This window comes from Myxine glutinosa, chromosome 12 (assembly GCF_964187855.1).
Source record: "Myxine glutinosa chromosome 12, kmMyxGlut1.1, whole genome shotgun sequence".
Classification (NCBI taxonomy): domain Eukaryota; kingdom Metazoa; phylum Chordata; class Myxini; order Myxiniformes; family Myxinidae; genus Myxine; species Myxine glutinosa.
Genome location: NC_136272.1, coordinates 71,483,157 through 71,555,245, shown reverse-complemented (window position 1 = coordinate 71,555,245; position 72,089 = coordinate 71,483,157). Strand labels below are relative to the sequence as shown.

Sequence of the window (72,089 nt, the reverse complement as noted above, 5' to 3'; positions counted from 1 at the left end):
AAGGAAGTAGAGGACGGGGAAGACCGAGAAAGACTTGGCTAAAGATGGTGGAAGAAGAAATGTGGGCAAGGGGGTTAACAAGGAGAGATGCAGAAAATAGGGCAAAATGGAGAAGATTGTCATGGGGACCGCAAGGCTAACCCCCGCTCTAGCAGGGAAAATGGCCTTAAAATGCATGTTGTTGTTGTTGTTGTTGTATAGGCATATGTTTAGACTTTAAGACTTTTATGTAGGCCTATGTTTAGACTTTTATATCGGCATATGTTTAGACTTTTATATCGGCCCATGTTTATACTTTTAGACTTTTATATAGGCCTATGTTTAGACTTTTATATAGGCCTCTGTTTAGACTTTTATATAGGCATATGTTTAGACTTTTATATAGGCCTATGTTTAGACTTTTATATAGGCCTATGTTTAGACTTTTATATAGGCATATGTTTAGACTTTTATATAGGCCTATGTTTAGACTTTTATATAGGCTTATGTTTAGACTTTTATATAGGCCTATGTTTAGACTTTTATATAGGCATATGTTTAGACTTTAAGACTTTTATGTAGGCCTATGTTTAGACTTTTATATCGGCATATGTTTAGACTTTTATATCGGCCCATGTTTATACTTTTAGACTTTTATATAGGCATATGTTTAGACTTTTATATAGGCCTATGTTTAGACTTTTATATAAGCCTATGTTTAGACTTTTATATCGGCCTATGTTTAGACTTTTATATAGGCATATGTTTCGACTTTTATATCGGCCTATGTTTAAACTTTTAGACTTTTACATAGGCCTATGTTTAGACTTTTATATCGGCATATGTTTCGACTTTTATATAGGCCTATGTTTAGACTTTTATATAGGCCTATGTTTAGACTTTTAGATAGGCATATGTTTAGACTTTTATATAAGCAGATGTTTAGACTTTTATACCTTTATATAGGCCTATGTTTAGACTTTTAGTCTTTTATATTGGCCTATGTTTAGACTTTTATATCAGCCTATGTTTAGACTTTTATACCTTTATATAGGCATATGTTTAGACTTTTAGTCTTTTATATTGGCCTATGTTTAGACTTTTATATCAGCCTATGTTTAGACTTTTATACCTTTATATAAGCAGATGTTTAGACTTTTAGTCTTTTATATTGGCCTATGTTTAGACTTTTAGACTTTTGTATCAGCCTATGTTTAGACTTTTATACCTTTATATAGGCCTATGTTTAGACTTTTAGACTTTTGTATCAGCCTATGTTTAGACTTTTATATCGGCATATGTTTAGACTTTTATATAGGCCTATGTTTAGACTTTTATATAGGCCTATGTTTAGATTTTTTTATCGGCCTATATTTAGACTTTTATATAGGTCTATGTTTAGGCTTTTATATAGGCCTATGTTTAGACTTTTAGACTTTTATATCGGCATATGTTTAGACTTTTATATAGGCCTATGTTTATACTTTTAGAATTTTATATAGGCCTATGGTTAGACTTTTTGACGTTTTATAATTTTATTGTCTCAATAGTCAAAACATAAATTAGGTATTTGTTTTATATGAACATGAATCTTGTCCCCCATAATTCCCCCCTCAAGTTCATGCACCAATTGGGGTCAATTTCATCCTGGTTGCACGTTTCTTATTCATAGTAAACCTGCTAGGCTGAAGCATACACTTTTTTTGAAGAACTATTCTCTTTATAAAAGGCAGTAACCTCATGTTACTCTTTTTGTACTGATTCTAAGCACCGTTCCTCAATGAGATGCCTTCTTTGCAATTACAAAGGAAACCGAGTAAGATATTGCTATTGGAGTTACAAAATTATGCTGAATGCACTCGTCATTCATTCAAACCACTTGCTAATTTAAAAAACCCCGATAACTTACAAGTTAAAAAATATCAAACTTCTTCATACAATTCAAAGCGACGTTGTTTTTTTTTCATCCAGGAGTTTCTTTGAAACCATTATTGCTGGGAAAGCCGATACTGTCCTTGGTCTTTCAATGTGCCCTTTAACCAATTGCTCAAAAACTGGATTTAAGACCACTGTAAAGTCAGCCAAAGCACTTCCATCAATTTCCCAATTGAATAGTGCCTTTTTGAAGGCCTTCCAGTTCTGCACTCTCAAGGCTGCCAAAAGCATACCAAATTAGCTACACCAACCCATTTTTATGGTCACATTCACCCTGTCGAAAAGTCTTTGCTGCAAAACGCCGCATTTACTTCGGATGTTGGATATTTCATTGCAGATAATAAAGTCATTTCATAGCCACAATCGCTACGCTGCTTATCATGACAGAAGAAATCCCATTTCCATTCGTTTAGTCCACGCTGAGTGATGCAGGAAAGCGTCCTCTACAAGCCAAAGGCACTGTGTTGTGAAGGACTTATCACGAAGATGTGGTTCGCATATTCATCTGCCATTCCTATTCTATACTGAGGTCGAACTGCTTTCCCTTCTCTTGTCTCATCAAGAATCGCCATCATCCTGGTTGAAAGAATGAATCGCCATCATGCTCGTTCGACGACCAACTCACTATTTATTTTCTGTTTTAGAAGCTCAATTCCAAGACATTTATTATTTTCTCTCTTTGTGCCATTATTTCTTCACTTGTCGATTATTATCTCCAACCAAAATTTAGGGCAGGTAGGATAGCCCAGAGGTATGCTTTTTTAACGTATAAGCACCGACAACAAATATCATTGCCCATGTATACCAAGAAAATGGTACAAAAATGGTTGGGGAAGAATGGCACTACAGTGTCATCCGCCAGACGTGGACCACACCTTCCACGGCAATGACACTGTGTGATCACCCTCTTGGCAACAGGTGTTGTTTTGTTGCTAAATACTAGCTAATCCACCCTTTGATGGTTGTCGTTGGCTAATACTAGCTCATCCACCTCAGATCAAGGGTTCCACTACCTATCCCGGCAACATGGTCAGTTGCCACAAACCGGTGCAATCCGGATGGGTGTTTTTCAGGAAACACCATCCCTTACTGGATGGCCGTTAGCTCCTGAAGGGAGCTCATCCGCCCTTTGTCAGGTGTTGTTTTTTAAGTCCTGGCATGGTATCACAGTCACCATCCCCACGGGCAAAGCCAGCGAGGAGTGTCTGTTTCGTCTATGCGGCAGGTAGCACTGGGTTACATGTTACCAGTGGCAGTCCCAAAATACAAAAGACTGATATGTACAACACCTCTTAGCTGTCTAGCCAGGGCTCCAATCATCCTGGAGTTTCGCAAACAGGAAGACTCATCAATGTGTGTGCCGTCCCTCGGACGGATGTTAAACTGGGCGTCCCACCTGTTGGCATTAGTTGGTGAACATTCAGGATCTCATGGTTTCCGCAAGGAAGAATAGGCAAGCTATTGCCAACACCCTGAACAAATTACAAATTCCTGTTCTAAACTACAAGGGAAACTGCATCAGCACCACATGTTACCCACAGGCATGTGCTGCAAACGAAAGAACAAGACTATTGATGTATTTTTATGACGTGAGTGCTTCGATTAATATTGCCATTCCATTCAATATCTGCCAATGATTAGTTGTTGCTGAAGTTGAGAGGATATTGAGGAAAGGTGCTGCCAAAGGTGTGTGAGTGCACTTGTGAATCTAATGGAGTTTTCAAATAAACAACAGAGCCAATTCAAGTTATCATGTTAAGTTGGCACCTTTCCTTCTTGATATGTGGAATGAATTTAGATTAGTAATGATTAACGCAAAAGACTACAAGAGATAACGATTCCAGGTCTGCTCTGTGTTCAACACAGTATCTTCGAAATGACTCCAACACCCACCGATGTCTTTGACTTCTGCTGATCAGGGCACCTTGAACCTGCCATTGCTCGAGTTAAAATCAAATCGTCTTTTTAACACAATTTGTAGCTTTAAAACGAAAGAGTCAAACTGAGCGGAATTCCAAAATGGTTAACCATAATTTTTGTGTTCCGAGATGTAAATCAGATCTATGCAAATATGAAAGATATCCCAGTGTGAGAGGTGTCTCGTTCCTACCATTTACTGTTGATGCCAATGAAAAGCTGCAGTGGGTAAGGAGAGTGCGATGGGCAAATGACTGGCAGCCTATGCATAACTCGAGGGTGAGCACCCATCACTTTATTGCGCAAGACACAGATGGAAGTGGGAAGAAAACTCCATCTTGGAAGCACTAAAATCCTTAGGTATTCCGGTGAAATGATTCGAGTCTTGTAGATATAAAACCAAAGCAAGTTACTGCTAATAAATTTCAAGCCAGTAAGGAAATAGTGAAAATATCTGGTCAACTTGCTGAAGAACTAGTGAACTTTCTTAATGCTTCACTGCCGGCTCCGTCAATCAACCCTAATGGCAGATCTCTCTCAGGCTACGCCGACACCCGACAGTGCTGGGGAGGGATCGTTGTATTTCCATGACTTTCCAGGGGCTGAAGAAGAGCAGCCCCAAATCCTCAGAAAGTTAGAGGTTAGAAAAATTACCCATATTCCTTTTATTATTGTATGTGGTAATTTTCCATTGTATAATTAATATAGGCCTATTATGGGGAAACCATCCAGTGTAGCCATTGCCAAGAAACTGCTTTGGCAGCACTAATGCTCTGTAAAGATCACTGTCATCTCTGGCACCTCTGAGGCAGATGTCTAAGACCTCTGCGAATGACCAAACAGTATTATAATTCGCTACACTGCGTTCAGACTTGCTATTACCATTTACGTTACCCCAAGAATCACCCAACTGCAAGCTGAAACTGGCGGTGGTTTCCGTCATGAAGGCAAAAGGCGGGAGGATGTTGAGCACATCACTTCCGGATGTCAGCACTGCGCGTCATTGAAAAGGTCTCCTTCGGTGTTATTGCCCAATTAACTGCAGACCCACCAGAGACAATAGGCTTGTCATTTGTGACCGATGTGTTGAAGCATGAATGGCAACTCATCCTTATCCTTAGGGAATGCATTACATCTTACACCTGTGCCTGCTTGCTGGAATATTAACGTCGCGAAAGCCAACAACGTGCTTCGCTTAGCTTATTTATTGAGCTTTGAACTCTGCTCCAGAATTCCAGTCTCTAATAGACACAGAGCTCCTTCAGAATCATCAACTTCATATAGAAGTTGGAAAAGCCAAGAACCACAACAATAACCCTGTAGCTGAGTGGGCTGTTCAGGAGCTGGAAGGCAAACTCTTACATCAGGATCAGGACCCCTTAGGAAGCTTAGTTTCACCCCTCACATTCTCCATTGCGTTTGTCCACTTGAGAGATGTGGACCCAATATGACCAGTTTACCAATAAGCAAATACCCATAAGTGACTACAATTTGATTATGGACCAGCACACCCAGTATAGCCACACTCACACCGAGAGATCTAACACCTCATTGTGCACTTGCCTACAGTTGCTTCAATTGATGTTGGAGACTCAATATATTGTTGCGGATATGGGATTTGGCCTCCATATCCGCTTGTAAATATTCCCCTATTTCCCCAATACTCCCCAACCCCCCATTCCCTAGTCCCATTGTCTGTAAACAACACTCTGTAGAACCGACCTTCCCCTTCTTCCCCCATTAAATGTCGTGCCCAGGTCCACCGCATCTCACGTAGACAACTTTCGGACATCTTGCTAGTTATTCTTAGTCTATGTCAGTTAAGGACTCGTTTCCATTAATTCTGACTCTTCGTTGCACCAGAATGTGATTGTATGGCACCAGTAGTGAGTTTAGGACCTCCCCATACCTCCTCCCATCTTCCCCATGAAACAATAACAACAACAACAACTACAACCACAGCGGGGGCGGCGCGGCCGCGGTGCGGGGAGTGTGCGTCCTCACACCGGCTTGGTTAGCCGCCATTGCCATGTGCGCCCACGGGGTTACCACGAAGGGGCTGGCTGTCAGCTCCTCGTCAAGGGCGGAGCCTGGTAACCCCCGCACCCAATAAGAAGCAACGGGCCGATTCCATCTGGGGCGGAGCTAACGAGCCGAGGGCGTGTCACTCCCCGCCGGATATATGCAGCCACTTACCGGACGTGACGTGAGATGCGCCCCCAGCTTGGAGAAAAGAACGTCACCTTCTAACGCTGACGCTGAGAGAGACCTCCCGCATCTCTGGACCGGACCGTGTGGATCCTGCCCCTGAGCCAAGGTGCACCTTGAGCTATCAACTACCTGCCCCTCCTTGCCATCAATCCCTGTGTGAGTCAGTTTTGTCCTGTTTATCTGTGGTCTGTCGGGGCTAATATAAGACCGTGTTTAAGTGCCCACCTTACTGTGCTGTACCTCTGGTCGGTGTAATCTAAACATATCCCATATTATATCCTCCTCCGGAGGTCTTGAGAACTGTACCCCTGGTGTCGTGTCATTTAATCCCAGCCGTTGTGTCCTTTTCCTCAATTGATTTAGCGTAGCGCGACTCGGCCAACGTTCGAGTATAATCGGGTAAACTGTGCAGACGCGGTCATACCAAACCGCTCGGTAAACTAACATCCACAACCGCGTCTGTAACATTTGGTGTCGGGAAGTGGGATTCGATCCGGAGCGCGTTTCACGCGCTCGAAATTATAACAGCGAAATTTGATTTTGTTTTACGAAAATAAAAACCCGAATTTTGAAAGTCGCGCTATGGCAGACCAAGACGGTTGGGTTCCGGTAGAAGAGAGTGAGGCAGGGTCGATCCAGGACCAAATTGAGGGACATGAGGAGAGCGAAGCAGCGAGGGTAGCAGACGCACAAAATGGCGCCTCGCACATGGCCACGGCGACCGCGCCCGCGACCGTGGCAGCGCCCCTGGTGGATTCGAACCTTTTTATGTTGCAAATGAGGGCCCTTATGGAACGAATGGGAGACCAAATTGTGGGAATGAGGGCTGATAGTGAGCGGTTGGGAAACCAAATGGGGGTAATGGGGAACCGGATGGATGCTCAGAGTGAGCAATTGGGAGTAATGAGGGACGAAGCGAGGGGTACCGGTGAGGGGTTAGACAACGGGATAAAAGAGGTGAGAAATGGGTTAATGGGGGTAGAAAACAGAATGGCCGCTCAAGAGAATCAAATGGAAGGGATGCAAAAGGGGTTAGAGGGGATAGAAAACAGGATGGAAGGCAAATTGAGGGACATGAGGGACCAAGCGGAAAGGGAAGTTAAACAAATGGGGCAGCAGATAGAGGGGGTCAGAATGGGGGTAGAAACCAAACTGGATGCTCACAGGGAGGAAATGGAGCAGATGAGGGTGGCATCTGGGCAGGAGATGCAAGTGATGGGAGAGGAGATCAGAAGAGGGGTGAGTGAGGAGGTCGGAGGAGTGCGCGAGGAGGTGAGGCACTGTAAGGAGCGCATGGAGAAGGAGGTGAGAAAGGGGACTGTAAAGTTACAAGGGGGCATAGAGGACCTGACGCAGGAGGTGGAACAGCTGACGGAGGGACAAAAAGAACTAACGGACCAGGTAAAGAAGAACACAGCGGCAATAGGAGGGTTAAAAGCGACACAAAATGACCTAAAAAACGACTTGGTAGCGACGAAGAGGGAATGTCAGATGGTACGTGAGGGACTGACAACGAGGTTGGACGAGGTGATAGAGGTAATGGAGACGAAGGACCGGCAGGTGAGGACGCACATGGAAACGGTCAAGGTAGCCTTGGAGGACGAGCTTGAGGAGACGTACCGGGGAATAAAAGAGGTGAAGCAGAAATTAGAAGAAGTGGAAGAAGGGGTGAGCGAAATTAAGAAGCGACGGAGAGAGGATAAGAAAGAGATAAAAGAGGAGGTAAAAGAATTGGTCCAAAGTCTGTGTTCGGATCGTGATGATGTGCTCATTAACCGGATGAGGGATTCGCAGGTGATGGAGGAGAAGCGAAGAGGAAGAGGACCCGGTGTAAGTGGTGACCAATATGGTCGTGCGTATGATGCGCCAGGTGATTTAAGAAGCTTGGGGGTCGAGATGGACCCGGGTGTTCGTGAGAGGCCGTTGGTGAAGTGTGCGACAGGTCTGGTGTGCGAAAAAGGAGGTGTGCGAGAAAGTCCGACTCTGGGGTGTGTGAGGAAAAAGTGCGTGCCAAGGAGTGAGGGTGCTGGCGAGAGTGAGTCGGTCGTAGCGCGTGTGCGAGGGAGCACATGGAAGCGCGGTGTGGTAAGTGTTACAGAGGGTGTGACGGGAGAGTGGGCGCAAGAGTGTGCGCGAGAAAGGTGTGTGACGGACAGGTGCATGGGGAAAGAGTGCGCTGTCAAAGGCAAGGAAGAATGCACGCCTGTGGTGAGTGTTACAGAGGGTGTGACGGGAGAGTGTGCGCAAGAAAGGTGTGTAACGGACAGGTGCATGAGGAAAGAGTGCGCTGTCGGGAGTAGGGGTGAGTGCGTTGTCAAGAGTGGAGGTGAGAGTAGTAAGAGTGACACGGAGCGGGAGTTGGTTGTGACAGGTGAGAAAGGAAGCACACCTGGAATGGTAGAGCGTGAGTGGGAATGCACGCTGGAATTGGTAGTGAGGCACGTGGTTGGGTGTGCGAGTGAGGGCACACCTGTGATTGTCACAGAGGAGGTGACTGAGGAGGGGGCGCGAAGAGGTGTGTTGGTGAGGTGTGCGAGCGGCGAATGTGTGCCAAGGTGTTCGGTGGTCAGGTGTGTGACCAAGGCTGTGAGTGGAATGAGGGTACCTGGGTGTGTAAGGAAAGGTACGAGGAGCATGGGAACGGCTGGATGTGTGAGCAAGGAACGGGCTGCGGGGTGTAAGCATGCAGGTGAAGCATCGACGTTAAACGGACCAGCGGTTAGGTCGACTTTTAGCCGAATCGGGCCCTCGGTGCGTGCCGGGCCTCGCTTTGAACGGCCGCGTCCGTGCTCCACTAGGCGGAGCTGGCAGCCCGATAGAAAGGGTCGTCATGGCGACCACTTTTTGTTGAGGCATTCCGGCAGGTCGAGATCGAGCCATGGGATGGCTCCGTGCCGAGGTGGTGCGTGGGATCTCGGCCCGGGTAAGCCCCCGTCCCTGTACCGAATGCCGGACGCATCCAGCCGCTGGCCCAGAACAACCCGCATTCATGGCTTGGCTGTACGAAGCCGGGCTTTGGACAGGAATTGGCGCACCGAGAGGCATTAGTGAGTAGATGGGTGATGAGGTTAGTGTTTTGGACCCAAAATTAGAGAAAAACAAAATTTGATGATTGGCAAAGGATTGGCAGTAGTGATTGGCAGATGATGGGTAGTGATTGGCAAATTTTTGATTTGTTGAAATTTGATGTGCAAAATTGGTAGTGAGCGATGGGCCCAGTGGGTAAGGGGGGCATCCCTGCCACCCTTCCCATGTGGGGGCAAAGGAGCAATAGCTTATGGGGTGTATGGCAGTGAAAACTAGCCCGGGTGGGTTAGGATAATTGTAGGGATCTAGCGAAGATGACGTTAGGTGACGTTAAGGTTAGTTAGTGACTGATACCTGTAGTGGGGACGCAGGTAGATTAGTGTGGATGATAATGACGTGGGAGCGCAATAGTTTAAAGGGACGACTGGGAAGCGCAAGTTTCAGAGGGGAGTAGTTAGATGAGATGATGCTGTGTGAGAACTGGACAGGTGTGTGGAGCAGTGTGGAGCAGTGTATGAGTAGTGAGTGTTGTGGATCAGCGTGAATGCGCTTGGGGAGAGAAGGGTGCAGGTGGCACCAGGTGTGAGAGCACAGGTGTGCAAGTGCAGGTGTGTGGAATACATGGAGTATTGGAATGAGTGGTGTGGAGAGAGTTGGAGTAAGTGGTACGGAGTGGTGTGCATGGTGCGAAGGTGTGAATGGGGGAAGAGTGGACCCCCATCACGGATACCCGGGGCGGGTAGTGTAAGTGTTAGGTAGAGGGTATAGGTAAATTGTGGTTGGATATTGGCATTTGTGGTGCGGTTGCAGAATGGTATTGTGGATGGGTGCATTAGTGTTGTGGAAATGGCTGGGCGTGTAGCCTGTTAGTGTGTGTAGTTGGTTGGGCACTCCACCACTGTGAGGATGTCGGCCAGGTGAGGCCGCAGGTGGGCTCTGGGAGCCGTTAGTGTCAGTGGGGCCCGAGGATCCAGAGGACGGACCCGGGTAGCCCAGTGCCAGAGAGGGCACCGAGTGGGGAGAGCGCCAGAGGGCCTTCCCCAGGTAGTTAGGTTAGGGTAAGGAGCAGGTAAGCTCGGAGGCAACTGCAGTGGTGGAGGTGTGCAGGTGGGTAGACCTGCTGGGAGAGTTACACGCCACAGCCCAGAAATTGTGCGAGGGCACCGGGAGATGAATCGGGGGAGTGAGACCCCAAATTGAAAAGCACCACAGTTTGGCCAATGGGAATTGGTTTTTAGAACCCATAGTGTAAGAGGGCCAATGGTTTGGCAGGAGAAAAACCCCGGGTAATGTAAAGTTGTTAAAGTCATTTCGGAAATAGTTAGGATTGATGAACCTGTCGCACCATACGCAGCCACTTACCTGAGGTGATGATGATGACTCCACACCTGTGTTTTCTTTGTTCTGTTGCAGGAAGTAAGGATTGCTGTTTGGATTTGTGAGACGCATCACGACGTGGATGAGACATTGGGGTGATTCCATCTCTCCCTCCCTAGGAGGGACTGATGATGAATTGGTGATGGCAAATTATGATGTTGAGTTGGAGATGGCAAATTGTGATGAGAGTTGGAAATGGCAAATTTGATTGGTTAGGAGGGAGAGAAGACGAATTTGGTTTATGGGAGGAACGGGGAAGACAGTAGGGACGTTTGTTGATTGGTAAAGTAGATGTTTATGGGTAGTGTTGTGTTTTGTGGATGCAGTAAGGGGTAAGGGAGGGGCCATGTAGGTTACCTGGTGGGGGGGGGGGGGGCGTACGGTAGGAACGTACCTGTCTCACCTGGTTCCCATGTGCCCCCAGTGTGCATCATCTTGTATTGCGTGCACTTTTGCGCCCTTACCACCTTACTCACTTGTCTTCTTCTTTTGTCTCCCACCTCCGAGGATCTGGCTTTGGGGCAGAGAGAGAGGAGAGAGAGGTGCTGGCTCCGCAGTTGTGGGCCTGCACTTTCGCTGCTTGCTGCCTGGATCGATACACCATATGGACCGCAATGTTTGTGGCCGCCCACCATGGACCGCAGTTCTTTTGCGGCCAAGCACCACCCATTGATGGACCTCTGGGTCAACGTGGCACCTATGCCAAACAGGTGAACCACTAATAGTTGGCCCCCTGACGGCCACAATATAGAAATGGACGCGGTTGGCGCCTTTCTTTATTTTTGAAAGAAGCAAGAAGGCCAAGTGCACCACACGAAGAGCAAGAGACACCTGCAGGGTTAGGGGTTGTTGTTTTTATTTTAATGAACAATGGTGACTGCACCGATTGGTGCTTGGGGTGGTGCTTTTGGTGCTTGGAAGGGGTGCTCTGCACATTATTAAAGGCCGTAAGGCCACAGAGCACTCGTGGGTTGGTGTATCGATGCTGGCATGCGTGCTCTCTCTATGCATAACATCTGCATGTGTTCCTCCAAAAACAGGTCCTGGATCGTAGTGTAAATATCAGCGTAGTCTTGTGTAAATAATGCTCCCTACCGGCTGTATGTTTAGTTTGCGAATTCTTTCCGCGATTCGGTTATCCTGTGGGTGTGTTTCTGCGAGGAGAAGGGTGCAACGTCGCAGGGGGACATATTTACTCATTTGTGAATATCTGTAAAACTGTCGCACTCAGGGTAGAGTTAATAGTAGAGGGAACTACATCTGAGTGCCACACTAAAATAGGTAAAAATTTATCGGGTCGGGACGCCCCGAGGGTAGAGAAGGGTGCAATGTCAGAGCTGTCTCACTTGACATATCACGTGCCTTCGATACAGTCTGGCACCCAGCTCTGCTCACCAAACTCACCTCCTATGGTATTCAGGGAAATCTCCACTCATGGCTTGCGGATTTCCTCTCTGGTCGTAGGCAACGTGTGGCCCTGAATGGATTTCTCTCATCTTCCCTTCCTGTTCTGGCTGGAGTTCCCCAAGGCAGTGTTCTGGGCCCTGTGCTATTTCTGGTCTTCATCAATGACCTCTCCGACTCTCTGGAAAATCCTCTCTATCTCTTTGCTGATGACTCCACTATCTGCCGCTCCATTCCTCATCCCTCAGATCGGCAGTCTGCAGCCTCCTCACTCTCTGCAGACCTGGACAAAATCACAGACTGGTCAAACAAGTGGAACATGTCTTTCAATCCTGACAAATCTCACACTCTTACAATGTCTCTCCGAAAGGACCGACTGGACAACCCTCCCATCTACTTTCTCAACAATCCTCTCCAAGAAGTTCTGTCGCTCAAGCTTTTGGGTCTCACTATCTGCCATGATCTTTCCTGGGAAAACCACATTTCCAAGCTGGCCCCCAAAGCCAGTCGCCGACTGGGCATCCTCCGTCGTGCGAAGTCCTTCCTTGGCACACCTGAGCTCCTCACCACATACAAGGCTTTCATCCGCAGCTCAATGGAATACTGTTCCCCCCTCTGGGCTGGTGCTCCTGCCTCACACCTTGCTCGGCTTCACGCTGTTGAGGCCAAAGCTTTCAGAATCATTGGAATCTCCTGCGATGTAGTCAACTCCGAGGGCCTTTCACTCACTCACCGCAGGCAGGTTGGTGGTCTTTCTGTCTTCTACCGACTCCTCTCTGGCCTTGCTCCCCCAGCTCTCTCTGTGCTCTGTCCCCCAAATATTCCTTCAGGTCGCACAAGATCTGCCTGCAACCCTCTTATGGTTAAACTGCCAAAGTCTAGGCTCTCTGCTCACCTTCACTCTTTCATTCCCCTTTTCTCCCGCCTCTGGAACAAACTCCCCCACTCCATTCAATCCCACTCCTCCCTCCAGGTCTTTAAAACAGCTGTTCACCACCATCTCTTATCTTCCCCCATCGAAAACCTTGATCTTTTCTACCCCCGGTAATTCACCCCAGAGTCCTTGCAGCGTTCATATGTTTTATTCCTCTCCCACTTCCCCCCAAGTCCTCCCGATGTCCCTGCTCTCAAATGTTGTGTTTGTGTCCTTCCCCCTCTCTCCCCATCTTGTCTGCCGCTCCCCTTGTTTTTTTGTGTTTTGTGTGTCGGTTTGTCTTTTTTGTGATTATTGTTAGCTCTTTCACGAGCCTCGATCTTGTATACAAAAAAAAAAAAAAAAAAAAAAAAAAAAAAAAATGTTGCGGATATGGGATTTGGCCTCCATATCCGCTTGTAAATATTCCCCTATTTCCCCAATACTCCCCAACTATCCCCAATCCCCCATTCCCTAGTCCCATTGTCTGTAAACAACACTCTGTAGAACCGACCTTCCCCTTCTTCCCCCATTAAATGTCGTGCCCAGGTCCACCGCATCTCACGTAGACAACTTTCGGACATCTTGCTAGTTATTCTTAGTCTATGTCAGTTAAGGACTCGTTTCCATTAATTCTGACTCTTCGTTGCACCAGAATGTGATTGTATGGCACCAGTAGTGAGTTTAGGACCTCCCCATACCTCCTCCCATCTTCCCCATGAAACAATAACAACAACAACAACTACAACCACAGCGGGGGCGGCGCGGCCGCGGTGCGGGGAGTGTGCGTCCTCACACCGGCTTGGTTAGCCGCCATTGCCATGTGCGCCCACGGGGTTACCACGAAGGGGCTGGCTGTCAGCTCCTCGTCAAGGGCGGAGCCTGGTAACCCCCGCACCCAATAAGAAGCAACGGGCCGATTCCATCTGGGGCGGAGCTAACGAGCCGAGGGCGTGTCACTCCCCGCCGGATATACGCAGCCACTTACCGGACGTGACGTGAGATGCGCCCCCAGCTTGGAGAAAAGAACGTCACCTTCTAACGCTGACGCTGAGAGAGACCTCCCGCATCTCTGGACCGGACCGTGTGGATCCTGCCCCTGAGCCAAGGTGCACCTTGAGCTATCAACTACCTGCCCCTCCTTGCCATCAATCCCTGTGTGAGTCAGTTTTGTCCTGTTTATCTGTGGTCTGTCGGGGCTAATATAAGACCGTGTTTAAGTGCCCACCTTACTGTGCTGTACCTCTGGTCGGTGTAATCTAAACATATCCCATATTATATCCTCCTCCGGAGGTCTTGAGAACTGTACCCCTGGTGTCGTGTCATTTAATCCCAGCCGTTGTGTCCTTTTCCTCAATTGATTTAGCGTAGCGCGACTCGGCCAACGTTCGAGTATAATCGGGTAAACTGTGCAGACGCGGTCATACCAAACCGCTCGGTAAACTAACATCCACAACCGCGTCTGTAACAATATCTACACTCAGATGGTAATACGTCTCATGCTTGAGAGGGATAGCTTGGCACATTTGACGACCTTTGGTGCCAAATGAGAAAGTTAAGCTGAGGAGAACGTCATATTTTCGTTGAGCACGCCATATCAAAGGAACTGAGTGTTACAAGGAACCTCCTTACAATGGATCCATGACCCCATATCCACTCAAATATTCACACAATGATTCCTTAGGTGATGACGATGACCACACTACACTGTCAAGCTGTCCTCCTGAACTTCCTCACATGTCTCTCACTTTTGTCTCTCACTCTTGTACTTGTGGAGACCCATTTGTCTTCTACTTCATCAGCCTTCTTGTTCTGTTGACACTTAGTTGGTCTGCCATACCTTTCAGTGATTAATGATTGCTCTTTACCTACCTCACCGACATACCATGGTTTGATTTTCTGCAGTATTCGTGAGGGATTGTCCACCCAAACATGCGCTCTAGCACCTACTACTGTACACCGTCTGTAAATGATAAATGCTTCGAACTTCCTACCACTCATTGTACATCATCCGTAGACGACAAAAACCCACAGACACTTCTCTAATCATATCTCGATAAAACTGACAAATTACCAGCTCCCTTGAGGAGTGGTCATACCCATGCAAGATCACGTGACATGCCATTATTTTCGGTCACATGGCCCTCTGTGAGCAGGAGTGAATCTCTATGTGCTGACTTTTGTTTACAGATATTTTGTACAGACATTTGTGAACAGTTTTGGACTTTTCTGGAATATTGACTTTGAGTTACATCAATATGAAAATTTCAGCTTTCTAGCCCACCGATAAAGTACTGAACATTTATGAGTCAATGAGTCAGTGAATATAAAGTATTTTATACACCAGATGACTGGAGTTATATTCAAGAGTTATATTCAAGAATACTTTGACTTCTCTTTCCAGGTCTGAGTGTGTTTGGCATTGGGTCATGTAGTTCCTCCTTTCAATTCATCAAAGGTAAGTTTTACAGACTAGATCCATCGTTTCTCTGTTATGTTTTTCTTCTCGTGTTGCTGGTTGTATTTCCTGAAATTTTTTCATGTTTAACCGTACCTCGTTGTGGTGTATTGTCCCATTTGTGACCCTGTGTATGTCTGGCCTACTAGCAAAGGCCTCAGATAGTGGGCGTGCAAATTGTCTCTGCTCCGATGTCACGTACCTTGTTCCGCTTCCTTTATTCGAAGTATGGTCCTTTGATGCTCAACATTACCAAATAACTGACCAAATATCTTATTCCCCCTACTTGCAAAAAATATTTGAAAATCACAAACCTATTACCTCCACCAATAAATGTGGACCAAGGATATTCTGCATGTATTTCCTTCCTTCTAGGGCAAAGCCGTCTCGAACAGTGTTTGTCGGTCTGTATGTATGTATGTCCCCTCAAACGTATACCAATCAGAGCTGAGGATCTGGTCACATGACAGGGTGATGTGATTACGTCTGATATCATGACGGCAGCACGACGGCTGACTATCCACACTCCGCCATTTTGATTTATATGCCATTCATGCCAAACATATCGTCGAACCTTTCATATATCACAATCACCATGCTCTACCTTTACGTATTTCATTCTGCATGAAACGCAAACAAACCGATTGTTAAAATGACCATCAAATATCAAAAGCATCGGTGTTAGGTTTCTATTGCAACAAAACGGTACGTATAGGCCTTAGGCTTTACGCCTACTCTTCGGACCGCTTCGGACAAATTAAGCCCAGGTTTGTTAATACAGTAGTGTATCGTTTCAGTAGTATTGTTTTCGTAATAGTAATAATAATAATAATATAGTAAAAATAACCAAAACACTTTAATCCTAATGTCGTGAAAACAAATTTGATGGATTGAAGCGGTGTATGGTTCATTAATCAATGATGAGTGGTGTACGGACTAACAAGCGTGGAATTAAGGAATTCGCCTCCGTTTTTTGATAGCATGTTATTAACCCAATCCTTGTGGGGAATATAGATTACAGTAGATCTTCCCTCAATTCTGTAAGTAAAACTTACCTCACGGATGTCGGGATTCCTCCAAATTTCTTTGTTTAATGTTATAAACAGCATTAGCGACTGTTTGAAAAGCTAATCATATGTGTTTGTGGTTTATAATATTTTACAAGCCCGGCTACGCCGCTGTTAGATTTCTGTTCTTGTTTCTTTATCTCTTACTCTATAAATACCACCAAATTGAATATTAAATGAACTGATTTCCTTCTTCTTTAAAAACGTTCAATAACATTGAAAAATGCTTCACTATACTTATTACTTCATCATGAAACCCGAATGTGTTCCTTTTCTTCATCACAATATACAAAGTGCCCTCCATAAATATTGTAACAGTGAAGTCAAATTTGTTATTGCTACAGTGCATTCAGAAAGTATTCAGACCCCTTCACTTTTTTCACATTTTGTTATGTTGCAGCCTCATGCTGAAATCGTTTAAATTCATTTTTTCCCTCATCAATCTACACTCAATACCCCATAATGAGAAAGAGAAAACAGGATTTTAGAAAGTTTTGCAAATTTATTAAAAAGAAAAAACGGAAATATCACATTTACATAAGTATTCATACCCTTTGTTATGACACTTGAAATTTAGCTCAGGTGCCTCCCATTTCTCTTGTTCATCTTTGAGATGTTTCTACACCTTGATTGGAGTCCACCTGTGGTAAATTCAATTGATTGGACATGATTTGGAAAGGCACACACCTGTCTATATAAGGTCTCACAGCTGACAATGCATATCAGAGCAAAAACCAAGCCATGAGGTCGAAGGAACTGCCTGAAGAGCTCAGAGACATGATTGTTTCGAGGCACAGATTTGGGGAAGCCTACAAAAAAATTCTGCTGCATTGAAGGTTCCCAAGAGCACAGTGGCCTCCATAATTCTTAAATGGAAGAAGTTTGGAACAACCAGGACTCTTCCTAGAGCTGGCCGCCCGGCCAAACTGAGCAATCGGGGGAGAAGGGCCTTGGTAAGAGAGGTGACCAAGAACCCGATGGTCACTCTGGCTGAGCTCCAGAGATCCTGTGTGGAGATGGGAGAAACTTCCAGAAGGACAACCATCACTGCAACACTCCACCGATCTGGGCTTTATGGCAGAGTGGCCAGACGGAAGCCTCTCCTCAGTGAATGACACTTTTCTTTTACATGGGCAGACAAAATGTTTCTGTACACTTCCAAATTCATTCTGCTGCTGCCATCTTTGGTTACATCATCAATAAAGATGAGTGAGCCAGTTCCAGAGGCATCCATGCAAGCCCAATCCATGACACTACCTCCACCATGCTTGACAGATGAGGAAGTATGCTTTGAATCATTTGCACTGCCTTCCTTTACCTACACATTCACCTTTCCATCACTTTTGTAAAGGTTTATCTTGGTCTTATCTGTCCATAAAACTTTGCTCCAGAACTCTACTAGCTCCCCTCTGTACTTCTTGGCAAAGTTTAATCTGACCTTTCTATTTTTGGTGCTGATGAGAGGTTTGCTTCTTGCAGTGTAGCCTTTATAATTCTGCTGCCGTTAGCTTTACCCCTGCACTCTGGGGGTTGTTGGTGATGTCACTGACAGTTGTTTTAGGGGTTTTCTTCACAGCTCTGATGATTTTTCTGTCATCAACTGTAGTTGTTTTTCTTGTCTGACCTGGCCATTGTCTAATGCTAAGTACAAGAGTGGTTTCCTTCTTTTACAAGATATTCCAAATTGTATTCGCTATGCCCATTTTTTGTGCTGTGGTTTTAATCGAATTATCCTGTTATCTCAGCTTCCAAATTTCTTGCTTTTCTTTCATCGACAATTCTCTGGTCTTCATGTTGGTTCATACCTACTGACTCCAAAGGCGAACTCCCAAGGTACAAGTAAAGGCTAAAACCAAGACTAGACATTCACAGCTCTTTTATGTGTGAACAATCAATACAACAAGAAACACCTGTCAAGAAACGCAAGGAACAAGAAACACCTGTCAGTCATTTGTTGCAATACTTATGTGACCTAAAATGGGGGGGGGGGGGGGGAGGAGGGGCGGGGGGGGGAGGACTGAACATAAAAAGTTATATTGTTCTACAATGGTAGAACATTATTATATACATAGAAATCTCAAAAAATAATAGGTGACCTCGTGTACTCTTGCCTCATATTCATCTTTTAATCTCAAATCCAAATTTCTTGAGTATATAGCAATCTTCTTACTATAATTCACCAAATGTCCATCCATCTGTCTGTCTGTCTGTCTGTCCGAAGGTACCGTAAAAACTGCTGAACCGATCGTAACAATATTTTGGGTGGGTAATCCTGGGATCTCCAGGAGTAAAATAGGCTATTTAGTTTTCCCAATTTCACCTTTGGTCTCCAGCATTCTCAGGTTTGGACTGAGAATCCAAAATCATAACATTCGCGTTCACATAACGTTCATTGTGACGATGTTGTTTTCCCGACGATGTTGTTTTCCCGGGTGCCGCACAAACGGCTGCACCGATCGCTGCACGGCTGTACCGATCAAACTCGGTGACCTCGGACAAAGACCTTTTACAACGACACAGGTTGAATCCCTGGTTGAGAGAATTCCATCCCCCACCCCGCCATCACGGCCGTCTCTCCAACTGAAAAATCCCACGAGATATGCAGAAAGGACGACCCAAAACCAATATAAGCATCATTAAACATCATTCGTATATAAACATCATTAAAAGTAAATAATGACCTCAGCCAAAGTTCAAACGACATTTAATCTCTACCTGAGAGAATTCCACATAGCTATGTGGGCGGTGAATACACTAACAGATCGCTGTCTCCATCGATCTTGCCAAAGCCGTAACACCTATCGGCTCAAAATCCTTTTAACTGTTGATTTGGTAGTTTTTACAATGAAGGAAACATTAACAATGTTGTTAAAAGTTTCCTTTGTGATTAATTGGAGATATGTTGTTTGGAATGAAAAAAAGAGATATCGAGTTCAAGTGAATGACGACATGCCGTGATGGTTTCTACTTTCTGAACGTGAACTTCGCGGATCGCCATATGCAGATTCGCCACGGTCCCACGATCGATGTTTCTATACGTGAACGTACCCGTTTGTTTGTGAATGGGTACGTTTTTCATGGAAGTCCTTCACGAACTTGCTGTCCACGTCTGACGTGCGACTGAAGGTGCTACAGGAATGTGGAATTTATTGGTTTCATGCTTTCGCATTCGCCGTATCTGCATTGCCTGTTTGCTTCTGGCCTCCCACCCGTGCGTAGCACGGGTATCTCCCTAGTAATAACAAATTTGATTTCACTGTCCCAATACTTATGGAGGACAATGTATTACCCTTCTTTGTCTTCACAAGGTTTCTTTCCCAAACCTGTCAAGCTGTAACATAACAAAATGTGAAAAAAGTCAAGGGGTGTGAATACTTGCCGACACAGCTGACACTTCCTGGGAGGCACTGCACCTTCTTAACGATCCTGTTGAAGAAGTTCAGTCGATTTAACACTTTGGCCTTACTAATCAGCCATGATGTTTCTTGGGCAAACGACATATTTAAGCCCATCTCCCATGGGGTCTTCTGGATGAAACATTCCAAATTGCTCTTTGTTTTCCATTTTAGGTTCTCAAATTATTAGTTCATTCACTCTTTTCCTTCTATTATCTCCTTCTTGCAGAATTCCATTTATTACTCTCTACAGTCTTGAGTCCTTATCTACATTGAACAGAATGCTGTTTGATTCCTGCCAATATACAAGCAAATAAGAGGACTTATAATAACGTACAAAAAAACACAAATCTGTACAACCGACCTGCACTGTATACCTCAACCACAATGCTTTAAACATTATAATCTCGACCACAGCGCAGAACATGCACTCAAACGAGAGATGAACATTCGGTGAATAAGACAAAAAGGGAAAAGGGGTTGGATGGATAGGTGAAGCACAGATGGGAACACAAAGGTGGAAGAAAGGAGTTTGAAAGAGGTGATGGTCAACATTTGGAGCACCAACACACACCAATCGACACACACACTAACACACACACACCAATCAATACCAACACACACACCAACAAACACACAAACACAAACGCACACCAACAAACACACACCAACACACATATACGTGCACACACTCACACACACACACTCACACACACACACACACACACACACACACACACACACACACACACACACACACACACACACACACGCGCGCGATTTTGGCCTAAACAACGCAGAAATCAAGAATATGACCAAATACCAGGACCTCAAAAACGAGGTCAAGAGATCTTGGAATCTGAAGAGTGTCGAAATTGTAGCAGTAATAACTGGAGAAACAGGAATGATGAAGAAGAACCTCACTGCGATTTTGAAAACCATCCCCGGGAATATTACTACAAATGAACCACAACTGGAGGCAATCAACTGGTTCGAACTACAACTGGTTCGGGGCCGATCCTGAAAAGAGAACTTGGAAAAAAAAAACTGTAAAAACGTTGTGAACAGCCTGGTCCATGAACCGTGGACCCCTTAATGAAGAGGAGGTGTATACTTTGGGTCCTGGGAGGACTCCGTTCCACCTCCTGAAACCCGCAAATGGAGATAACCATCAACGACACACACACACACACACACACACACACACACACACACACACACACACACACACACACACACACACACACACACACACACACACACAGGTATTTTCTAGGGACAACCATTATTCAAAGAAAGATGCGGGGATTGTTTCACATGATCATTTATTTTGCCCCTTATAGAGAGAAGAGGAAGAGAACAACAACAACAACAATTTATTGTGATCATCCGTACCTTGTTTCCATATTTTTTGGAGTAACATTCCTACATCTTTTTGCATTTAAAAAAGTGTTTTTATTACTTGCACACTATACTTGCGTGTCCGTCTTCTGTAAGCCTTCTCTATTGTTAAGGAATGTTTCAACCTCCATTGTAGGTCACCAATCCTCTTTAAAAGATATCCACATCAATTGATTCACAAATGTGAGACATCTAAGTTGACACCTTCCTTATCACAGTCTGCACATAAAATACAGGAGGGTAAAATATAAGGACAGGTGACTCATTGCACGTTTATTGTCCCCCGTCGCACCGCGGAGCGAAAGGGGGACTATGGTTTTACCCTCCGTCCGTGTGTGTGCGTCCGTGCGTGCTTCCGTCCGTCTGTGCGTGCGTACCATTGTGAGCGGAATATCGTGAAAAATAAATGAACTACTAACTTATAATCCGGTGTGTGGGTGTATCTCGGCATATGGAAGAACGCTATTGAAAATTGGGTCGCCATGTCAAAATCCAAGATGGCCGCCGCCATGTATGTCTGAACCTTGTGAGCGGAATATCTTGAACAACAAGCGTTACGCCTAGGTCCCCCATCGGTGAAGTGATGCGAGTTGACAAAGTGGAAGACGCAAGGCGGCCATCTTGGATTTTGACGTGGCGACCCAATTTTCAATAGCGTTCTCCCTTATGCGTAGATACACCCACACACCAGATTAGAAGTTGGTACTTCGCTTATTTTTCAAGATATTCTGCTCACAAGGTTCAGACATACATGGCGGCGGCCATTTTGGATTTTGACGTGGCGACCCAATTTTCAATAGGGTTCTTCCTTATGCCTAGATACACCCACACACCAGATTAGAAGTTGGTACTTTGCTTATTTTTCAAGATATTGTTGCGAATATGGAATTTGGCCTCCATATCCGCTTGTAAATATTCCCCTATTTCCCCAATACTCCCCAACTATCCCCAATCCCCCATTCCCTAGTCCCATTGTCTGTAAACAACAATCAGTAGAGCCGACCTTCCCCTTTTTCCCCCATTAAATGTCGTGCCCAGGTCCACCGCATCACACGTAGACAACTTTCGGACATCTTGCTAGTTATTCTTAGTCTATGTCAGTTAAGGACTCGTTTCCATTAATTCTGACTCTTCGTTGCACCAGAATGTGATTATATGGCACCAGTAGTGAGTTTAGGACCTTTCCCATACCTCCTCCCGTCTTCTTCCCCAAACAACAACAACAACAACTACAACTACAATTACAACAACAACGACGCTGCGCGGGGGAGTGTGCGTCATCCCACCGGCTCGGTTAGCCGCCATTGACAATGCGCTCCGGACCATGCGCTCCACGGGGTTACCACGAAGGGGCTCCTTGTCAGTCCCTCGTCAAGGGCGGAGCCGGTAACCCCCCCCCCACACGCACCCAATGAGAAGCGACGTGCCGATTCCATCTGGGGCGGAGCTAACGAGCCGAGGGCGTGTCACTCCCCGCCGGATATATGAAGCGACTCACCGGATGTGAGGTCAGATGCGCCCCCAGCTTGAAGAAGAGCAAGTCACTACCTCGAGCGCTGTGAGACCTCCCGCATCTCTGGACCGGACCGAGTCGATTCTGTCCCTGAGCCCAGGTGCACCTGGAGCCATCGATCCTGCCTTTCCTAGCCATCAATCCCCGTGTGAGTCAGCCTTTTGTCCCGTTTATCTGTCGTCTGTTGGGGTTAATATAAGATTGTGTCTAAGTGCTTGTCTTTCTATGCTGTACCTCTCGTCCCTGTAATCTGACCTTCCGAACGAATATAATCTCCTCCGGAGGTCTTGAGAACCGTATCCATGGTGTCGTGTCATTTTAATCCCAGCCGTGTGTCTTTTCCTTCATTGACCTAGCGTAGCGCGATTAGTCAACGTTCGGGTATAATCGGGTAACTTGTGCAGACGTGGTCATACCAAACCGCTCGGTAAATAACATCTAAGCCACGTCTGTAACAATATTTTGCTCACAAGGTTCAGACATATATATGGCGGCGGCCATCTTGGATTTTGACGTGGCGACCCAATTTTCAATAGCGTTCTTCCTTATGCCTAGATACACCCACACACCAAATTAGAAGTTGGTATTGCGCTTATTTTTCAAGATATTCATCTCACAAGGTTCAGACATACATGGCGGCGGCCATCTTGGATTTTGACGTGGCCACCCAATTTTCAATAGCGTTCTTCCTTATGCCGAGATACACCCACACACCAAATTAGAAGTTGGTACTTCACTTATTTATCAAGATATTCATCTCACAATGTTCAGACATACATGGCGGCGGCCATCTTGGATTTTGACGTGGCGACCCAATTTTAAACAGCGTTCTTGCTTGTGCCTAGATACATCCACACACCAGATTAGAAGTTGGTACTTCGCTTATTTTTCAAGATATTTCGCTCACAAGGTTCAGACATATATATGGCGGCGGCCATATTAGTCTAGTAGGAAGACTAGGTCCCCCTGCACCCCCCGGAGATATACTTCTAATCAGTGTTTCTAGATTGGAAAAAATGTGTAGAAAATGACTAGCTATGGCCCCAAGCTGAAAAAATGTCCCACATACCATTTTTATGCAAATTACTGCTGCCATTATCAAAAAAACGATTTTTGACATATCTCAGCCAATATTGCAGATAATTGAAAAATGAAGGTGTCTAGACCCATGTTTTGAAGGGCATAGATCATGATAGAACTATTCATAACATGATTACATGTGTCTATGGTATACTAGTATGCATATTAATGCTGTAATTACAAAATAATCAGTTTTACAAATGATAAGGATACGTTAATACTGCAGATAACTTAACATGGTACATAAGGGGTCTAAACCCAGGTATTTTCAAGGTTAAATGTCAACAAGATGCTCCTGAGTCTTGCATAGGGGCGGGACATTGGCAGTAACATTGGTACCACTCAACTTTTCTTCCCACCATTGACTTTGTATTGCGAGAGATTTTCACTTGCTTATTTAAAGGTTTCTCACCCAGCCCACGTAAAATCTACCAACTCCTGCTGTTAACTCCCAAACATATTTTTTTATGTTATCCAATCACAGTGCAGAAATGACAGACTAGAGATCCAAATTAGTGCTGCTATAGCTGCCATTTTACATTTCCATCCATGTAACATGCGCGCTCGCGCGCTCGTATCAATTGGTAATGTCGCGCGCTCGTATCAATTGGTAACGTTGATGTTATTGAATACCTCAGTTGAAAGTTCAGTCTTCCATTCCATCTGTGTGTTGTTCTTGGTATTCATCCTCCAATCTAGCCAGGTAAGATGCTAACTATAATGTTACTCACACTCTTGACTTCAGTTTCTGCATGAAATCATAAACAGGCAGAATAACAGCTGAGCCAGCTAGCACCATGTTAGCTAACGTTAAAGCTAGCCTCATCTATGTACAGTATGTTCCTAATGTCGGTGTAACTTAAACTTTTGTTAATGCCAAACATGAGACATATCTGTTGACTTCTGTATATGAATTGAACCAGAAAGAGGCACGACAGCTGAGCTAGCTACAGTAACTTAGCACAATGTTTCATTGGCCTAGATAGCTAACGTTAGTGTGGAAGAATTTAGATGTTTTAGCTATTAGCACTTTTGATGCCACTAAACATGGTTTAGTCAGCTAAAAAGTACCCTAGTGTAGAACATGACTCAGAACCTCTGTTACCTCACTGAAAACTCAGAGCCTCCTTTCACAGGCACTTTTAACATCATTCGTGATTTCTTATTTGTCATTTAACAGTGATGGTAGACATCGACAGCAAGCATGCCCAAAAGAAAACGGAGTGTAGAACCTGCAGCCCAAAGCTCTCCTCCTACATGCATCCTTCATGTACCATCCATGTCTGATCATGGGGATTTCACGCCCCTCCGTAAAATTAAAGGATCTGCTTCAGAAAAACTGCAACTGCTTCAAAAGATCCGGGATAGACGTCTCAACCAACCGCATGACTCCCCATGTCGTATGCAATCAGTATGTGATCAGATCCCGGCAACTCTTCCTGATGACCTAGAAAGAGTAGGATATCACAGCAAGTGTTATAAGCACTTTGTCCGCCACTTTCATCGTCTGGGAGATGATACAGAACCAGGGCCATCAACCTCATCATGGCATCACTCTCCTCGTAAACCAGGAGGTTCTGCTGAACCCATCTTCCCGCCAGAGTGTATATTTTGTGAGAAAGTTGAGACCAAAGATGCTCATCGCAATACTGAGAGGCCTACAACCTTCCCATCCTTTAAAAACAAAGAAAATGCATGGGAGCAAATCGAAACACGGGCTGAGAAAATGGGTCTCTATCGACTCCATCGAAAGGTGAAAAACAAAGACCTCTTTGCATGTGAGGCCAAACACCATCCGTCATGTTTTAAAGCTTTCCGCACAGCATTCTACAACTATGAGCGTGCGATTCACAGAGCCGAAGCACCAAAGGAGCAGGCTTGCATGTCAGCCGCCCATGAAAAGGCATTCAACTCAGTACTGGAACACATTCAAACCCAGGTCATCCAGCAGAATAAAGTTCTACAGCTTTCTTCCTTGCGCTTGCTCTATGTCGAGGAACTGAAACTGAATGGATATGAGAACTCAAATTATCGGTCAGAGAAACTACTGAAACGCCTACAGAATGACCCAATCAAGGAGCATATCCACTTCACGAAGGTTGATCATGACAAATGTGATGTCATTTCTTTCTGGCTTGTGCACAGCTCAAACATAACATTTCCTTCTGGATGTCGTTCATTACCCACTGCCATCTTGTCTTCATGCTCCTCCACTCTGTGAAGACCAACAACCTCCAGCTGTTTCACAAGTGTAACGGAGAGATGGCAGATATCTTCTTCGCCTTTGACGGACACAACTACTCCAGGTTTGTGTAGCATACATGGTAAAATGTATAACCATCACTGAGTAGATTTTAATTGATACTTGGGTTCATGTATTATGAGAGGAGCTATTCCAATAAATGTCTACAGTATTTCCCTCTCTGTACTTTACAGATATCTGACTTGGCTGGAAGTCCACCTGACAAATCTGGAAAGCACGCACCCAGGGGCCAAGGACCTGCTTACTATGGGTGCAATCGCAGTGGCTCGCTCGATGATACCAGGGGCACTCAGTGCTGTCGACAAGACAATGGAAGAAACGTTCATGCGCTTTGCTAAATCATCAGGTACATCATTTTCTTTCAGTACATTATACATTTGAAACTGTAGAAACCAGCTTTATATGATGTAAACTGCTCTTACAAAACATTTCCCTTTTAATGATTGGGTTATGCAATTAAAATATGTTCACTTTTCAGGTGGCTTTGCTGGCCTGTACAGTCAGTTTGGGGCATACCAGAGATGGTGCCGAACAACCACAGCACGGGCACAGTTCTATGAAAAGACCCTTGAGATGGTGGATCTCATCGATGACCCAGACTGCCCAAGAGCAGGGAGACATCGTGAACTAGAGAAGGCAGAGATCAGAAAAGGCGAGGAGGCCGTTCAGCGAACCCTAACTACTATCAAGAACTTCACCAATCCGTTCACCATCATTGATAAGGACAAACTCTACTGCCTGGCCTCTGGTGCTCCCGTCCCCATGGATGTTGAGATGGATGTGTTACAAGCAGAAGCTGTGGGGAAAGCTGCGAAAGCTGACTTCATCAGGCGCCTGGAAAGCGGAGAACCTGAGAGCTTCTTCAACCCAATCAAGAGAAAGAAACTCAAGACCATGGAGGCTAGTAACAAGAAGATCACACTAACATCCTCACAGGGCAAGGTAAGGATGTAATCCAATACCCAAGTGCTTTTGTATTTTATGTTGTATTTTTAAATGGCGTCCTGTACATGCTATATTGAGATACAAGATTGAACTCCAAATTTGTTTATTAAAGACAGTGCACATCAATGAACAATGTAAAGATTGTAAATATGCCAATTTATAGCACATGAATAATTTTCACCTGTAGTCCTTCCTGTAGTACATATCAACCAATCACCATTTATCATTCCAGGTCATCCAGTATCAGGAGCAAAGCAACCTTGCATTCCTGCTCCTTGTCAAGTCTCAGAGTCAAGATGAGCCATTAGACCTGGGAGAACTCATGAAGTACTGCCTGATGCCAGTGCCTCCTAGCCTTGGGACACCAGATGGGTTCTTCTGCAAAACCAACAAAGCCTCCATTCTGCACTACCTTTTAGAGGACACCACACCACAAGATCTGCAATACCCCAAGGATGCCCTGTTCATCCAGGATGGAATGGCGCTGCTGCATACCCTTGCCAACCTTCCCCCAACATGTGGTGAGATATGCTTGCAGGTGCTTGATCAGATGGTGGCCAAGCAGCACTTTCTGTTCTCCACTGACAGTTACCATCCTGAGTCAATCAAAGCGCAGGAAAGGCTGAGGCGGGGCAGCTCAGAGAAGATCATTCTGGCTGGACCAGCAACCAGGAAGCCATATGACTTCAAAATGTTCCTTGCAAATGACGACAACAAAAAGCAGATGTGCCAGCTTCTTCTGAAAGTGTGGAGTGGACAAGAGGCAGCTACCAGGCTGGAGAGAACAGAGATGGCTGTGCTGATCGTGGAGGGGAAGGCCCACCAACTTGCCTCAACGAATGGCAAGGTAAAATTGAAAGCCCTTCGTGAATGGCGATTCAATTTGTAATTTTTCCTGAAAAAAAGGTGATTACCTGTGATGTTTGTCTAGATCTGAAACTGGCAGTGACTGGTGATTGAAATGCGGTGCCTTTTTGTGTTTCAGGTCGAGGTACGTGAACTCCCCACGATCTACAGCAACCAGGAAGAGACTGATACCAGGGTGGTTCTGTACCTCCATCATGCTGCTACCATCGGATACAAGAACGCTGTAGTCAGAACACCGGACACAGACATCCTCCTGATCCTGCTCCACCATGCCCACAACATCAAGCTGACGGTGTACCTGGATACAGGGTCAGGGAAGCATCGCCAACTTGTCAACGTCTCTGAGCTGGCAGAATCCCTGGGAGAGGACTACTGTGCCACTCTCCTGGGGTACTATGTGTTCAGCGGAGAAGACTGCACCAGTGCCTTCAAAGGGAAGGGAAAAGTCGGGCCCTTGAAAAAGCTGGAGAAGAATCCCAGGTTTCACAGGGCATTCGGTGAACTGGGTGACAACTGGGATGCCAACCCTGAGGTGGAGAGGCAGTTAGAAAAATTCACCTGTGTGATGTACGGCCAGAGTCGCGAGTCATCAGTGGACATTGTCCGTGCCAAGCTGCTACGAAAAATGGTGGGAGAGGACAAGACCCTCACATCCAAGTCCAGGTTGATCTGGCTCGCCTTCCTCCATGCCAGTCTGCCCTGAAGCCGCACATCCAGCGTGTGAACCACCGCGTAGCATTGTACAAAAGAGCCGATCAACCTATCATCGAAAAGCCAAAACCTTATGAGGAGCAAGGATGGATAAGGACTGATGAAGGACTGTTGAAACCAATGTGGTCCAGTGGTCCCATCCTACCAACCTCACTGGTGGATCTTCTGAACACAGGAGAGCACGAAGAGGAGGAGGAAGAGGAAGGAGAAGAAGAGTTTGACTCTGACGATTTCGATGAAAATGATGATGACTGACTCAGTGTAGAATCACTAATGCTAATGATGTTTATCTAAAACAAGCAAGAGAAGAGTGGTCACATTGAGTGCTAGGACTATTTTGACAGTTGTAATATTTAGAAAAATAAAACTTTGTGTTAACGTCTGTGTAGACGGACCTTAATATGAGTCTATTATTTCGTAAAACTGTGATTATTTTGTAAATAAAGCACTAATTAGCATACTAGTATACCATAGACACATGTAATCATGTTATGAATAGTTCTATCATGATCTATGCCCTTCAAAACATGGGTCTAGACACCTTCATTTTTCAATTATCTGCAATATTGGCTGAGATATGTCAAAAATCGTTTTTTTGATAATGGCAGCAGTAATTTGCATAAAAATGGTATGTGGGACATTTTTTCAGCTTGGGGCCATAGCTAGTCATTTTCTACACATTTTTTCCAATCTAGAAACACTGATTAGAAGTATATCTCCGGGGGGTGCAGGGGGACCTAGTCTTCCTACTAGACTATATTGGATTTTGACGTGGCGATCCAATTTTCAATAGCGTTCTTCCTTGTGCCTAGATACACCCACACACCAAATTAGAAGTTGGTACTTCGCTTATTTTTCAAGATATTCATCTCACAAGGTTCAGACATACATGGCGGCGGCCATCTTGGATTTTGATGTGGCGACCCAATTTTCAACAGCGTTCTTCCTTATGCCGAGGTACACCCACACACCAGATTAGAAGTTGGTACTTCGCTTATTTTTCAAGATATTCAGTTCACTTGAGGTGCAACCACTTACCCTATGCTACGCCATGCCGAGCCCCCTTCTGCCTTAGCCCCGAGTTTCTCAACCACTACGATAACGACTCCTCTGACCGACCCGACTCGGTGCCCGTCCCTTCATCGACTCCTCCATACGGCCAGGTCTTGGCGGCCGTACCACAGCCGCCCCGCATGGATTCTTCCCTCAGAGTCCACCTCCGCCCGGGCCGGCCACCTCTGGCAACTACGGCTAGGCCCCAAGTGGCCGCTGCCGAGCCCCAAGTTCCTTGATCACTAGGCCAGGGTCGCGACTCGTTTGGCAGACCAGACTGGGCCTCCGTCCCTTCGCGCAGGCCGCCTCACCGGCTCCTTATCGCTTCATCGACTCTTCCATACGGCCAGGTCACGGCGGGTGTATCACTGCCGCCCCGCATGGATTCTTCCCTCAAGAGTCCACCTCCGGCGCGGGCCGCCACACCGGTCGTATAGCTCGGGTGTATCAGCGGGTGTATCGGCGGGTGTATCACTGCCGCCCCGCATGGATTCTTCCCTCAAGAGTCCACCTCCGGCGCGGGCCGCCACACCGGTCGTGTAGCTCGGTAGACCGGTCGTATCGTCCACGATTCCATCTTCTCCGATGAATCTACAAACAAATATATTTTGTATCGATATTCTTTCGGCAAAGTGAACTGAGACCGGTAACTGCATGGAATCTGAACGCTGGAGAGCAAGCCGAATGAAGCGGAAGCCTCCCAACGATGGCGGCGTCTATAGGCTCCGGGCCAGGTATGGTCCATCTGCACCCCCCCCCCACAACTCTCCGACCCTGGGTTTTTCTGAACCATTGGGGTGTCCTGGGGTGGAAATCAACTGGTAACAGTAAATAAACTTGGACTCACTACCCATTTGGTACCTATATTGGATGGTACCCTCAAAACAGCATATTTTTAAATCCGCGTTGCGCCATATTCGACACACGTGTTCTTTTGGTATTTGTGCCTGCTAATATTAACTCAGAATAAAAAGTTATATACCAAAAGAAAGCTGTTCATCTACTGATCATCATAGAATATTGACACATTACTTATAATGGTACCTTAATGGTCATAACTAGTGCTGAATAGCAGTACCCCACTTTAACGTAACATAATTCGGTATCGACCGTACTATTTCATCTTACACACATAATATGAACACATTACACCTGATATGCTTACATATATATTTTATTGGCTTTCTCCTGTATATCAGCTTTAATTTGATACCAGATACATCCCCATAGCTTCAATTCTCTTTTTTATACAGCGTGTCAAAGATACTACCGGTATGGGGTGATATTGTAGGCGATGCTGCATTTGTCAATTTACAAATGCTGCCACGTATATCATGTACATATATGTTGGACACATGACAAAATCTATGTATTGTTAATATGTGTTACTTAATATATTGTTGTATTGATGTATCACTGTAGTTTATTGCAGGAATTTTGACGAAAATGGCATGCAGATCCTTCCATGTTTGTATCCTGCGTAAATTGAGATCATCAGATTGTACAATTATGTTATTTAAGTGTCTCTTACAGCGACAGAACGAGTCAATTAGTTAAGTTAAACACCTTTTTTTACATAGTTAAGTATGCAATATAAGATATTTTTTATAATTAAGATGCAATTTATAATAATTATTCAGCTTGGTACTTACCAATATTTTGATGTCTTTTGCAGGTGAAGTAACAACGCTAATATGGAACATCCGGCGCGAGCGAAACGTACACGTGAGAGTGAACAACCACCCATTGTGTGCATAACTCATGTAAAGGGACTGAGCTATGGAGAGTTGCACTTGTTATCTGGACTCAAAAATTCTGAGAAGAAATTGGCCAAGCTGCAGGAGGTCAAAGAAAGACGCCTTGCACAACCCCCACAGTCTCCGCATATGATGAAGGACACATGTGATTTGGTCCCTGAATCTCTGGCCGAACACCATGGTTTCCACTGGGAGTGTTACAAGCGTTTCACGATGAACTTAGACAGACTGAACCCTCCTACTGCAGGTACATCTGAAACAACTGGTGCCACAACTCAGCGGATGGCCCGTACTAGTTCTGGTGACAAGATCATATTTAAGCCAGACTGTATCTTCTGTTCTTCGGAAAGTCGTAAAAAAGTGAAAGTGCATGGCAGTTGGACTACCCAGGGGATGAGCCAGTTCGAGTATGAAGGCTGGAAGCCGGTACTGGAGATGGCTGAAATGAAGCAAGATGAAACGCTCTTAATGAGGATCCGAGGCCATGATCTTTTTGCCTCTGAGGCAAAGTTCCACAAAACTTGCCGTATGAAATATATGCAAAAGCCAGAGAAATGGCGCAGTACTGACGAAGAGGCACAGCACCATCAAGGAGAATTAGAAGAAGCCCACAGACAGGCATTCGATGTGGTATGTGATGCCATTGAAAGGGATGTGTTAATGGCCAAGAAGATAATGAAACTATCCGACCTGAGGCAAATGTATGTCATTAACCTGCAAACCAGCAAATATGCGAATCCTGACTACCGAGCCAGCAAACTAAAACTGAAGCTTGAAAACCACGAGCCTTTCAGGGAGAGACTATCATTCTGTGATCTGGGAAAGTCCTACATAATATTCAGCACTGCAATTGACGTCCAGACAGCAGTGAAACAAGCCTTCAAATTGGGATCAAGAGATATGCTTGAGAGTGCAGGTAGCCATTTACGACTGTCAATTCTGGATGATTTCTCGAATGCCCCAGAACTGAAATGGCCACCAAGTCCTTCTGATCTCCAACAAATGGACGATGTTATACCAGATTCACTCAAGAAGCTGCTATGCTACATCATAACTGGAACAACATCAGCAAGGTCACAACGAAGCCAGCGATTAGTTCAATCAATCGGCCAAGATATCTGTCGCGCTGCCACCAAAGGCTCTTGGAAGCTTCCAAAACACATCATCATGTGCACGTCCCTGAGACATCTATACAGAAGTGAAAAGCTCATAACCCTTCTTAATAGAATGGGACACTGTGAGAGTTATTCATTTTCACTTGAATTGGAGACTGCACTGGCCGAATCAGTGATGAAGTCATCGACACAACTCTCCAACCAAATCATCAGGTCACCACGAGAGCCGTCTGTCTTCCACTCGGAGTTTGACAATTTCGACTCATTGGTGAATGATCTGACAGGAAAAGGTTCTGTTCATACAGCACACGGGATCATGATGCAAGAAGTCAGTGATGATCATGCCGCATCTGGTCCAGCAAGGCCAACTCAAGTTAGGACCAAACGGCGTTCTCTGCAGTTGATGCCAAAGAGTTGCCTCAGCTGGAATCGTCTCAAGAAGAAACAGACTCGCGCGTGATATTATACGTAAACTACGCCAGGAGCCAGAAATATGAGTTTGTTCGAGTGAAGAGCCCAGACTCGGATGTATTCTTCATCTTACTGCACTACGCCGCATCGATAAACGACATAAAGATACTGTTTGACACAGGCACAGGAAACAAGCAGAGGCTAATAAACGTCAGTAAACTCGCAGCAGACTTCGGCCAAGAGAAGAGTACTGCTCTTATGGCACTTCACGCCTACAGCGGTTGTGACAGCACTAGCGCTTTCCGAGGGATTGGAAAAATCAAACCTGTTAAAACGCTGCTTCGTCTGCCGCAATACATCCCTATTCTCAACAAGCTTGGAGATACGTGGGATGTGCCAGAAGAGCTGAACAATCAACTAGACAGCTTCACATGTGCCATGTATGGAAGAGGAAAGGTATCACACGTTGATGATCTGCGACTCCTGAGAATAAATGAGCTATGTGCCAAGGAGAATCGTCACCTACCCTCAGGCAATGTAGACATGGCCAATATTCCACCATGTATGAGGAGCCTCACACAGCACATCCGAAGGGTCAACCACCAAGTGGGAATTTGGAAGAGAGCTCACGTTCCTCGACCAAGGATTCCCAAAGCAAGTCCAGGCCATGGCTGGGAAGAGGAGAAAGGCTGCCTGGATCCTCTCTGGTATGATGGAGACATGCTTCCGCGTGAGCTGGCTGATATAGCTCAGGTCATGTCAGACGACGATGAGAGTGATGATGAATCAGGTGATGAAACACCTGATGATATGGATCGTGTTTTGTACAGTGATACCGATGAAAGTGACAGTGACGATGACTGATCATGATGGACATATGCCATTCGTGCAAGCAAGCCAACTTGACTGCACTCATGCAGTGTTTGACTTTTGTTGATAATTAACAAAATGCAATTGTTTGTTTGTGTTCTTTTGAGAGTGGATACTTGTATTATATGATATAATGTGGTTAACTGAGTGTACGACATACATATGTAATTGTAGGGATAAAACTGACTGTTAATATTATTATGATATCTGTTGTTGAGCAATAATGTTTGGTTTATCATCAAAATATTCGATACTAAAAATTTTTTCAATGGGATGTTAAAATTTAGTTTCAAATAAGAAATATTTTTACTTTTACAGTAAATATTCGAGCATTACATTGTTACTGTTCTGTGGAAGGTGTTTGACCCAGTGTATGAATATTAATATGATGATATTAAAAACTACTGTGATTAATAAACAAGTTTTTCTTGTTTAATATGTTAATAAAATGGCAGTATGATTATGATATTCGATTATGAATGACATTTATAAGTGTAATAGGCAGTTCTTTTGAATATAGACAAAGACTGTTACCGAGATTATATGATTCATGGTTCCCGCGAAACAGGTAGTATCTTTGACACGCTGTATAAAAAAGAGAATTGAAGCTATGGGGATGTATCTGGTATCAAATTAAAGCTGATATACAGGAGAAAGCCAATAAAATATATATGTAAGCATATCAGGTGTAATGTGTTCATATTATGTGTGTAAGATGAAATAGTACGGTCGATACCGAATTATGTTACGTTAAAGTGGGGTACTGCTATTCAGCACTAGTTATGACCATTAAGGTACCATTATAAGTAATGTGTCAATATTCTATGATGATCAGTAGATGAACAGCTTTCTTTTGGTATATAACTTTTTATTCTGAGTTAATATTAGCAGGCACAAATACCAAAAGAACACGTGTGTCGAATATGGCGCAACGCGGATTTAAAAATATGCTGTTTTGAGGGTACCATCCAATATAGGTACCAAATGGGTAGTGAGTCCAAGTTTATTTACTGTTACCAGTTGATTTCCACCCCAGGACACCCCAATGGTTCAGAAAAACCCAGGGTCGGAGAGTTGTGGGGGGGGGGGGGGGGGGGTGCAGATGGACCATACCTGGCCCGGAGCCTACTATAGAAAAGAAAAAAATACACAGACCGACGGAGGGTTCAATGGGCGCCCGTCCATTGAACCCTCCGTCGGATCGGTCTATACCCGAGGGACTGCCAAATCTGAAATCATAATTTAATTTGAGGATGAAATGAGTCCGTGAGGTCACTCCGTGCACAGGCTGCAAGTCATGTACAGTGTGTTAATTAATTAACCCCCCAATCTCATTTAATTTAACTCGACCATATTTTATCCGATTTTCGCCGGGTTTGCATTGGTCGAGTATTCAACTCCCTTAGCGACTACCAAACCCGAAAGCCGAATTTAATTCTGAGTTGAAATGAGTCAGTACGGGCCGCCTGCACGAATCGCCCCAAGCGTACAGTATTATATAATTCCCCCTCGCGACATGAGGTAACTCGGTCTAATTGTATCCGATTTTCGCCGGGTTTGCATTGGTCGAGCATTCAACTACCTTAGCGACTACCAAATCCGAAAGCCGAATTTAATTCTGAGTTGAAATGAGCCCGTACGAATCGCCTGCACGAATCGCGCCAAGTGAAAATTAAAGCACGGCTCTCAGCAAAGGCGCAAATTAGTTATTCGACGACAACTTAAAAACTACAAATCCCACAAACTTCCAACTTACCTTATTCTTCTCCTCGTGTTCTTATCTCTCGAAATCAACAGGGTTATGCGAATCTGCGACGTAGGAAACCAATCAGTTACATGGCCTGAAAAAAAGTGTTACGTTTCTTCTTCTTTCAACAATAACGACTTCTAGCTTCCAGACCGTGAAAACAATCATGTTGAAATTTTAAACACTTATTCCCCTTGATGAGAGCTACATTACATTAAAATTTAAAGTCGATCAATGCAGCAGTTCAAGAGATAGAAGCTTTTTAAGATTACCGTTCAATTATGCATTGCGGCCAAACCATGTGACTTATCGAAACTTCCCAAGTAACGTTTTAACTTCCCGACATGGGGAACGTTTGTGTAAAGTTTCCACTTCATACCTTTTGGGTCTGTGTGTGTGTGTGTGTGTCTGTGTGTGTGTCTGTGTGTGTGTGTCTCTCTCTCTGTGTGTCTGTGTCTGTGTGTGTCTGTGTGTGTGTCTCTCTCTCTGTGTGTCTGTGTCTGTGTGTGTCTGTGTGTGTGTCTCTCTCTCTGTGTGTCTGTGTCTGTGTGTGTGTGTGTGTCTCTCTGTGTGTGTGTCTGTGTATGTGTCTCTGTGTGTGTCTGTGTGTGTGTGTCTCTGTGTGTGTGTGTCTGTGTGTGTGTGTCTCTGTGTGTGTGTCTCTCTGTGTGTGTGTGTCTCTGTGTGTGTGTGTCTGTGTGTGTGTCTGTGTGTGTTTGTCTGTGTGTGTGTCTCTGTGTCTGTGTGTGTGTGTGTCTGTGTCTCTGTGTGTGTCTCTGTGTGTGTGTCTGTGTGTGTCTCTGTGTGTGTGTCTGTGTGTGTTTGTCTGTGTGTGTTTGTCTGTGTGTGTGTCTCTGTGTGTGTGTGTCTCTGTGTGTGTGTCTGTGTGTGTCTCTGTGTGTGTGTGTCTGTGTGTGTGTGTCTCTGTGTGTGTCTCTGTGTGTGTCTCTGTGTGTGTGTCTCTGTGTGTTTGTCTGTGTGTGTGTGTGTCTCTGTGTCTGTGTGTCTCTGTGTGTGTCTGTGTGTGTGTGTGTGTGTGTGTGTATGTGTCTCTGTGTGTGTCTCTGTGTGTGTGTGTCTGTGTGTGTCTCTGTGTGTGTGTCTGTGTGTGTGTCTGTGTGTGTTTGTCTGTGTGTGTGTGTCTCTGTGTGTGTGTCTGTGTGTGTGTGTGTGTGTGTGTGTGTGTGTGTGTGTGTGTGCGTACATCTGCTCCAAATGTCAGAGACAAGACAATGCAGTCTCTGATATTTGGAATAGATGTCAAGCAAGCCGTTTTCCAGCTGTCAAATGGGCGCTTTGTTTTAATGTTGCACAGCAATCCTAAAGATCACTCAATTATCTGACAAGTCAAATGCTGTTGTTTTGAAAAAAGAAAACCCCGTAGCAGATGTTGCTTCTTGTTGCAGATCAGAGGAGATGCAACTTGCGCTGAGCAGTGAAATCTGTATGTAGATTTTGATTAAACGAGTTCCCTAACAAGGAACTTCAACACAGGATGAGCACATTAGGAGGCCATCAAAGCCTCCTCTATGGTTGCTAACCTATGGCTTTTTTGTGTTCTCTATCCTTTTTAAATTCTCACCGTGAAGCAAGTACGCAGCACGTACCAATGCTTTGTAAGTGTTTGGTGTGACTCGGTCGGGGACTTACTCGGTCGAACCACCAACCTCCCAGACCCGGAGCGGATGCTCGGACCATTGTACCACATAGTGCGGCATTGTACTTTCTCATTTGTGCGACATCGCACGGTAACCTTGATGTGCACACAATTTCATACTTCATGAAAAGGAAAGCAAAAACAGAAGCAGCTCAGCGTGTGCTGCAGAGTTCGGCCTCGTGTTTGAAAGAGAACATCATATACTTGTTGAAAACAAGAACACTTTAAGGTTTACGCGTCAGTGAAATTTTATAGCAATAAAGAATGATTCAGAGCAGGATGATTTAAGAGTGTGAGCATGATGGATGTGGCACACCTGGAGTGTGGTGGGATTCTATTGACCGCAACTCTTCACAGTAATGATCACTCGGGATGCACTCATGCAATTCTCAGTGATTTCCAATGGGAATCCCACCTAGCTTTGCATGACGAATGGCAATCCTATTAAAATAAACTTTGTTCTGATATGGAACTTCCAAAAGCAATTAATGGCGCCAGCTTTTGATGAGAAATATCCTCGTGTGTCTGTTTTCTGTTGTGTTCTCAAACTTTAGAGGCAGTGGAGATGATGTCACGAGGCTAATGATTCGTCGCTGATTGAGACAAAGTGATGGTGATTTCGCACACAGAAAGTGCCTTGGAGATTCCAATTGACGGTAAGTCTGTCAAGTATAGTTCTCAAGTTTCCATGAACAATTCTAAGGAAGACCTTTGCAGTTGTAAACATTTAATGTCCTCCCATGTTTGCTGTTTTGCAGCTTTACTACCAGCCATTGTCAATCCCAGCATGCTATGCTGCTTTTGTGGTGCCTCCGGCTTTTGAAAGTGACTTCTTGCTGGGGTGAAGTTTTAAGACCCTTTCACACTTGCCCTGGGACTCAAAACAAAATGCACAGCATCAAGGTTTGAGAATACGCTTAAATGCTGAACTCCCACACAACATGGGCCATTGTGCTGTATCTCAATCCGCAAACAATACGTGGAAAGGCCACAACATGGGCAATTGTGCTGAATGTCATTCCACAAATAATAAGTGGAAAGGCCACAACATGGGCCATTGTGCTGTCTCGGTCCGCACACAAGGTGGAAACGCCCACAACATTAGCCATTGTGCTGTATCTCATTCCGCAAACAATATGTGGAAAGGCCCACATCCTGGGCCATTGTACTGCATCTTGTTCCACAAACAATAGGTGGAAAGGCCTACATCCTGGGCCATTGTGCTGTATCTCATTCCGCAAACAATATGTGGAAAGGCCCACATCCTGGGCCATTGTACTGCATCTTGTTCCACAAACGATAGGTGGAAAGGCCTACATCCTGGGCCATTGTACTGTATCTCGTTCCACAAACAATAGGTGGAAAGGCCTACATCCTGGGCCATTGTACTGTATCTTGTTCCACAAACAATAGGTGGAAAGGCCTACATCCTGGGCCATTGTACTGCATCTTGTTCCACAAACAATAGGTGGAAAGGCCTACATCCTGGGCCATTGTACTGTATCTCGTTCCACAAACAATAGGTGGAAAGGCCCACATCCTGGGCCATTGTACTGTATCTCGTTCCACAAACAATAGGTGGAAAGGCCCACATCCTGGGCCATTGTACTGTATCTCGTTCCACAAACAATAGGTGGAAAGGCCTACATCCTGGGCCATTGTACTGCATCTTGTTCCACAAACAATAGGTGGAAAGGCCTACATCCTGGGCCATTGTACTGTATCTCGTTCCACAAACAATAGGTGGAAAGGCCCACATCCTGGGCCATTGTACTGTATCTCGTTCCACAAACGATAGGTGGAAAGGCCCACATCCTGGGCCATTGTACTGTATCTCGTTCCACAAACAATAGGTGGAAAGGCCTACATCCTGGGCCATTGTACTGTATCTTGTTCCACAAACAATAGGTGGAAAGGCCTACATCCTGGGCCATTGTACTGCATCTTGTTCCACAAACAATAGGTGGAAAGGCCTACATCCTGGGCCATTGTACTGTATCTCGTTCCACAAACAATAGGTGGAAAGGCCCACATCCTGGGCCATTGTACTGTATCTCGTTCCACAAACAATAGGTGGAAAGGCCCACATCCTGGGCCATTGTACTGTATCTCGTTCCACAAACAATAGGTGGAAAGGCCTACATCCTGGGCCATTGTACTGCATCTTGTTCCACAAACAATAGGTGGAAAGGCCTACATCCTGGGCCATTGTACTGTATCTCGTTCCACAATCAATAGGTGGAAAGGCCCACATCCTGGGCCATTGTACTGTATCTCGTTCCACAAACAATAGGTGGAAAGGCCTACATCCTGGGCCATTGTACTGCATCTTGTTCCACAAACAATAGGTGGAAAGGCCTACATCCTGGGCCATTGTACTGTATCTCGTTCCACAATCAATAGGTGGAAAGGCCCACATCCTGGGCCATTGTACTGTATCTCGTTCCACAAACAATAGGTGGAAAGGCCTACATCCTGGGTGATTGTACTGTATCTCGTTCCACAAACAATAGGTGGAAAGGCCCACATCCTGGCCCATTGTACTGTATCTCGTTCCACAAACAATAGGTGGAAAGGCCCACATCCTGGGCCATGGGCCATTGTACTGTATCTAGTTCCACAAACAATAGGTGGAAAGGCCCACATAATAATAATAATAATAATAATAACAATAATAATAATAATAATAAAGGAGTCTTATATAGCCCCATCAAGCAGAGTAAACGACCCTCATGGCGCTTTACATTATCATGCGAACGCACACACACACACACAAACATACACACACACAGACACACCTTCACTCTTGCCCTATTCCTCTCCCTCCCCATTCAAAACCCAAAGATGTGTACTCCCCCTCCTCCTCCCCTCCTTCCCCCGCACATGTACACAGACATACTCTCGATCTTTGTCCCACCTCAAACCAAAAGGAAAACAGGACCTAGACTTTGAAAGACTTGTGAAACAGATAGGTTTTGAGGGAGGTTTTAAAGGCAGGAAGAGAGTCAACATGTCGAACAGAGGAAGGCAAGTCATTCCAGAGCAGAGGTGCAGCAAAGGAAAAGGGTTTCTCGCCAAACGACTTGGTGCTGGTGCGCGGCGGCTCTAAGGTCATAGAGTCGTCGCTTGAATGAAGCCGTCGCCGAGGTTCATAGAGAGTGAGCAAATCGGAGAGATAGTGAGGTCCCGTTCCACACAATGATTTATAACATAGTGTGCAAATTTTGTATTGCACACGAGCAGAGACAGGCAGCCAGTGTAAGGATTCAAGAAGCGGAGTAACATGGTCAGACTTCTTCGCCTTACAGACAAGACGAGCGGAAGAGTTTTGAACCTTTTGTAACTTATCCAAGAGAAACTGAGGGCAGCCAGCACACAAAGAATTACAATAGTCTCGCCTTGAGAGGACAAGGGCACAGACCAGAGTTAGAGTAGCCTGAGGAGTAAGAAAGTGGCGAATGGATGCGATATTTCGCAGCTGAAAGTATGCTGATTTGCAAGTTTGAAGTACTTGCTTGGAAAATGTCATGTTACAGTCGAAAAGCACACCAAGGTTCTTGGCCGACGAAACAAAGTTTACATCGGTTTCACCAACATGAATAGTGGTAGGAAGTGAACATTGTAGAGGACATCTGTGCGATCTTACAATCATAGACTCTGTTTTAGCATCGTTCAGCTGAAGTTTGTTTTGGGTCATCCACGCCTTCACGTCGGCAATACAGCCTTCTAACACTTCAACAGTGGGCACGATTTGTTGAATCGTGCTTCCTTTGTACAGCTGATTGTTGTCCGCAAAGGCGTGGTGATCAACTGAATGTCTGGCAACAAGATCAAATAGAGGCTGAGTGTACAAAAGAAAGAGGATAGGTCCCAGGACTGAGCCATGGGGAACGCCAAAGGAAAGCGGAGAAGGGGCTGATTTCTGGCCATTGACAACAATTGTTTGCACTCTATCAGTAAGATAGGACATCAGCCAAGAAAGGGGAATACCAGTTATACCAAATGTGAGTTCAAGACGACGAATTAAGACACTATGGTCAATCGTGTCAAAGGCGGCAGACAAGTCCAAAAGAGCAAGAACGGAAACCTTACCACAGTCAAGAGAGGTCAGAAGATCATTGGTTATTCTTAGGAGAGCGGTCTCGGTGCTATGGCCTGGTCTATATGCTGACTGGCGAGAATTGAAAAGATTATTTGAAACTAGATGGTCATTCATCGGTGATAGCACAATTCTTTCTGTGATCTTTGACAGGAAAGACAGGTTGGAGATAGGACGGTAATTTTTCATGTCATTAAGGTCAAGGGTGGGCTTTTTAAGAAGTGGTTTAACAAGAGCTTGCTTAAAGAGAAGCGGAAATGAACCCGTAGTCAGAGAATCATTGATAACTGGGAGGAGGGTGTCCAAACACTCAATAAACAAATCGGTGGGAAGGGGGTCAAGATCACATTTTTTTTTATTTTTTTTTGTATACTGAATCGAGGCTCGTGAAAGAGCTCACATTTATTTCACAAACAAATCAACCAGACAAACAAAATATACAAAAAGAGGGAGCGGAAGACAAGATGGGGAGAGAAGGGGAAGCACACAACCACAACATTTGAGAGCAGGGAGAAGTGTGGGAGGGAGAGGGCTTGGGGGCAGGAGGCGTGGGAAGGGGAGGGGGGGGGGGGGGGGGGGGAGAGGTATAAAACACAAGGGGACCTAAATTAGCGGGGGTAGAAAAGATCAAGGTTTTGGATGGGGGAGGATAAGAGATGGTGGTGAACAGCTGTTTTAAAGACATGGAGGGTGGAGTGGGATCGAAGAGAGTGAGGGAGTTTGTTCCAGAGGCGGGAGAAAAGAGGAATGAAGGAGTGAAGGTGAGCAGAAAGTCTTGATTTTGGCAGTTTAACCATAAGAGGGTTGCAGGTAGATCTTGTGCGACCTGTAGGAATATTTGGGGGACAGAGCCCAGAGAGGGCTGGGGGGGCAAGGCCAGAGAGGAGTCGGTAGAAGACGGAAAGACCACCAACCTGCCTGCGGTGAGTGAGTGAAAGGCCCTTGGAGTTAGCTTCATCGCGGGAGATTCCAATGATTCTGAACGCTTTGGTTTCAACAGCGTTGTGTTTGACTTGAAGATTGTACATTTGACAATTTCCTCAGTAACAGGAGTAAACGAACTAAGAGGTCGCCCGGGAAAGCAGTGTTCAGCATCATCGAAGGAAAGGAGTGACTGCTTGTCAAGATTGTTTCTTATTGACTGAATTTTATTGTGAAAGAAATGCAGGAAGCGTTGGGGTAGTTCGTTTTGAGGAAATACAGTGGGAAGAACGGATTTATTTTTGGTGGCAAACAGGCGGTTGGTAATGCTGAACAGTTGCTTGCAGGAGGAGCTCCTAGTAATCCGATCAGAAATATATGACGTTTTTGCTTTCAGAATGATTTTTATGACGAGCCTTTTAGCTATGTTATACAACTGTTTATGGACTGTGAGGCCAGTCTTCAGCCACTGTCTCTCGGCACGTCGTCGTTCCTTTTTGGCAGCCCTGACTTCGTCGCTGACTGCGCTGAACCACGGAGTACTCCTGCGTCTGGGAACGGCGCGCCGTGTCGCTGGAGCATGACAGCCCAACGCTGTGCGGAGGCAACAGTCGAGGTCTTCTGCAGTGACATAGGAACGGCCAGAGAGACGGGTGTGAAGGTCCTCTTTAAAGGCGGAACGGTCGATGGCACGAATGTTGCGGGCAGTGATGAAGGCGGGCTGAAGACGAGGAACAGCAATACTCAGGTGGCTGGTGACACAGAAGTGGTCCGAGGTGATAGCACAGGTCACTGACGTGGACTGCACCAACTGATCATCGCATCTGTGCACTAACCAATCCAGGATGTGTCCTTTAACGTGTGTAGGTTGGGAGACAGACTGAGACAGACTAAAAGTAGAAAGGAGGTCAATGATCTTTGAAGTGAGAGGAAGTTGTGGTTGGTCGTAGTGGACGTTGAAATCTCCCAGAATCAAGACGAAACCAGGAAGAGTATTGCAGTGGTCGAGCAGATTAGGAAGCTGGGTCACGAATATAGTCAGTAAGCTTGTTTTTCTGGTTAGGTGGAGGTCGGTAGAGGCAGAATAAATGAAGAGTGTTTTCTGACAGAGTGAAGGTGACATGGGCTAGCTCGTAGGATGAATGGTCGAACGAAAAAGTCGTGGTGAAGGAGACAAAGGGAGAGAAGTTGTCTCTGTAAATAACAGCCACGCCCCCACCCCTAGAGGAGCGAGGAAATGACTGCAGGGTGTATCCAGGTGGGGTGAGATCAGCACATCCCGCTTCGTCGCCCCTGGGTCGGAGCCAAGTTTCGGTCAAAAAAAACACGTCGATATCGTTATCTTGAATAAAAGAGGTAATTTCGGTTCGCTTGTCAGGACTACTTACAGACTGAGTGTTGAATAAGGCGAGATACAGGTCAGAACGGTGTTGTTTTGGTGCTGTGTATGTTCTACAGGGATAGATGAGGTTATTGAAGTTGACAGGGGACACTTTTTCGCAGGAATTATTAAAATGTGGGCCGGGCCGTCGCTGGTCACGAAGAGAAATCACAATCGGTATTTTTCTCTGCTTTCTCCTCCGCCTCGCTTTGTGCGTTTTCTCGGGAGACCAACGCCGATTTCAAGTTCTCTGAGGCCTGACATGAGTCCAGGAGTCAATCGAGTGGTGTTGTTTAAAGACAAAAGTTTTTGCCGAGTGTAGCGAATAGGCCTCGGGATAGAGGAGTTAGAGCGGATAGTCGAGCTCAGTACATGCAGCGGTGCGTGCAGAGGTGGGGCAAGCAATGGGGCGAGCGGTGGGGCAAGCGGTGGGACGAGCGATGGGGCGGGCGATGGGGCGGGCGATGGGACGTGCGATGGGCCGGGCGATGGGACGAGCGGTGGGACGAGCGGTGGGCCGGGCGATGGGGCGAGCGGTGGGATGGGCGATGGGACGAGCGATGGGACGAGCGATGGGACGGGCGATGGGCCGGGCAGTGGGCCGGGCGATGGGACGAGCGATGGGACGAGCGATGGGACGGGCGATGGGACGGGCGATGGGACGGGCGATGGGACGGGCGATGGGACGGGCGATGGGCCGGGCGATGGGACGGGCGGTGGGCCGGGCGATGGGATGGGCGGTGGGCCGTGCGATAGGACGAGCGATGGGCCGGGCGATGGGACGAGCGATGGGACGAGCGATAGGACGAGCGATGGGGACGAGCGGTCGGCCGGGGCGATGGGACGGGCGATGGGACGAGCGGTGGGACGGGCGGTGGCCGTGCGATGGGCCGGGCGATGGGACGGGCGGTGGGCCGGGCGATGGGATGGGCGATGGGCCGGGCGATGGGACGGGCGGGTGGGCCGGGCGATGGGGCCGGGCGGTGGGCCGAGCGATGGGACGAGCGATGGGACGGGCGATGGGACGAGCGGTGGGCCGGGCGGTGGGCCATGCGATAGGACGGGCGGTGGGCCGGGCGATGGGACGGGCGGTGGGCCGGGCGATGGGAACGGGCGGTGGGCCGTGCGATAGGACGAGCGATGGGCCGGGCGATGGGACGAGCGATGGGACGAGCGATAGGACGAGCGATGGGACGAGCGGTCGGCCGGGCGATGGGACGGGCGATGGGACGAGCGGTGGGCCGGGCGGTGGGACGGGCGGTGGGACGGGCGGTGGGCCGTGCGATAGGACGGGCGATGGGCCGGGCGGTGGGGCGAGCGGTGGGACGAGCGGTGGGGGCGAGCAGTGGGACGAGCGGTTGGGACGAGCGATGGGTGGGCGATGGGACGAGCGGTGGGACGAGCGGTGGGGCGAGCGGTGGGACGAGCGGTGGGCGGGCGATGGGACGAGCGGTGGGCCGGGCGGTGGGACGGGCGGTGGGGGCGAGCGGTGGGACGAGCGGTGGGGCGAGCGGTGGGCGGGGCGGTGGGACGAGCGGTTGGGGCGAGCGGTGGGACGAGCGGGTGGGGCGAGCGGTGGGACGAGCGGTGGGGCGAGCGGTGGGACGAGCGGTGGGCGGGCGATGGGACGAGCGGTGGGAACGAGCGGTGGGCCGGGCGGTGGGACGGGCGGTGGGGCGAGCGGTGGGACGAGCGGTGGGACGAGCGGTGGGACGAGCGATGGGACGGGCGGTTGGGACGAGCGGTGGGGCCGGGCGGTGGGGGCGAGCGGTGGGGCGGGCGATGGGACGAGCGGTGGGCCGGGCGGTGGGACGAGCGGTGGGGCGAGCGGTGGGACGAGCGGTGGGGCGAGCGGTGGGACGAGCGGTGGGCGGGCGATGGGATGGGCGGTGGGCCGTGCGATAGGACGGGCGATGGGCCGGGCGGTGGGGCGAGCGGTGGGGACGAGCGGTGGGGCGAGCGGTGGGGCGAGCGGTGGGGCGAGCGGTGGGACGAGCGATGGGCGGGCGATGGGACGAGCGGTGGGACGAGCGGTGGGGCGAGCGGTGGGGCGAGCGGTGGGACGAGCGATGGGGGCGAGACGGGGAAAACAACTGTCTTGTTGAGAGGCGCCCACTGGAGCTGCGTGAGGCTCAACGAAAAAACATGGCGGGTACTTACAGTTCGAAATTTTCCCATGACATGACAACATCCCATGTTATCCCATGATAACATATCCATGTTATCCCAATTTTCCCATGATAACATCCTGGGCCATTGTACTGTATCTTGTTCCACAAACAATAGGTGGAAAGGCCCACATCCTGGGCTATTGTACTGTATCTCGTTCCACAAACAATAGGTGGAAAGGCATTTCACCAAGACACATTTGACAGCAAGTTAAGCTCTCTGCTGTTATATGATCCATCTGAGATGGTGTGTATCGATTTAGAACCGTATACAATAATACAGCAGCCAACTTCCCAAACTTCTCTTCAATTTGCTGAATTTTTCAGATTTCCTTCTTGCATTCAGTTTCTTTCTCATCGTCGCAAAGTTTTCTGAATGCGGAGCAGGATTCTGCATCACAATATCTTTTGATTTGGCAATATAGCATGATAACGATTTTCCTTCAATTGCTCGTGCCCATAAACGTAGTCAACTACAATCGGCTGTGCTGGACTTTATTAAACGTATCGGTTTGAACTCCATGCCCAATTAATCTCAATGGTCGTTAGGGGAAAAGCATGTTACACCAATTACTTGATGTTCTCCAACAGAAGAGGAAATTGCTTTACGACCAAATAAAACAAATCAGGAAATTAATTATTCCAACATTCTAAATAAGGTATTGCTTTTGTTGTGCAACAGCAACGTCAATTGCTGATTGGTAGACTGGAGGTTGGATTGATGGCTCACAACAAAATAAGTACGTGGTATCCATTTTATACCTGAACCCTTTGTGTCCCTTCTTTTATGCTGCCCAGTGCAGTATTGCTGCAAATAATGACCTTGGACTTCAAACCGTGCTTTTGCCTGTGCTTTGGGATAAATTTATACAATTAAATTTCGATATAATATCGAGAAAGACAGAGATTTCATATTGTTAGATGAACGGATGAGCAATACATGACTTAGAAAATGACAAAATCCGCCCCAGAATGCTTTGGGCGCGTGCACAGAAACCCCGAGCAACAACAGTCATGGGCAACATGAAAAGATATTGTTAATGCGACATAACGATTGTTTGGTACAGACGTGGATAAGGATAAGGTTTGGAGGTAAGGTGAAAATACTTGGAAAAGTACCTGAGAAAATGGGTATACCTCTGCACAATGAAAGAGTTGAGATTTTCTCAGTTCGCCGACAGGACTGAGATTTTACAGCTGCGCACATTGCAGACTCCCGATGATGTGGATCGACGCAAAGCTCAAACAACTGTGGATGGGCGCAGGCTACCCAAACCCTCAACCATCACGGTGCTACCCAAACCCTCAACCATCACGGTGCTACCCAAACCCTCAACCATCACGGTGCTACCCAAACCCTCAACCATCACGGTGCTACCCAAACCCTCAACCATCACGGTGCTACCCAAACCCTCAACCATCACGGTGCTACCCAAACCCTCAACCATCACGGTGCTACCCAAACCCTCAACCATCACTGTGCTACCCAAACCCTCAACCATCACGGTGCTACCCAAACCCTTGACCATCACCGTGCTACCCAAACCCTCAACCATCACGGTGCTACCCAAACCCTCAACCATCACGGTGCTACCCAAACCCTTGACCATCACCGTGCTACCCAAACCCTCGACCACCACCGTGCTACCCAAACCCTTGACCATCACTGTACTACCCAAACCCTTAACCATCACTGTGCTACCCAAACCCTTGACCATCACTGTGCTACCCAAACCCTCGACCATCACTGTGCTACCCAAACCCTTGACCATCACTGTGCTACCCAAACCCTCGACCATCACCGTGCTACCCAAACCCTTGACCATCACGGTGCTACCCAAACCCTCCACCATCACCGTGCTACCAAAACCCTCGACCATCACCGTGCTACCCAAACCCTTGACCATCACCGTGCTACCCAAACCCTTGACCATCACGGTGCTACCCAAACCCTCCACCATCACCGTGCTACCCAAACCCTCGACCATCACCGTGCTACCCAAACCCTCGACCATCACCGTGCTACCCAAACCCTTGACCATCCCCGTGCTACCCAAACCCTTGACCATCACCGTGCTACCAAAACCCTCGACCATCACCGTGCTACCCAAACCCTTGACCATCACCGTGCTACCCAAACCCTTGACCATCATGGTGCTACCCAATCCCTCGACCATCACCGTGCTACACAAACCCTTGACCATCACTGTGCTACCCAAACCCTTGACCATCACCGTGCTACCCAAACCCTCGACCATCACCGTGCTACCCAAACCCTTGACCATCACGGTGCTACCCAAACCCTCCACCATCACCGTGCTACCAAAACCCTCGACCATCACCGTGCTACCCAAACCCTTGACCATCACCATGCTACCCAAACCCTTGACCATCACGGTGCTACCCAAACCCTCCACCATCACCATGCTACCCAAACCCTCGACCATCACCGTGCTACCCAAACCCTCGACCATCACCGTGCTACCTAAACCCTTGACCATCACCGTGCTACCCAAACCCTTGACCATCACCGTGCTACCAAAACCCTTGACCATCACCGTGCTACCCAAACCCTTGACCATCATGGTGCTACCCAAACCCTCGACCATCAACGTGCTACCCAAACCCTTGACCATCACTGTGCTACCCAAACCCTTGACCATCACCGTGCTACCCAAACCCTCCACCATCACCATGCTACCCAAACCCTCGACCATCACCGTGCTACCCAAACCCTCGACCATCACCATGCTACCCAAACCCTCGACCATCACCGTGCTACCCAAACCCTCGACCATCACCGTGCTACCCAAACCCTCGACCATCTCCGCGCTACCCAAACCCTCGACCATCACCGTGCTACCCAAACCCTCGACCATCACCGTGCTACCCAAACCCTCGACCATCACCGTGCTACCCAAACCCTCGACCATCACCGTGCAACCCAAACCCTCGACCATCACCGTGCTACCCAAACCCTCGACCATCTTCGTGCTACCCAAACCCTCGACCATCACCGGGCTACACAAACGTTTGACCATCACCGTGCTAACCAAACCCTCGACCATCACCGCGCTACCCAAACCCTCGACCATCACCAGGCTACCCAAACCCTCGACCATCACCGGGCTACCCAAACCCTCGACCATCACCGTGCTACCCAAACCCTCGACCATCACCGTGCTACCCAAACCCTCGACCATCACCGTGCTACCCAAACCCTCGACCATCACCGGGCTACCCATACCCTCGACCATCACCGGGCTACCCAAACCCTCGAACATCACGGTGCTATCCAAACCCTCGACCATCACCGGGCTACCCAAACCCTCGACCATCACCGGGCTACCCAAACCCTCGACCATCACCGGGCTACCCAAACCCTCGACCATCACCATGCTACCCAAACCCTCGACCATCACCATGCGACCCAAACCCTCGACCATCACCCTGCCACCCAAACCCACGACCATCACCGGGCTACCCAAACCCTCGACCATCACTGGGCTACCCAAACCCTCGATCATCACTGGGCTACCCAAACCCTCGACCATCACCATGCTACCCAAACCCTCGACCATCACCATGCGACCCAAACCCTCGACCATCACCCTGCCACCCAAACCCTCGACCATCACCGGGCTACCCAAACCCTCGACCATCACCGGGCTACCCAAACCCTCCACCATCACTGGGCTCCCCAAACCCTCGACCATCACCGGTCTACCCAAACCCTCGACCATCACCAGGCTACCCAAACCCTTGACCATCACGGTGCTACCCAAACCCTCGACCATCACCGGGCTACCCAAACCCTTGACTATCACGATGCTACTCAAACCCTCGATCATCACCGGGCTACCCAAACACTTGACCATCACTGTGCTACCCAAACCCTTGACCATCACGGTGCTACCCAAACCCTCGACCATCACGGTGCTACACAAACCCTCGACCATCACCATTCTACACAAACCCTTGACCATCACCATGCTACCCAAACACTTGACCATCACGGTGCAACCCAAACCCTCGACCATCACCATGCTACCCAAACCCTTGACCATCACCGTGCTACCCAAACCCTTGACCATCACGGTGCTACCAAAACCCTCGACCATCATGATGCTACCCAAACCCTCGACCATCACGGTGCTCCCCAAACCCTCCACCATCGCTGTGCTACCCAAACCCTCGACCATCACCGGGCTACCCAAACCCTTGACCATCACCGTGCTACCCAAACCCTCCATCATCACTATGCTACCCAAACCCTCGACCATCACCATGCTACCCAAACCCTTGACCATCACCGGGCTACCCAAACCCTCGACCATCACCGGGCTACCCAAACCCTCCACCATCACCATGCTACCCAAACCCTCGACCATCACCAGGCTACACAAACCCTCGACCATCACCCTGCTACCCAAACCCTTGACCATCAGCGTGCTACCCAAACCCTCGACCATCACCCTACTACCCAAACCCTCGACCATCACCGTGCTACCCAAACCCTCGACCATCGCCGTGCTCCCCAAACCCTCGACCATCACCATGCTAACCAAACCCTTGACCATCACCGTGATACCCAAACCCTTGACCATCCCGGTGCTACCCAAACCCTCGACCATCACGGTGCTACCCAAACCCTTGACCATCACCATGCTACCCAAACCCTTGACCATCACGGTGCTCCACAAACCCTCGACCATCACCATTCTACACAAACCCTTGACCATCACCATGCTACCCAAACACTTGACCATCACGGTGCAACCCAAACCCTCGACCATCACCATGCTCTCCAAACCCTCGACCATCACCGGGCTACCCATACCCTCGACCATCACCGGGCTACCCAAACCCTCGAACATCACGGTGCTATCCAAACCCTCGACCATCACCAGGCTACCCAAACCCTCGACCATCACCGGGCTACCCAAACCCTCGACCATCACCGGGCTACCCAAACCCTCGACCATCACCATGCTACCCAAACCCTCGACCATCACCGGGCTACCCAAACCCTCGACGATCACTGGGCTACCCAAACCCTCGACCATCACCATGCTACCCAAACCCTCGACCATCACCATGCGACCCAAACCCTCGACCATCACCCTGCCACCCAAACCCACGACCATCACCGGGCTACCCAAACCCTCGACCATCACCGGGCTACCCAAACCCTCCACCATCACTGGGCTCCCCAAACCCTCGACCATCACCGTGCTACCCAAACCCTCGACCATCGCCGTGCTCCCCAAACCCTCAATCATCACCATGCTAACCAAACCCTTGACCATCACCGTGATACCCAAACCCTTGACCATCCCGGTGCTACCCAAACCCTCGACCATCACGGTGCTACCCAAACCCTTGACCATCACCATGCTACCCAAACCCTTGACCATCACGGTGCTCCACAAACCCTCGACCATCACCATGCTACCCAAACCCTTGACCATCACCGTGCTACCCAAACCCTCCACCATCACCATGCTACCCAAACCCTCGACCATCACCGTGCTACCCAAACCCTCGACCATCACCATGCTACCCAAACCCTCGACCATCACCGTGCTACCCAAACCCTCGACCATCACCGTGCTACCCAAACCCTCGACCATCTCCGTGCTACCCAAACCCTCGACCATCACCGTGCTACCCAAACCCTCGACCATCACCGTGCTACCCAAACCCTCGACCATCACCGTGCTACCCAAACCCTCGACCATCACCGTGCAACCCAAACCCTCGACCATCACCGTGCTACCCAAACCCTCGACCATCTTCGTGCTACCCAAACCCTCGACCATCACCGGGCTACACAAACGTTTGACCATCACCGTGCTAACCAAACCCTCGACCATCACCGCGCTACCCAAACCCTCGACCATCACCGGGCTACCCAAACCCTCGACCATCACCGGGCTACCCAAACCCTCGACCATCACAGTGCTACCCAAACCCTCGACCATCACCGTGCTACCCAAACCCTCGACCATCACCGTGCTACCCAAACCCTCGACCATCACCGGGCTACCCATACCCTCGACCATCACCGGGCTACCCAAACCCTCGAACATCACGGTGCTATCCAAACCCTCGACCATCACCGGGCTACCCAAACCCTCGACCATCACCGGGCTACCCAAACCCTCGACCATCACCGGGCTACCCAAACCCTCGACCATCACCATGCTACCCAAACCCTCGACCATCACCATGCGACCCAAACCCTCGACCATCACCCTGCCACCCAAACCCACGACCATCACCGGGCTACCCAAACCCTCGACCATCACCGGGCTACCCAAACCCTCCACCATCACTGGGCTCCCCAAACCCTCGACCATCACCGGTCTACCCAAACCCTCGACCATCACCAGGCTACCCAAACCCTTGACCATCACGGTGCTACCCAAACCCTCGACCATCACCGGGCTACCCAAACCCTTGACTATCACGGTGCTACTCAAACCCTCGATCATCACCGGGCTACCCAAACACTTGACCATCACTGTGCTACCCAAACCCTTGACCATCACGGTGCTACCCAAACCCTCGACCATCACGGTGCTACACAAACCCTCGACCATCACCATTCTACACAAACCCTTGACCATCACCATGCTACCCAAACACTTGACCATCACGGTGCAACCCAAACCCTCGACCATCACCATGCTACCCAAACCCTTGACCATCACCGTGCTACCCAAACCCTTGACCATCACGGTGCTACCAAAACCCTCGACCATCATGATGCTACCCAAACCCTCGACCATCACGGTGCTCCCCAAACCCTCCACCATCGCTGTGCTACCCAAACCCTCGACCATCACCGGGCTACCCAAACCCTTGACCATCACCGTGCTACCCAAACCCTCCATCATCACTATGCTACCCAAACCCTCGACCATCACCATGCTACCCAAACCCTTGACCATCACCGGGCTACCCAAACCCTCGACCATCACCGGGCTACCCAAACCCTCCACCATCACCATGCTACCCAAACCCTCGACCATCACCAGGCTACCCAAACCCTCGACCATCACCCTGCTACCCAAACCCTTGACCATCAGCGTGCTACCCAAACCCTCGACCATCACCCTTCTACCCAAACCCTCGACCATCACCGTGCTACCCAAACCCTCGACCATCGCCGTGCTCCCCAAACCCTCGACCATCACCATGCTAACCAAACCCTTGACCATCACCGTGATACCCAAACCCTTGACCATCCCGATGCTACCCAAACCCTCGACCATCACGGTGCTACCCAAACCCTTGACCATCACCATGCTACCCAAACCCTTGACCATCACGGTGCTCCACAAACCCTCGACCATCACCATTCTACACAAACCCTTGACCATCACCATGCTACCCAAACACTTGACCATCACGGTGCAACCCAAACCCTCGACCATCACCATGCTCTCCAAACCCTCGACCATCACCGGGCTACCCATACCCTCGACCATCACCGGGCTACCCAAACCCTCGAACATCACGGTGCTATCCAAACCCTCGACCATCACCAGGCTACCCAAACCCTCGACCATCACCGGGCTACCCAAACCCTCGACCATCACCGGGCTACCCAAACCCTCGACCATCACCATGCTACCCAAACCCTCGACCATCACCGGGCTACCCAAACCCTCGACGATCACTGGGCTACCCAAAACCTCGACCATCACCATGCTACCCAAACCCTCGACCATCACCATGCGACCCAAACCCTCGACCATCACCCTGCCACCCAAACCCACGACCATCACCGGGCTACCCAAACCCTCGACCATCACCGGGCTACCCAAACCCTCCACCATCACTGGGCTCCCCAAACCCTCGACCATCACCGTGCTACCCAAACCCTCGACCATCGCCGTGCTCCCCAAACCCTCGATCATCACCATGCTAACCAAACCCTTGACCATCACCGTGATACCCAAACCCTTGACCATCCCGGTGCTACCCAAACCCTCGACCATCACGGTGCTACCCAAACCCTTGACCATCACCATGCTACCCAAACCCTTGACCATCACGGTGCTCCACAAACCCTCGACCATCACCATGCTACCCAAACCCTTGACCATCACCGTGATACCCAAACCCTTGACCATCCCGGTGCTACCCAAACCCTCGACCATCACGGTGCTACCCAAACCCTTGACCATCACCATGCTACCCAAACCCTTGACCATCACGGTGCTCCACAAACCCTCGACCATCACCATGCTACCCAAACCCTCCACCATCACCATGCTACCCAAACCCTCGACCATCACCGTGCTACCCAAACCCTCGACCATCACCATGCTACCCAAACCCTCGACCATCACCGTGCTACCCAAACCCTCGACCATCACCGTGCTACCCAAACCCTCGACCATCTCCGTGCTACCCAAACCCTCGACCATCACCGTGCTACCCAAACCCTCGACCATCACCGTGCTACCCAAACCCTCGACCATCACCGTGCTACCCAAACCCTCGACCATCACCGTGCTACCCAAACCCTCGACCATCACCGTGCAACCCAAACCCTCGACCATCACCGTGCTACCCAAACCCTCGACCATCTTCGTGCTACCCAAACCCTCGACCATCACCGTGCTACCCAAACCCTCGACCATCACCGTGCTACCCAAACCCTCGACCATCACCGTGCTACCCAAACCCTCGACCATCACCGTGCAACCCAAACCCTCGACCATCACCGTGCTACCCAAACCCTCGACCATCTTCGTGCTAACCAAACCCTCGACCATCACCGCGCTACCCAAACCCTCGACCATCACCGGGCTACCCAAACCCTCGACCATCACCGGGCTACCCAAACCCTCGACCATCACCGTGCTACCCAAACCCTCGACCATCACCGTGCTACCCAAACCCTCGACCATCACCGTGCTACCCAAACCCTCGACCATCACCGGGCTACCCATACCCTCGACCATCACCGGGCTACCCAAACCCTCGAACATCACGGTGCTATCCAAACCCTCGACCATCACCGGGCTACCCAAACCCTCGACCATCACCGGGCTACCCAAACCCTCGACCATCACCGGGCTACCCAAACCCTCGACCATCACCATGCTACCCAAACCCTCGACCATCACCATGCGACCCAAACCCTCGACCATAACCCTGCCACCCAAACCCACGACCATCACCGGGCTACCCAAACCCTCGACCATCACTGGGCTACCCAAACCCTCGATCATCACTGGGCTACCCAAACCCTCGACCATCACCATGCTACCCAAACCCTCGACCATCACCATGCGACCCAAACCCTCCATCATCACCCTGCCACCCAAACCCTCGACCATCACCGGGCTACCCAAACCCTCGACCATCACCGGGCTACCCAAACCCTCCACCATCACCGGGCTCCCCAAACCGTCGACCATCACCGTGCTACCCAAACCCTTGACCATCACCATGCTACCCAAACCCTCGACCATCACCGGACTACCCAAACCCTCGACCATCACCGGGCTACACAAACCCTCCACCATCACCGTGCTACCCAAACCCTCCATCATCACCGTGCTACCCAAACCCTCGACCATCGCCGTGCTACCCAAACCCTTGACCATCACCGTCCTACCCAAACCCTCCATCATCACCGTGCTTCCCAAACCCTCGACCATCACCGTGCTACCCAAACCCTTGACCATCACCATGCTACCCAAACCGTCGACCATCACCGGGCTACCCAAACCCTCGACCATAGTACTTTAACCTCAGCATTGCCCAGGTAGAGAAGGAAATTGTAATACCTCTGCCACCACCACCAGGTGGCTCATTTACATTGAGAATTTACACCAAACTCCCCGGCATCCCAAATCCCTGCGTGAGGCCATGGTCACATCGCCGATGTTACCCCTCACACAAAGTTGTGTTTGTACCCCAAGTTTGGAGTTTTTAACTTAAAATATGTGACCGTGCATTAGGAACAAATGCAGACAGACAGCTACAGAGAGACAATGGCGTTTATATATATAAATTATATGTAGATCAGTAACAAAAAATCTCAATTTATTCCATTTTAAATTCAGGCTGTAACACAACAAAATGTGAAAAAGGCAAGGGGTGTGAATACTTTCTGAAGGCACTGTTTGCCAAAAACAACTTCATTTAATAAATAATTTGCTCATTGCTTTATTTGGGCAGTGTATAATGCTACAGATCGCTGCCGCGCGATAGTCCCAATAATAATAAAGATAACCCGGTGTACATACATGAAGCAAAAACTTGCATACTGCTTATGTGCATATATAACATATCTTGGTTATTTACCTGGGCAATTCCAATTGCACTGGGCCATGGAGTGATGTCCAAGGCCTAAGGCCTGACGCCTATTCTGCTTCACAAAATTGTGGCGCATGATTTTGTTAGTGGGCAGAGTCTGGCGAGCTATCCAACCAATAGTGTGAAGGCAGACATGATGTCACTTCTGTGAATGCGAGGTCACTTCCTCCGTGACAGAGAAATAAATACACAGGGATATATATATATGTATATATACATACACACTGCATATTATATGTCGATAATGGGCAAAAACAAAGTATTTGAACCCGGTTCCCAGAATCATAGCCATGGCTTCTGCTGAATACATACAAGAAGCCAAGCCAGATAAAGTAGCCTTTAATATTTGAATGTACTCATTGTGTAGCCAAATATTGTTACAATATAGCGATAAAAGGCTACATGTTTTACACGATATAATTTATCATCTGGAAGGAAAGGATTAATAAAAATATGACAGGTTGCCTAATGGTACGCTCCCAAAGTTTATAAATCTCAATTTCACCGACATAATCATACATCTACAAAGTTTCCAAAACTCTGCCATTTCATAATTAGCAAACGCCCATGAACCTGCCTCGAATATAGACGTTCCATTTTCAGATAGCTCAGCAAAATAGATTTTAATTGCCACTTTGATTCAACAGCCTGAAAACATGCTCGCTTTACAGGAGACCAGAAAAAGTTTGCTTTCAAAGGAATTGGGAGTAAAAGGTCAAAACAAAACCTGCAAGGGGGCCGTGACTCCTTGTCAGTGATACGTGGCAGACAGTGTGTTTGCTCTTGGATAAAAGCTGCTGATCGGATCACAATTTTTTTTACATTTCTCTGAGCGCTACTTTAGCCTCATATATCGATGTTTGCAATATTTCTATTTTCCCCTCTAGGTACTGCACATAGAGCTGCTGAATAGGCTTTTGTTCCACAACCCTCGCGACATGAAACCGGAGCAATGTCGGTCTTCATGTTTAATTTGCTATGATGATGATTCATGGAGGATGAGGGATACCTAAATATTACAAACTAGCCGAAACCCGTGGAACATCCACGGAAGGGAGGATGTGGTGTATGGATAGAGTGTACCATTATGGATGGCATAGGGGATTTGCTTGTCTGAGTAAGAGTTAGGAAGAAAGATGAGAATGAAGAGTGCGTATATGAACAACGATCGCCGACACCGGTACAAATGCATGCTCTGGATTGTCCACTCAGTGGACGGCTTGCTTTCGCCTTCGCCTGTCCAATCAGCGGACGGCTTGCTTCGCCTTCGCCCAGCAGACGCCAATACGATGGCGTCGTAAGATGGCGTCGTATCGGCAGTTAATCGGATGCTTTTGGGCCCCAACGTCGGCTAATTCAGATTTTTCGAGTATGGCTGTACGTGATAAACAAAGAGCGCGGTTCGTAGATCGTAAATCCATTAGTGCCGTGGGCATTGGGTCACTGGGTGCGCCGTAAAAGGGATAACAAAGTCGAGTCCTTACGCTATTATTATATAGATTGCATTTTGTAGTCCATTGTATAATTTAAATAAACATAAATGCAAATTTCGCATGTGGAAAAAGTAAGTACTATATTGTAAGTAATAAGTAAGTAATAAGTAACAAGTACAAAAAGTTTAAATTAAAACAAAAGCCGCGTCGATGTTACACAATGCCTAGATGCAGCTGTGCCTATAACGTCGATGTTATAGGCACAGGACATTCCTATTGATTCGATTACTTGATGTTATTTTTGTGCAAAGTGAAAATATATCTCGGCAATTTCCCGTGTGTGGCGACGAATTTTTAATATATCTCGGCATTTTCCCGTCTGTTATTTCAGGCGGTGTATGACTGACCATGCCGCGATTTAAAAAATATATATCTCGGCAATTTCCCGTGTGTGGCGACACGTGAACGAAGCTATGCTCCTCTCTCCACATTATTGTGACGACGTATAAATTAAATATTTCATCGTGACGATTGTCATCAAATGGACGAATTTTTAATATATCTCGGCATTTTCCTGTCTGTTATTTCGGGCGGTGTATGACTGACCATAAAAAAAAAAAAAAAAAAAAAAAAACATCGTTTAGACTGAACATGCCGATGTTTAGACTGACCACACTGACCATGTTTAGACTGTATGACTGACCATGCCGCGATTTAAACAAAATATATATATCTCGGCATTTTCCCGTCTCTTATTTCGGGCGGTGTATGACTGACCATGCCGCGATTAAAAAAAAAAAATCTCAATGGACTTGAAGTTACAGGCCTTTGAGAATTCATTTCGTTCTATAAAGGGCAACTTTCATCGGATTTTCTTCCCGTTTTTTTTCAACCGAGTCTAAAACTATGTTAGCGACTGTGAAAAATGAAATGATATATCGAATTTGATTTGAAATAAAACTGTGTGAGAGAGGAAGACACCACGGGCCTACAAAACAGGCCTCAAAGCTATGCGAGTTAATAAAATGGTGGATATTTGTTTATATGAAGGCTCTCCCAGAATGGGTGGAGCTATGGTTCCCAGAATGGGTGGAGCTTTGAGGTTTTGTCTTCTCTGCAAGAACAAGAAGAAGAAGAAGAAGAAGAAGAACACGAAGAAGAAGAACAACAACAACAACAGCAGAGGGCACTCTATGAGCAGCGTCTGCGACGCGGCTAAAAGGAAAAAGTAAGTAGTATATACATATATTGGGCAGATGGGCTAATAAACGATGCAGAATTTTAATGCAATCACAACATAGTCGAGAGAGGCCAAGCACATGGAAGCATCGCCCATGGTTGGAAATGAACCTACATGAAACATCCCCACCGAGGGCTATGATATAAAATGGTGTCGTGGCTCGAACATTATGACAATAGTACTGCAGCTTTAGAATAAAGCCTGACAGACACAGAATGGACACACAAAATTATATATCGTAATAATTCTCGAAGCAATAGAAAAACATATAATATAACATGGAAGGACGACATAAACAACAAGAACCACAGCCATGACGACAGCAGCAGCATCCATTAACAAACAACAAAAACCAACAATTGCTGTACGTGTTATAAAATATCCATTTTTCTTGTTTCACTTTATTCTACATCCTCATGGAGGCTCTCAGAGAGACATGCAATATGTTTGTGAAATACAACATGCCGACCCGCCAGCGTAACGACAGGTAGGGACAGCTAGTACCAGCAATAAAAGGTATTTTTAGTAGAGTGATGTATACTTTCATTACAATTATATTATTTATAAGTATGAGCCAATTCAACTCTGTGATGATACCTGAGTAGGGAGATAATGGGGCTTCCAGGACACCCATGTATTTAGATGGGACTTTTTCCCAAACTGCCCATTTTTCCCCTTATTACCGCGACACCCCTTTCTCCTTTTACATGCAAGTGAATGGGGGAGTCCTTACTTAACCTCCAAGGACCACGCGACATTCAAAATTCCTCATTGATCCTATGAATATTTGCTCATTTTCTAATTTTTTAAACAACTCCATTCTCTTATGGAACTCATCCCCATCTAGGATATTGATAAACTTTACATCAAGTACCTTTCTCTGTGCGTTTATAAAATGATATGTTTCATGGAGGGACCTGGTCTGTCCTCCTCCCGATCCACATACCATTTTAAAATTATAATATTTATTATCCGGTTGATAACCATCAAAGTTCTCACTCCACTCTAATATATTTTTCTTCCCGCCCTCCATTACCCCACTTAACAAATGAATACGTTTATCAGTCTTGAGGACCTTCTGACCAGTGATCCTCTCAACCTCTCGGATCTGGTATTTCTCACACTCATTATGTTTTCCATTTATATACCAAGGTTGATTACACCTCCACCCTTTAGTCTGGTTAATACTTGGTTCTATCATTTATTTATTTATAAAAAAGGCGGCGGTAGCCCTTAAAATCCCTAACCCCATTATCTTATCACTTATATATGGATGGTTGTTGTTTAATGGCTTTTCAGTTTTGTTTTTTGTAATTCTTGTGAGTAAAATGAACCCAAGATTTCTTCCCCATTCATATCATATAATTTGTAAGTCCAAGGGACTGTATCCATTACATCAACAATTTTAAATAATTCATTAGTCCATCTCTTTGTATAACCTTTCTCAAAATGGCTTTTCCATCTGTATATTCTTACAATATCACCAACTTTGAACTTGGGCTTTCTCAAATTAATCTCCTTTTCATATTCTAATTTTGTAAATGTTTCTGATGGTTTTGATTTTGTTGATGAATGAACTGTATTATTGTAATTATCTACAATATTCTGGATTAAATATACACATTGTTGAGAAGCGAGTTGTGTGAATTTTTTATATAGTTTCTCTTTCAAAGTGCGATTAAAACGCTCAATAACAACTGCCTTTCCTTCATTAAAGGTGCTGTATAATTTAATATCCTCCCCTTTAAGAAATTTCATAAATATTTTGTTATAGAACTCTGTTCCCTCATCAGCCCATAACTTCTTTGGTTTTCTTTTACTTTTACTAAATATTTCACTGAAAGCTAACATAAGAGTATTACCCCTTTTGTTTTTCAAAGGAACAACCCAGGCAAATCGACTCCTCAAATCAATAACGGTTAAAGCATACCTGTATCCCTTATCATTATTTAGTTCGATTAAATCAGCGGACCATATGTGGTCGGTGTATTTAGAATACACTTTCCTTCTTTTAAACTTTGTGATTATAGGTTTATGTAATTCATTAGCCAAAAGCTCCTCAGTCTTGATGACATCATTGGAGTTTAATAGTTTTTTGGGAAATAACCAAGACCAAGTTTCAATTTAGCACTTATCATTTTTTTCACAATAAACCGATCAACTTTCTCTCTCAATGTAGGATTTCGTATCAAAGACAAATTATACAACATTTCTCTGTCTGCTTCATGTTTTTCATCCAATATAGTGGTATTCCCATAAGCAATATCATGCTTCATACACACTTCATCAACCCTATTTATAGGTTGAGACCAAGGTTTAGGATTGTCAGCCTCATCTAATCTTTTATCCAAGTTTGTTCCTGGACCACAGAAAGAATACCCTGGAAGGTGTAATTCCCCTGGAATTCCAGTTGTTGTAAATTTACTTCCTGACAGAAACTTTTGTATGTCTCCTCCGCTTTTAGGAGAGATGAATTGGCACTTTTTAGAGCCACACACTTGAAATATTCCTTTTTGATAAACTCTATTATTTTTAGCTTTAACATAAGAGATATTTTTAGATTTAGTTTTCTTTTTACATTTGAGACAATAACTCATATTTATTTATCAGAAAAATTCCAACAGAGTATCAAAACCTTTTTGGTTTTTAACATATACATTTCAATCTTTATTTTTAAAACATAAAGAATCCTAAGGAATGCCTTCACTCTCTCCTCCATTTATTTACAAATAAAACTAACTAAAGTCAATAACACCAACATCATCAACCACATAATCTTTTCCTTCTTCTTCTTCTTCACCACTTTCTCGTTTAAATCTCCTTGCTGAACTCATCTCAACCATTTTTAAAATCATTATCTTAGTAAGAGTCGTTAGTTCTTTATTTTCCTCTTCGGTGCGTTGAGATTGATTTATTTGCTGTAATACACTCAATCTTTTACGAATCTCACTGATTTCCATCTTTTTATATTTTTCCTCCCTCTCTCTTTGCTCCCTCTCCTCCTTCTCTCTTTTCTCCCTTTCCTCCCTCTCTTCCTTCTCTCTTTTCTCCATTTCCTCCCTCTCCTTTTTCTCCCTTTCCTCCTCCTTTTTCGCCCTTTCCTCCTTCTCCTTTTTCTCCCTTTCCTCCTTCTCCTTTTTCTCCCTTTCCTCCTTCTCCTTTTTCTCTCTTTCCTCCTTCTCTTCTTCAAATCCTTCCTCATCCCTTGCTACCCTTGAGTTTGAACCCCAAAGAATATTATACATATACTCATCTGGATTTTGAGATATTCTTGTATCAATAATTATTTTTCTCATAATAGGATACCAATAAGATTTGTTGACGGTTTCTAAAAGAGTTTTATATTTCATAACTTTGAGAAGTTCTTTTTTATTTTATATTTTTAACAAGTCTCTATTTGTGGGTTTAACAATATCAGTATAAGGCCAGTTTTTTATGACAAAATTCCCATGTATATGCTCCAAATCATAAGGTATGTAATACCGAGCACCCTTTTCTTGTAGGTATCCTTGAATACAAAAATTATAATTCTCTTGTAGTCTTCTTCCTGTCATTTATGTATCAGAAATATATGTGAGATTAATATTATGACAGGTAATACCACCCCATCTTCCCACTACCAAATCGGTTTGTATTCCTCGGCTTTCTATCCTTATCTCATTACCTTCCTTCTTTGTCATGCTAACCATCGCTATACTATCATATATTTTTCTTTTCTTAAAACCATGTATTTGTTGTTTATTAATTGTACTTCCACATAAATCCTTATCCTCACCAAGTGGATAATATTCTTCTTTACGAGACTGATTCAAATCATGTAGGTCTTCTATGTTTATTGAAAAAGACCAATTATACCCTAAATCAGGCATATCATACCCCCATTTATTCATTCGCATATTAACTATATGTCCTTCTTTATAAAATTCAATTGTAAGCAGGTAGTTAAATTCAATGAGTAAAGGTGTATGGTCAGTATAACCAGGTGTTGTGGTTGTAAATTTTACTTGTTTAACAAAACGTGCTGTTTTCTTTAAAATATATATATTGTGATAAATCACTGAATCTAATTAAGTCATTCGCATCTGTAGGGTTTGGATAATTGATTAATTTATAAGTATTCTTCATATTAATATTTTTACCTATACTATATTTTTGTCGTTCAGCCTGTGCCTTTGTATAATAATTTGATAAATCAATATCCTGAGAGGATTTTCCAAAGATAGAACCATCTTTTCCAACATAAGTCATTTGTATTAGATTTAAAATGATATCATAAAAATTTTCATTATTGTTGAGTTGAAATAATACATATAAACATAATTGACCACAACATTTAGAATTAATTTCTTGAACTTGAAATGTTTGATAAACACCATTCTGTAAGAATTGTATTACTTCAACAGGTGGTGGCATACCATAACTATCAAAATAATATTTATCCTGACTATTATGAATACAAACCCAATGAGAACCATTCTGTGTGTCTAAATTCATAATAATATTCTTTGTATTCTTATTTATATGTATTAATTCATCTCTCATACAAATAACCACATTATCAATTTTTAGTGTTTTACAATACTTAGCTAGTTCTATATTTGACGTTGTATTCTTTCCAAATTGTTTAAACCATTTATCCATTTATTTATGAGAAAGATACAATCCATTACCCCGTTTAGTTAGTTTAACACCCGCTTGAGCGATAGACGAAAGCATATCTCCAACCAACAATCTAGCTTTATCAGGTAGACTTTCAAGTTTTTGAGCAAAATCTACAATTACACCACTTCCACTAATTTGTTTCTCCAACTCCTTGTTATGTCTTTCCAATTCTTTTTGAGCTTTTAGTTGTGCCTTCCTTTCGTTAGCAGTTTTTACCGCTGCTGAAATACCACCAGTCAATGCTCCCGCCGCACTTAAACCAGCAAATAAAGGAATTAGAAATGGGAGAAATCCTCCTCTTGACTCGTCTATTGAATATTTCTTTAACATAGGTTTCGTCATTTTAATTTTAAGTGAACCAGTATCATTTAGTGTTTTTACTTGTGTGTGTGTGTGAGTAAAACATCAATTCTTACAGCTCCTTTTCTTTGAATTGTATTAACATTAATAATACAAGGCTTTTGATTTTGAATACAAGATGTTAATTTATTAAGATTGATTTGATTAACATATACCCCTACCATTTATTTATGAGAAAAAACCTATGTGATATTAATCATAACACCATTATCTGTATTAATCTGTAATTCTGTTTCTTCCAAAAGCAAACAAGAAGCATTAACTTCTTCATTCTCTCCTCTTTCAATGTATAGAGAAGTATCCACTCTATTAGACTTTATAGTTTCCTTTTGAGAACTCAGGTCAATTGCGTAGATTGTATAAAGTTTTTGAAACGCAACCATATCTAAAATAGGATCATTATTTCCGTTGCTTTCACACACCTTTTGGTAAGACTTGTAGGCTTCCGCATAATCATTTTTTTCCCAATCAATTTCCAATCTATCTCGCGGATAAAATGTGCCATCAAGAGAAACCCGAAGTTGTTTCACCTTAGCATTATCACTCAGCGCATTATTCTTATTAGTACCATCCTCTCCATCTGGTTTTTAAAAAATGAGCCAGAGGTATCGTGGCTTTCCTTGAAGAACACCCAAATTCCAAGTGTAGGTAGTGTGTTCCAGTTTAACGTGTTGACATCTTCTTTTAAGGTATGATACATTTAGCGGTTTCTTTGAGTTAAGTCTTCTATTTAACATCTCTTCCGTTTTAAGATTAGGAGTATATTCACTGATATACCAACACAAATCATTAATAACAAATTTATTATTTTCTCCAAAAGCATTTTCAACCCCAAAAAGCAATCTATTTACATTATCATTCCTTTCTAGTTGAAATCTAATTTTAAGCCCATACAAAACTTTATCATAATCACAAAATCCAAATATACCTTTCAGAGGTACTGCTACGGTAAAACTATTCTCTGCTTTTGCGTCATCATTATACATTGACTTCCTTTGACTATAACCAGGGTCTGCGTTTGTACCCGTTGACATATCAGGAATGAAACCTTCAACAGCTCCCTTACCCATTCTATCACTAAACGAATATAGTGTAAATTTCATCATTTCAGATGTAGCAGAGACATAATCAACCGCTTCAACCTCTTGTGTTCCAATATACAGGCGAACACTATCAAACATTTTCCAGAAGAAATCATTTACGAGTGTAGCATTAGTGTTATTCGCAGCCTTAGTGAATTTAAATTTACACAGCAAGAAACTATCAGCGAGATTCAAGTAAGTTTGTTGATTATTTATTTCAAAACTTTTTGTTCCATTTGAATTCCAGTCTGTTCCTGTTATAGCATTTACCTTAAAATAGTCTTCCTTTTTAGTGGAGTTTGAAATGATAATTGTATCATCCAAATCATAGATACTATCAATCGCTTCCATACTTGTATTTATATAGCATTAAAATTGTTGAAACCCTGACCCAAGTATTTTAATGATTTTTTGTCGTTCTTGTGAAGATAGTTGAGTTTTACCTTTTTTAATTTCTTTGATTGCTTGTAATTTATGAGACTCCTTTTGAGCATCTTTTATACTCTTTATAGCACCCGCTACATTTCCCATGGCAGAAGCAGTTGAACCAATTAGGTCTTTATGTTTAAGGATGGTTGAACCAATACCCATTAGAGTATCAATTATCCCATCTCCTTTATTTCGAAATTGATGTCCCACACCCCGTTGTCTCTTAGGTTTATAGTACCCTCTACCCACATACCTTGTATAGTATGGTGAAAGGAACATCCCATCCCCTGTAATTATTTTATATTTTCCCAACTCGTGTTTTCTCACAATAACCATTATTTATTTATCAAAAAAAACTTCACGAAGGTGAATTCTGATGGATATAATTTCTTCATTAAAGGAGATCATACGATTATCTTGATCGGTTATCCTAAAATTTACTCTGTATATGGTTTTTCCTGACACAGGTAAATAGACAAGATTTTTTGGTTCCACATTGAATTTATAACCAATCGGTGTTGAGTATGCGCTGAATGAAAATATTGTATTTGTTCTTATTCCATCGTTATAAGCACCATCAATCAAATCACAATGAATTAATACCGAATTTATACCGGAGGATATTTGAATGACATTATCACTGTAAAACGTCCCGTTAGTTTCAATCTTTTTTGAAGAGAAACCCAATAGCTCTCTGAACGAATTTTCAATCATGAAATCAACTTTATAATTATTTTTAAGTTTAATAGTTGATTTTGAAGTGTGTTTTTGAATATCTATTACAATATTTTTTGGTTCATCACCTTTTTCTTTCATAAGGCGAGAGACTTCTGAAGATATTTGAGAAATCTCGTAAGCTCCGGGTGAAACGGTTATAGTTTTATATCCACTTCCTGGATTATAACTAAACTTGTTGTTTTTCTCTGTGATATTAAAAAGTGTATTGTAAGTCTCCATTGACAACAAAGAAGCCTCATATGAGGTAAGGGGGTCAAGTTGTAGTGGGTAAGGGAATGATGCTGTGTAATCACTCGTTGTAAAATTAAAACTAAGAATTGTGCTTCTCATCTTATTTAATATCTAATAAAATATCTTTGTATTGACATTTATTAATTATTTCCATATTCATCAACTGGTCTAAAATGGCGGATGTTTCATTAAAACAATTGTTGTTTCCAGCCTTCTTACGACCTAACAACAATAATAGCCTATTAACTAATTGTGATTGGTCATTTGGAAGAAAGCTAACACCCGAACCAAGCTGACTTAAAGCATCAATAATATGTTTCTCCTTCTCATTCTTCTTACTTTTACCAGCAACAGAAACTCTATAATCAAGTGCGTTTAGTAAATCAATATATACCCTATCTTCCTCTCTTTCCATATCAAGTGGTTCCTCAAAATATTTTGAACCGCTGAATCCGGAGTTTGTTAGAAGAAACATTAATCTTGGAGTTAATTCAACATTTGGTTGAGCAGAACTTAAGAACACCAATTTATCATTAAATATCAATAACTTTTCTTTCACAAGATGGAACTGTGCTGGTTATTCTGTTGGAATGAGACCTGCTCTGGTTTTTGAACCCGCCGAATACTCATTGTTTTGAAGAGCTTCCACAACATAATTAGGGGGTTGATTTACCTCCTCAAGTTTCCGAAATAATCCCTCGTCATCATATTCTAATTCACCAAGTTCTTGCTCTGTCATTTGACTAAAATCTTTGATCATTTGAAGTTTTTTTGGAGTAAATTCTACCGTGGGGGCTGTAGGTGAGTGTTGAGTTTTCAAAAGTGGTTTAAAAATTTCTCTTGTTTTCTTTCAAAGGCTTCTTCACCAGTTAGTTTCTGTCTCCGTTTCTTCTTTATCTCTTCCTGTTGTTTAACAACTTTTGAAACTAATTGTTGATGTTCCTTAAACTTTCTTGTTCTTTCTTCGGCATTCATTTAGTATTGAAAAATATCATTTAATGAATTGTAAAGGTCAATGGGAAAATTTTCCTTTTCTTCATCATTATAGTAAATGTGTTGAAATAAATCCTTTTCTTTAAATATTTCATCAAATTCTTTATTGGTATTAATACGAGTTGTTATTTCTTCTTCACCAATACTTGTATCTCTGCTTTTCATATGTTTGCGTTGAGTCTCCTCATCGATATCAAAACCGAATGATAAAATCTTAACTCCATCACCACACAAATGTTTAATAATTTGTTTCATTCCTTCAGGATTAGTTTCTAAAATCCCAAGACCGTTAGATTTTACTTTATTTAACTCACTCTTACAATGTGAATATTTTGTAGAACCAAGAGAGACCTCCTCAAATATTTGACCTTCGTTCCTCAATCGCATATGTTCCTCCATTGAAATGTAGTAATAATCTTTCCCTTCTACTTCTCCTGGTCGCTTTGCTCTGGTTGTAGTACTCACAAAACGAATCATAGGGTGTTTTAAAAAAAAAATTACAATCTTTTCATTTTTACTATTCAAGAGTTTAGATTTATGAAAGTTCTTTCCTGAAGCAGATTTACCCACAAGGTTAATAATAATTGTTGTCATTTATATATGTAATTATGTTTAAAATAAAAATACATCCTTTAATATCTCATCTTGTTTCACAACAATATATTTATATTTTCCAATCGTGTGTTTCATATAATTTTCAAATTCTTTTTTACTACATAACGTAGAGCAATTATCTCTCCAAAAATTATTTACATCTATTGAATTTAACTTAAATAAAATTAAAGTATTAGCATTGTTTCTTATTGAACGCCGGGGGAGTTGAAAATATGACTGACTAAGATAAATACAATTACAAGAAGAATGTCTCCCTCTTGTATAGTAGCTATCCATTACTGTTTGGTTTCTCTCATTAACACAATCATCAAAGATAACGAGGTTCTTTTTTGATTTATCTAAATCTTGAGGTGAAGGTATATCATCCGTATTATCACTGAGAATACAAGTTATGGGTTTTGGTTTCGATTTTGATTTCTGTGTATCACAAAATAATTGTATTATATCTTCAATATTATAATCATTTAGTTTGTTTTGAAGTTTAAATAAACCGATAATGTCTTCCTTTTTAAGACCTGCATTAAAACCCTGTGAGAGTAGTTGATACTCGGGTTGAAAACTAGACTTTGCAAAAATTATTAAATTATCATAATCTAAAAAATTAGGACCAAGGAGCATCTTTAAAAGTAAACAGGTTTTTCCACATCTGCTTGAACCAACTATTAGACATCTCAATGAATTTGGAATGTTTTTATGGTTATTAAATTTTATTTTTATTTTCCCAAACAGGTAAAAAATCATTCATTTATATATTTGAAAAACAAGTCATCTAACTTTTTTTGAGCTATTTTAGAAACTCTATATTTTATCCTGAGTTTGGGTTTCATTTCAAAATAATTCATTATTTTATTTATATAGTATCTTGTATTAACATTTCCATTAAAATTATTTTGAATAATAAATATCATTAAACCCTTATACATTTCCTCAATACAAATAGTCTCTTCTCTTGAAAGAAATGGTGTATTATCATCACAATACTTAACATTCATCTCTCTTATTAATCTTGTAAAGTAATTCATTTTTGGTTCTAATTTAAAAGAGTTATATATATTTTTATATTTTTTATTATCATTAATTAAAATTAAATCACAGAAAATACATTGTTTATATGAACCCTCATTATTAAGCCCTATTCTATCACAAGCTGGACAATTCTCTAATTTATCATATGGAGAGTCTGGAAATTCTAAATATCCTTCAGAACTTATCATATTTATATAGTAAATTTTTACTTAAACTAAGCTTAAGTTTATTAGCCAATAAATCCAATGTTTCAAAACACAAAAGACAAATTTCAATCAATCTCTACTTCGGTACCAGCAGAAAAATATGTCAAAGATGTTAAATTGAACAAAGATAAATATGGGAACTTCTGGATAAAGACGGAAATGGAGAACAAGATGAGTTCCACTATTCCATTCACAGGAAGAGCCTATCCTGTAAAGTCATCACTCAAGGTAAGTCTTACAAAAGTATCTCCACTTCTACTGGCTATTCTGACAAGGCTAGAATCTAAAATTGATCCTGAGGCTTTAAAGATGAATGATAAGACCATCGACAATTCTCGTGGAGACATTTGTATATACCTTAATAAACCCAAAAGTATTGAAATAAATAAAGATGTAAATATTTCTGGGGCTTTGTCTCTCAGAACACTTATTATTCATGATTATTTGAAAATTACATTCAATTTGAGTCATGTTGTAGTTGATTCTGTAATTGAAAGAAAGTGTATTGATAGAAATGGAAATTGTGTTTCTTACTAATTAAATGAGTAGTTATTCCGAAGAAGACTTTTTCAGTGATTCTGAATTTGATACTGAGAGCCCCGGATCAGAAGAAAGCTTTGGTTCAGATGATAGTTATGAGAGTAGTTTTATTGATGATTCCGATTACTATATAGAGTTTAGTGATGGAGAAATATGAAGTTTCTCACTATATAAATAACATGAAATCTGGTTATTGTTCCGCCTGTGATAAACAGTACAATCGATATGATATTCATATCAGGACCATTAAACATGCTATCAATACATCTGATAAGAGTAAAAATATGATAAGATGTGAACCTTGTAATAAGCTAATTAGAGTACTTGATAAAAGGAAACATAAACAAACAAAGCACCATTTAGATAATGTTCTTAACGGTTATAAAGAAGAAGAGATGGAACATTGTGATCTTTGTGATAAGGATATGAAGAAGACTAGTTATAGATATCACATCCTAACCAAGAATCATATGAATAAGTTGCCCCAAATTTAATTGAGATTCCTGACTCTTGTTTTCAATTTTTTCATGTTTTATTTTAAGTAAAAGATAACGAGTAAATTGTGAAGTTTTTTTACTATATAAATATGACGAATTCTACTTACTGTGAGAGTTGTGAGCAGAACTACAAACATATCAAAAAACATTATAGAACACAAAAACATTTAAAGAGTAAAGATAATAAGTATTGTAAGATTTGTAAGACATGGGTTCTGAGAAGTGGGTATGATCAACACTTAGATACTCAAAAACATTTGAAGAATCTCAAACCAAAGGTTCTTCCAAAGGTCTATTGTGAGCGCTGTCAACACTACATCCTCAAGAAGGATTGGAAGCGTCATGAGAAGACAAAGAAACACCAAGTTCCATATTATGAGATTGAAAATTTAGATGGTGCTTTCAAAGGAAATATTAAAATTAGATTGTTTCGTTTCAAAGATCCAGTCCCCCGTTCTCTGGGAGCTGCTGTTGATCTTACAAAGGAAGGAATAGATGATCAGATTGATAAGATTATATCTGAAATGGGAAGTTGTAAATATTATTTGGGGGCTAAATTGGTTCTTCGTAAAAAGGAAGATCCACCATTTAACTTTTACCTACATACAACAACTTATATGGTACTTAATAAAAATGATTATAATAGAAATAAAGAACAGGTCTTTAATGAGCTTAAATATAGTGAATATGATATTGATGATCTTATTGTCGGAAGCGGTCTCACTGTTGAAAAGGTTCTGTTTGTTGATGTTCACATTTTTAAATCTGATCCACTACAAGCAAGATCATATATTCAACTTCCTAAAATCATCAAAGATAAAAATGCTATAGTAAATATTCAGAATACTGATAACAAGTGTTTCTTGTGGTCTGTACTAGCATATCTACATCCAGCAAAAGAACATGCTGAAAGAGTAAGCAATTATATGAAATATGAAAATGAATTGAATATGAAAAATTTGAAATTTCCGATGACTCTTAATAATATTCCAAAGTTTGAAAAGTTAAATAATATTTCTATAAATGTTTATGGGTTGACTGAAAAGAATAAAGTGCAGATTTTACAAATCTCAGATGATGAGAAAGAAAAACATGTTGATCTCTTGTATTTCCGATCTGGTGAAATTGAACATTATGCTTATATCAAGAACTTTTCAAGATTAATTAAATCACAACTCTATTCTAGAAAATGTAAAGTTTATCCATGTCGTTGGTGTTTGAATACATTTCATTCACAGGAGAGATTGGATACTCATAAACAATATTGTTCAAATGAGAAAGCAACAGTCATTACACTTCCAAAGCCTGGTTCTAAAATTTCATTCAAAGATCAAAATAAAACAATTAAACATCCTTTTGTGATACATGCTGATTTTGAGAGTATCTTGGAGAAAATAGCAACAGCAGCTCCAGATCCAAAAGAATCATACACAAATAAGTATCAAAAACATACTCCTTGCGGATTTTGTTATTATATCAAATCATCCGTTGGTGATGAATATAACAAGTTAGAGGAGTATAGAGGCTCAAATGCCCCAGAGGAGTTTGTGAAACGACTAGAAAAAGACTGTGTTCGATTAACCACGATAATGAGAGAAACCAATAAACCAATGTCCTTAACAAGTAAAGAAGAAAGAGAATTTAGACAGCCAAAGGCTGCCTGTCATATTTGTGGGGAGAAAATTGGTGAAAGCCTAAAGGTTAGAGATCATTGTCATCTCACTGGTAAATATAGAGGTCCGGCTCATCAAAGTTGTAATATTAATTATAAACTCCCCTCGTTCATTCCTGTCTTTCTTCATAACAACGCTCATTATGATACACACTTGTTTATTAAAGAGTTGTCAAAGACTCCTGGGAGTATCAGTGCTATTCCAAGTATGGATCAAAAATACATCTCCTTTACAAAAATCATTCCAACAAGACCAACTACAAGAATTCGATTCTTGGATACATATAAATTCATGGCTAGTCCTCTTGCTAACCTAGTTAAAAATTTGAAAAAATTTCCATGTTTGGAGAGTAATTATGAGGATACGGAACTCCTAACA

The 72,089-nt window shown here is 44.7% G+C and overlaps 1 protein-coding gene across 1 annotated transcript; it reads left to right on the top strand.

Moving 5' to 3' along the window:
• The first annotated feature begins 26,454 nt into the window (after window positions 1–26,454).
• Window positions 26,455–29,017, top strand: LOC144888433 (uncharacterized). Its single transcript, XM_078766347.1, has 3 exons — window positions 26,455–26,882; window positions 27,118–27,732; window positions 27,871–29,017. Exons 1-3 carry the CDS (start codon window positions 26,514–26,516, stop codon window positions 28,453–28,455), a joined length of 1,569 nt encoding a protein of 522 aa, XP_078622473.1. The 5' UTR covers window positions 26,455–26,513; the 3' UTR covers window positions 28,456–29,017.
• The last annotated feature ends 43,072 nt before the right edge of the window (window positions 29,018–72,089 follow it).

Bases quoted from the DNA above. Each gene is read 5' to 3' on its own strand.
- LOC144888433 (XM_078766347.1), top strand. From the start codon at position 26,514: ATGGTGGATCTCATCGATGACCCAGACTGCCCAAGAGCAGGGAGACAT. The intron at 26,883-27,117 runs GTAAGGATGTAA...TTATCATTCCAG, and splicing joins TAACATCCTCACAGGGCAAG to GTCATCCAGTATCAGGAGCA. The intron at 27,733-27,870 runs GTAAAATTGAAA...TTTGTGTTTCAG, and splicing joins TTGCCTCAACGAATGGCAAG to GTCGAGGTACGTGAACTCCC.